At 44.6% G+C, this 71827-nt stretch overlaps 2 protein-coding genes across 5 annotated transcripts in view; one reads left to right on the top strand and one right to left on the bottom strand.

Moving 5' to 3' along the window:
- Positions 1-3560: 3560 nt before the first annotated feature.
- TRA2B (transformer 2 beta homolog) lies at positions 3561-22407 on the bottom strand. 4 transcript variants are annotated; one of them, XM_062211013.1, is made up of 10 exons: positions 22211-22407; positions 11451-11584; positions 10286-10448; positions 9960-10121; positions 8875-9063; positions 6661-6776; positions 5915-5998; positions 4941-5000; positions 4413-4486; positions 3561-3964 (listed from the first exon to the last, which is right to left on the bottom strand). In XM_062211013.1, the coding sequence occupies exons 1-10, from the start codon at positions 22244-22246 to the stop codon at positions 3954-3956; spliced, it is 1029 nt and encodes a 342-aa protein (XP_062066997.1). In that variant the 5' UTR covers positions 22247-22407; the 3' UTR covers positions 3561-3953. The 4 variants fall into 4 exon arrangements, with proteins under 4 accessions (XP_062066997.1, XP_062067007.1, XP_062067025.1 ...); XM_062211023.1 differs by having other exon boundaries at positions 9960-10115; positions 22211-22406; XM_062211041.1 differs by lacking the exon at positions 11451-11584.
- Positions 22408-69594: 47187 nt separating this feature from the next.
- Positions 69595-71827, top strand: part of LOC133751381 (nmrA-like family domain-containing protein 1) — an 18459-nt gene continuing 16226 nt past the window's right edge. Inside the window, 1 exon segment of the mRNA XM_062181415.1 lies at positions 69595-69634. Within this exon segment, the coding sequence (XP_062037399.1) occupies positions 69595-69634 (40 nt within the window).

Here is a 71827-nt window from a genome sequence, read left to right on the forward strand (position 1 = left end):
GAACGAGTTACTGCTCCCTTTACAATGGAAACAATATACCAGCTACCTACTACATGGTTATTCTCAAAGTATATTTCACTTGGGGTTGGTCATTATCACTGCAAGCCAGGCTCCAGGATGCTCCAGTAATATTTAGGCTAGGAGCCAGGAATGCACCCAGTTCTGCCACATGGTTGGCAGGATCCGGACCACTTAAGCCATTACCTCCTGCCTCCCAGGGTGTGCATAAGCAGAAAGCTGGAATTGAGCACAGCCAGATCTTGGACCTGCCCCATAGAAAGGTTATCCTGTGTGGTGCTTCTTTTGGGTTTCTGACCTCTCCTCCAAAGGGTTCACATCAATTCTCTCGTGTCGGGCCTATGTTAATAAGATTCAGAGGTTTTTGGTTATGTAACATATCTGTTGACTTTATTCCTGTAAGCAGTTATCTCATTAACCAGTTTGAATTTCTGTCTCAGACCATCTCACTAACACACCCACTCTACTTCTTCTAATTATAATCGTGCCTACTTCCACCTTTTTTTAAAAATTAGGCAATTTGACAATGAGACAAAGGTCTTCCTTCCATTGGCTCACTCCCCAAATGGCTGCTATGGCCGGCACTGCGCCGATCTGAAGCCTGCAGCCAGGTGCCTCCTCCTGGTCTCCCATGCGGCTGCAGGCACCCAAGCACTTGGGCCATCCTGCACTGCCCTCCTGGGCCACAGCAGAGAGCTGGACTGGAAGAGGAGCAGCCAGGATTAGAATCCAGTGCCCATATGGGATGCTGGCGCTGCAGGTGGAGGATTAACCAAGTGAGCCACAGTGCTGGCCCCTACTTCACCTTCTAAGGGCTAACAGTATCTGGTCTGCTAGCCTGGAATCTCACTTCACCTTTCACCAAACCCAGTAAGGCTTTTTGACGTATTCTTGATCTCCATTACTCAAGGGGAAGAGTATTCTGGGTACAGTTAGGAAGTATACTAAGGGCACAGTGAGTAGAAAGAATGTAGTCAGTCCAGCACTACTGCCACCTGAGATTTGAGTCCCTTCCTCTACATTATCCCAAGAACATTCTGGCCTTATTGCATGAGCTAACTTATTAATTTCAGGTTTAAAACAAACAACAAGTAATAAAAAGCTTGTTACAGCAAAGCGAAACTGGTGCTGTACCAACAATAAATCCAGCCTAATCTAACTGCAGAATTCCTGTACAAATTCTGAAACTTTGTTCCAATTTCTGCTCAATTTTTCCTCCTTGGGCCTTGCAGACTCAACATTCTGACTGTTGGGACATGGATGCTGATTTGTTGAGGCATACATTCTTTATGTAAGGCAAACAAAGCATTTCAAAGGGTTTAGAGTTCTCAAGTGTCCCAATCTTTCCATACAGCCTATTTCCACTGTTGGGACAAAACCTGTTTTTTGTTAATATACTTTCTCAAGACTCTGGTATCATCATTTAGTCAGGAATCCTTCAAACCAACTTTGCTTTTGGCTTCAGTAGTCTCAGTCCTCCAACTTCAGGGTTATCATCATCAAAGTCCTGGGTTCTGCTGTCTGTAGATTTTCTTATCCCAGATCATGAAAGCTCTCTCACTACCCCTAAACTTGGAAAACTCACAATTTCCATTACCTATAAGACTCTTGATGGCAATTTAAAAATTAAAGTCAAAACTTTCATGGCCGGCACCGCGGCTCAATAGGCTAATCCTCCGCCTTGTGGCACTGGCACACCGGGTTCTAGTCCCGGTTGCCCCTCTTCCAGGCCAGCTCTCTGCTGTCGCCCGGGAATGCAGTGGAGGATGGCCCAAGTCCTTGGGTCCTGCACCCCATGGGAGACCAGGAGAAGCACCTGGCTCCTGCCATCAGATCAGCGCGGTGCGCTGGCTGTGGTGCCATTGGAAGGTGAACCAATGGCAAAGGAAGACCTTTCTCTCTCTCTGTCCACTCTGCCTGTCAAAAAAATAACAAAAACTCTTTCAGCTTCTGAAGTCTGAAAATTGAACTCAAAATTGGCTTTATTGTCACAGAATGGGTGGCTTACTCAATTCAGAGCTAAAAATCAAGCTCAAGAACAGAAAGGCTCCTCTTTGGGATTATCATTAGCCAGAATTCACTCCATTATTGTTGTTACACCTACTTCAAAACATTTTGTCCTAGTCTTTGACTCAATACAGGTAGTATTCCTGTGACAAAATGATTGGCTTACGTGTAGGAAGGGTGGTCAATAGGTGGGGGGAAGCAGGATGGGAATATTGCCTGGCTGACGTACCTGCTATATTGTTGGGTTCTCAACAGCAGGCATCTGATAAATTCAACTTAATGCAACAAGGAACAGGTATTCTCTTGGGCTGGTTCTGTGCAACCTGTACCTGATGTCAATAATTCCCATGCTGCCCACTGCCTTAGTGCTAATCCAGCCTTTTCGCCTCAATGACAAACAGTACCATACTGCTTTCCATATGTGTATCAGTATAAAATCAGTTCTTTGTGCCTGGGAACACAGTGGGAGATGGCCCAAATGCTTGGGCCCCTGACACTGACCTGAGAGACCAGGAAAGCGTTCTTGGTTCCTGGTTATTGCAAGCATTTGGGGTATGAACCAGTGGCTGAAAGAACTCTTTCTGCCTCTCCCTCCACCACTCTTTCAAATAAAAGATGTTCAGTCCTAGGTAAAGTACTCTACACATCATGGTTGCCAAGGATTAAATGAAGTAGTATGTACAGTGCTTTTTAAAAGTACCTGAGTTTTTGTATGAACAGGTATTTCAGGATATGTGTGAAGGCTGGAGTTTTTTGTAAATGCCATCCTATCCTCAAATGTAGATGTGATCATGCCAGATCTAGCTATCCATTTACGTTTTCCTGGAATATTAACACTTCTCAGCCCAATGGACACACTGTATTACAAACTAAGATTTAGAAGTCTAATTACAAGATTAAAACAACATTTTTTTTTGAACATTGAGTAGCACCAGCAATTTTTCTTTCATTTGCGTTTATTTAAACACAGTTCTCAAAACATTTGAGTGAAATTGGGTCTCCTTTGGTAAGCAAAGGACCTGAAAATAATATTTAAAAAATGAACAGGCAAAGTCTTCAGTTTATCCACAACACAGGTGTAGTGTTCCCTTCTCTTATCCCGTACTTTGAAGCACCCAGTTTTTTCATATGGTCTAAAAGCTAGAACAAGAGTACATTTGTGGTGGAATGTATTGTTACTTGCTGATAACTAGTTGAAATACCATTATCCCCTTGTAACAGCTTTAAGAAAAAGCCTTTTAAAGGCATACATTGTGTAACTCTTTTCTTATTCCCTGCTATATATAATACAGGTTACATAAAGGCTGACAGATCCACATTTATATAAGCATCAAGCGTTTGCTGTATTGCGAGTTTTAGTTCTAATACTAGCAGTACAGAGTTACAGAGCGTAATTTTTAACACTTAACTTGCAAGTATAATAAGTATGGTATGTTTCATGGACTGGAGAAATAACGGGCATTTTTGTCTTTAAATTCACTACTGACAACTTAATCTGAACTTTCTGCTAAGCATTGATATGTTAGAAAGAAAAGTAAAAACCAAACTGTTTATTGTTGCTTTTTGCCATTTGGTAACATTTTACACACAGGCTTCGATCTTCAGAATACCCTGGATTCAGTAGAAAAACCTTTTAAATGAAGTTTTGTACAATAGAAACTTCTCAGCAGTCAAAATTTAGACTGTAAAAAAATACATGCAAAACATACTTCTCTGAAAACACTTAACTTTGAACAAAGCACCAAACTACACAAATGCAGAATGAAAACAGCATTTCAACTCCACCAAAAGTAGTCATCATAAAAGGTGTAAAAGTCACCTAACTTCACTAGGCACTGTTCACTTTTTAAACAGGAGACAATAAAAAATATTGTCCACAAACAACATCCCAGCTCTAGGGCAGGTTTCAGAGTGTTCGACTTCATGCTTCAATAGCGACCTGGGAAGAAAATAAACAAACATGCTTCAATGCCAAGGAATCTGAATATCAAATGTACTTTAATGCTGACAACTGAGACTACTTCACTATTAGCAGGTTCCTATGTACCAGCATAGCCCCTCTCTTTGACAATGAAGATTCTCAGAAAGGTGTTATCAACAGAAATTAAACACTCAGTGTTAAACAGAAATGGCTGGGTTAAGTAGATCATAACCTGAGAACTACAGTTTTAAATCACTCAAATATCCCAAAGTTGTCCAAAATTTCCAAGGAAAGCTACTGACAATGAGAAAAAAAACAGTAAGTCTTAAGGGTTGTTTTTATAAACTTTCTTAAATCCTAGCAGCATTTAGGATGTGTGGTCATAACATAAATGACCCAAATCAACCCATTATCTGCATAAGGAAGTAGCTTGGCTGTATAAAGAAATCCTAAGATAAATACTTACGAGGTGAGTAAGATCGTGATCTGGAACGTGATCTGTATCCTCCACGACTATAGTAAGGAGAAGGTGACCGCCTTCTGTAAACAAATGTCAAGACTGTCTAAGTCTCCATAGATCACACTGACAAGTGACAATGATAACACCCTACCAAAACGAGGAGGTCCTCATGAACTTTCAAATATTTCTCATTAGATTTCAAGGTCCTTTTAAGTTGAGAATAAAGCACATTATCATAATAATGCATTCACTTCACTATTAGAGATCCAATACTCCATTCTTTACTTGACCAATTAATAATATGCTTTCCTTTTAAATTCTGTGAAATATACTGATACCACTGAGTAATTCTCTTTATAAACCATATTATTTCTGCAGACCCACAAAATCCATTATATTGTCATCTGGCTTTACATCCAAGCAACCCAAATTTGTGTGAGGCCACTTATGCCTTAACTACAAAACCATTACCAAGCGTACATCTTTATTCAAAGTTTCTACTGTTGACCAATTATAAATCCTTTCCTGGCATACCTATAAATTTGATCTCTATCTTGAGCAGCTCTCCATCCGCCTCCTCCTCCACCACCACCTCTGGAAGACAGAAAAGAAACACACATTTAGTTTACTAACTTTTAGGAAGAATATACAAGTCCTGCTTTAAAATAAAAATATCCACAAAACAAATATAACTTTAAAAAAATGTTTTATTTATTTGAAAAAGAGAGGGAAGATAGAGCTCTTCCATCTGCTAGTTCATGCAATGGCCAGAGCTGGGTTGATCTGAAGCCAAGAGCCAGGAACTTCTTGTAGGTCTCCCATTTTGGTGCAGGGGCCAAGGACTTGGGCCATCTTCCACTGCTTTCCCAGGCAAATTAGCAGGGAGCTGGATTGGAAGTGGAAAAGTTGGATGCCTGTGCTAAAGGTGGCGGTCCCAAACTTAACTTTCTTATAAGTAAAATGATATTAACAAATTCCCATCATTGCAAGTTAACACCTTGAATCCTCTCAAGCTATTTTGCCTGTCTTCCAGTGCATGACACATATTTTTAAGTAAAGTCTTCATAGGGGCCAGTGCTATGGGGTAAAGTCACTGCCTGATGTGCCAGCATCCCATATGGGCAGGGTTTGAGACCTGGCTGCTCCACTTCTGATCCAGCTCTCTGCTATGGCCTGAGAAAGCAGTGGAAGATGCTCTAAGTACTTGATCCTCTGTCACTCATGCAGGAGACCTAGATAATGTTCCTGGCTCCTTGCTTCAGCCTGGCCCAGCTCAGGACATTGTAGCTTTATGAGTGAACCAGTGAACAGAAGATCTCTTACTTTCTTTGCCCTTCAAATAAAAGAATGACTTAACAGAAAATCTCATTTAAAGTCCAGCTTGTATTTGTTGGTGTAAAATGGAAGTGCTGAATAAAGTTTTTATTAAAGGTTAAAACTTAGGCAAATATATTGCTTTAAATTTTGCTCAGATTCAGAAAAGCTGATCACTCTGCATTATAACTTACCTATATGACCTGCTATAGTAGTCTCGATCATCATAGCCTCGATCATACCCTCTGTCGTAGTAATCCCGACGTCTCGAACTGCCACTAGGAATAATAAAATGACTTTTTAAAAAAGTTACGTGATCTTGCCTGTATTTATGGACATAACTTTTGCCATTAAAAACCTGTTCAGCAGCAGCACACCACCACAAACAGCTTGGGTCACTATGGTTTTAGGGATTTAACATAATACTCCTATGTAATGGGCAACTGTTTCAATTAAAGTTTCTTTATTCTCTTCTGGAGAAAAATGGAGATACCAACTAGCTAGACTTTTTGGATTATGTTGACTATTTCTGAACAGTACTGGAAAATACTGCCTTTTCCTCATTACAGCATATTTCTAAAAACCTTTTGGTTAAGGAGACACAGATCTACTGACTTCCTCTCTTACTAATCTAATGTAGCAAAACCACATGTTTCCAAGAGGAAGAGAACAGTCACATACAGAAAACAGTTTTGGGAGTGGGAAGATATTCCAGTATTAATTAATTTTCTGGCAGCAATATACACACTTGGTGAGAGCTGTGGCAGTATTCTTAATAGGCCAATAGTATTAACTAGTAACTAAAGTCCATATTTTTTACTTTAATGATTAACCAACAGGATTAGATGAAATGTCAGACTTCACTGGCACACAAGTGTGTCTGGAGAGGAACTGAACGAATCAAACTGCTAGGACATTTTTATCTTGCAAATAAACTTACTATGTAGGTCTCCCCATGTAAATTCCTGGTGTTGGAGTATGTGGTCTTTTTGTTATAGAAAAATCAACTCTGATTCTACGCCCATCAAGCTCCATTCCATTGGCACGTTCTTTAGCCTTCAAAAGATAAGACAAATAATTGTTAGACTTCCTGAACAAAGCCACTAATTAACCTATAGTTCTAAGGTTCAATTAGACTTTTCACTTAAGTGCAGTTATTTTAATAATGGCCAGAATATAAGTTCTACAATTTATATAGTAAGATCTCCTCCATTAAATACTCATTTGAAAAAGCTGGTTAGAAACAGTTGAAAATTTATTGAAATGCTGAAAATGCCAATTTAACCCATGAAGTACAACAGTACTTTAAGTTTATTAAAAAAAAAAAAGTTTTTGCACAATGCAGTTTGATAACAAATTTTCCATGAATTTTTTTGAAGACTCCTCACATGCAGAGATTACAAAAAGTCTTACACCCAAATAATTTCACTCTTCTGTGCTTTATGAAGTATCTCTTGTATTTAAAGTAATTGTTGTACCTAAAAATCTGATAGTGTGTCCAGTTCTAAAGCAGTACATAGCTGGCAAATTATATAGCCCATGGACCAAAGCTGGCCAGCAGTCTCTTACTTTATGACTCATAAGCTAAGAAATTTAAATGGCTAGGGGCAGGCTGCTGTGGCACAAGATTCTGCTTGGGACACTCAATGTCCTTATCAATCAGCCCTGATACAACTTCCTACTAGTAATGTTGAGAGGCAGCAGATAGTCCACATACTTGGGTTCCCGCTACCCATGTGAAATGTGGATGGAGTTCCTGGATCCTGGTTTCAGGCTGCCTAGCTAGCCCTTAAGAGTGAACCAGTAGATAAAAGCTTTGTCACTCTGAAAACAGATGTTTGTGTTTACATCTGTTTCTGGCACTAGTCAGATAAAAAACGTTCTATTTTAAAGGGAATGATCTGTTTTCCTGCACAAAAATCAAACCCAACAATCTGACAACCTCTACTGTCACCAACATTGAACAAATCAAATCATACATTTGTTACCATAGTATTTCCTAAAATGAAGTTGAGTGACACCTTAACAAGACCCCTTCAAAATCTATTTAATCTAGCTTATATTCCTGCATTTAGTAAACCAAGTTACCCCCTTTAAAACTTAGCTTATAACTTTTAAACAACCACTCTATCTAGAGCTCAATTCTTAATCTCATCATTGACCAGTAGGCTAATCCTTAAGTGTTTCTTAGAGCTTTTTCTCTTCCTTACCACTTCCATTAGATATGACTTCAGCCACCATCATTCTGTACCTAGTCTGTTTTTTAAAGTTTACATACAACTGCTACTGTGTTCTGAGGTCAGCATTTGTAGCATAGTAGCTACGTCACTGCCTGCAGTGCAGGCTTCCAATATGGGCACCTATGAGTCCTGGCTGTTCCACTTCTGATCTAACTTCCTTGCTAATGTGCCTGGGAAAGCAGCAGAGGGCTGCCCAAGTGCTTAGGGCCCTCCACCCATGTGGGAGACTCAGAAGCAGCTCCTGCCTTAGGCCTGGTTCAGCCCTGGCCATTGCAGCCATTTGGGGAATGAACCAGCAGATGGAAGACCCCTTCCTCCCTCCCTCCCACTCTATCTTTCAAATTAAAAAGTTACTGTGTATTCTGCCTCAAGACAAATTAAAATTCAATCATTATCATTTATCTGCAATATACTGAAAACCAGTTCCATTTTCATATAATTCTATCACTTTTGTTTATCTCATTAGAAAAAATAGTTCAATGTAAATACTGATTGGGCATTCTAACTAGAAAATCACTAATATTCTTATATATTCATATATATAAATTATATATTCATATATATGAAAGGGGTTAACTATACACATACACAGAAACAGCAAGTGACATACAGGGTTTACTTAAATAATGCGGTGAAGACTGGAATGTAAAGGGTGATAGAACCGACTGCTCTAGGTCACTTTCCTGTCACTCTGTATGGATTCAAAATTTTCCACAATAAAGGTTTAAATAATCTCAAAGTATAATTGACTCTATCCCCAGAAGAGTGTACTTCCTTTAACCCAAACTGTAACTGTCTATCATATTTTATATTAAAAAAGCAAACACTATCCTTACTCAAACACTTGGTCATCATAAGTTGGAGTTAACAAAAGGACCGCTGTTTTACAGAGGTACATGTAAACTTTTACTTACTTCCTTAGCATCATCTACATTTTCAAAATAAACAAAGGCAAATCCTCTTGAACGCCTAGACTGCTGGTCATATACAATAGACACATCAGCAATGGGACCATACTTAGAGAAAACTTCTCTTAGATCTCTTTCTGTGGTATACAAGCTCAAACCAAATACTCCAAGACAACAGTTGGGGTCAGGATTTGCCTGGAAATAGAAAAATCAATCTTAAATTCTGAAAGCTTATCATAAATCAAAGTTCAGCCTCCCCCACCCCCACCCCAAAGGAACCATAAGCTAGCTAAAAATTTCACGCACAATTAAAGTACTTAACAATTAGACCAAATACCATTTAGAAATTTACAAAACATTACAGCAAGCACTGCAAGCATTTTTGAGAATGGGCAGAAAAAGACTACAAAATAATTTCAATCTTAAAATTAACTGGGAAAATGGGGACTCATACTGGTAAAAAGCCAACTTGGCATCTTTTTTTGAGACTGGAGGGCAGTCTGGTTGAGGGATTTACCTAACAATTTTTTCCTAAGAATTATTCAGATATTCACAAAGGGCTTACATATGGCTTATCAGATTAGCATTCTTTGTGAGAATACAATTTTTGGAGTGTTAAAATTAAGGTAGATCATCCATACAATGGAATGCTCAGAACTGCCAAAAATATTTAGAACAGCACATACAGTTTGACTGTATTTTCACAGGAACATAATACAGGAGTCTGATCTCATCCCTGGGGGATGTGTTTTAAAGACCCCTAGCAGATGCCTGAAACCAGATATAGTTCCAAACTCTGTATAGTCCCTGGGTATCTGTGGGAGATTGGTTCCAGGACACCCCAAGGAATACCAAAATTGTGCAGATGCTCAAGTCCTTTACACAAAGTGGTAGAGTATTTGCACAAAACCTCCACACATTCTCTGTATACAATAAATTACTAAATTACTTATAATGCCCAACACATTTTAAATGCTATGTCAGTAGTTGTTATGATGAAAAAGATGGCATTTGAAATACATCTTGGGGCCGGGCACTTGGCCTAGCAGTTAAGACACCGGTTAAGACGCCCGCGTCCCATGTCGGAGTACCTGGGTTCGATACCCAGCTCCAGCTCCTGACTCCAGCAACTGGGTTCCTACCACCCACGTGGGAGACCTGGAATGCGTTCCCGGCTTCGGCCCTGGCCCAGCCCTGGCCGTTGCAGGACTTTGGGGAGTGTACCAGCGGATGGAGGCTCTGTCTGCCTGTCTCTCAAATAAATAAAATAAATTAAAAAAAAAAGAGACATCTCAAAACACTAAGCCTCAAGATTTCACTCATGCAATCACTGCTATAGCTCCATTATCCAATAAAAATCAGTTCAAGAAAAAAAAAAAAGTAAACTCAAGCAGTCAAAAAATGCTTCCCATCTTACCCGATTCCCAACATGACGCCTGCGAGTAGACATGGGAGAATGACTGTGGCTATGCCGTCTGCGATAATCTCGACTGTAAGACCTGCTGCGGGATCGTCTATGAGAACGGGACCGAGACCGTGACCTCGTATAATGCCTTCGAGAGCTTCTTCTGGATCTAGACCTGCAAGACAAAGGCTATGACTAAGCAAATGACAAAAAAAAGTCTTCAATTCATTACTCTGGAGTAAAATTCCAAAAGAACACAATCCACGCACATACTAATATGGTTATAGATTCAGTGGGATAAGCTGCTGCTTCTCTTCTTACAAGATAATTTCCTCTCTCTAGTCACTTCCAACTTCACTAGGAGACATTTCAAAACTATACTCTCCAAGCATTTCTAAAAGGGAGATTAAAATGAACACATTTTTTGAAAAATTATAAAGCATACAGCATTTTACTACCTTGATTTCTGCCCATCTTTACCCCTTAGAATACCACGCTGTTTTTCTACCATCCCTTATGCCCACCATTCATTTAACATACTGACAAAGTCACCAGGTAGTTTTCACTAGCAATTAAAACAAAAACAACGAGTGGCTTTTAACTAGAGAAATCATATAAAGTTGTCATCCAAACCAGGACATGTTTGAGAAATGGGGTATCATTAATTATGCTTTTGACAACAGGCATAAACTAAGGCTCTCAGGCAAACCAGGATGTATAGCCTTCTCTTAATGAACATTAAAAAAAAATGCACTGTGGTAAGGCATTGTTTTATACACACATGTACAGAATACATTGGACTACACCTGTTTATGAAGAATTGCAGTTACTGAAAACTAATGTTCTAGAGTTTATTTGCCATACTAAAAAAGTTTTACAATCATGAACCCTCACAACTTTGAAGAACTGGCACTAACTAAAAAGAAGCTAAAGTAGAAAAGTTTTTAAGTGATCTGCCCAAGCAAGCAAAAACACACCTAAGATTTGAACACTGACTCCAAAAGCCCAAGCTCTTAACCACTTAGACTTCCTCCTGTCTCTTACAACTTAGGTTCATATCTAGTACCAATATTAAACAGGCCAACAAATAATCTACCCTATCTTCCTGGTTTACAAAGCACACACCAATTTCAGATCTAAGAGTAACAGAAGAAAATCTCAAGACAGTCTTTCTTACCTAGATTCAGATCTGGACCTGGACTTTGATCTGGAACGCCTGGAATCTTCCTTGGAGCGAGACCTTGCAGGGGTATGCCTTGCAGATTTCCCCGATCCGTGAGCACTTCCACTTCTGGAAGCAGAACGGGATTCCTACACGTAGATGTCAAAAGTTTAATTTGTGTACTTTCTGGGCAACTTTAAAAACAAATAAGCTGCTGTGAGATAAATGGTGAGGGAGAGCAATACCCTTCCAAGATAAGAAAACATAGGTAAGGGCAGGAACTGAGTATACCTGGTATAATAGTTTCACTGCTCCATCTGACAAATCAATTAACTTGACCTTTCTTCCACCTTATGGGAGCAGGGATTAAGAGTTATGTGACCCTACTCCCTTCAGAAAGGGGTGCCAAAGTCAAGCATTAAGGTAACTGTCCAAAGATTGTTTGGGAAAGTTATTCCATAAAGAGTAGGTTGAGAAAGAATCTCAGTAACTATGACACCTATGCTTTTAAAAACTATTTCAATGTGGTTGCAATGAATAAAACAAAACCCTGCACATTTAATAAAACTTGCTTTAAAATGTTTCATTTTTTTAAAGTTAATGCTTCCAAGTTCTATTTACTTTTCAATGAAAAGAGAGACAAAGACAACTTCATTAATCCTAAAGATAGAAACCTAATGGAGAGGACCAAAGACCCTATTTTATCTAATAATGGTGGGAGGCTGCTCAAACTCAAAACCACCAGATGAAGCTACAGAAAAAGGCAGTGAAATGCAGAGTTAAGAGAGAGGATATCATGAGATTTGCTTTCTCAGCTAAACAGGGATGATCAAGGGTAAACTTAACTGGAGATAAGTAAACTTAAGAATGTTATGTAAGGGATACATTAAAACCAGGACAGATTAAATTAAGAACTCCTCACCCAAGGCCCGGAAGAGAAACAGCTCAGAACTGTGAGCAAAAACCAAAGTCTAAGTATCATTTACTCGCAACTTTACCAATCAAAAAAATAAAATTAAATTAAAAAAATAAATAAATAAAAGACTGGCCGGCAGCTAAGTAGCACAAAAAAAAAAAAAAAAAAAAAAAAAAAAAAAAAAAAAAAGGAAAGGCCAAAACGGAGCAACTAGTCTATCAATGAACCCAGATCATTTGGTCAGTTAATCAACAGGAAAGTTTTATGTAAGCAGAATCAGAGAAAAGCTCTGGTGGTGTAAGCAACACAAACAAAAGTGGATGCTTGAAGAGAGGGGGACAGAACATACTCAGAAATCAAGTGGGATAGTCTTTTATGGAACTCAGGCAAAATTAATCACAGTCTAGTAAGTCTTTCTACTAAGGACAGCATACTCAAAAGCAAGCAGTATTGTAGAAGTCACTATAGTGTTAAGAATATCAAATAGAAACCTCCAGACAAAAAGTTACTTTGTCTGGTAGGTCTTTAGAATGGTATGGCCACTTTTAAAAGGATGGATTATTTCTGAGTTACAGTCCTGAACATTTAAGAATACAGACCCATGGTTAACAGCATAATGGAAAAAATTTCACAAAATTCTTACGATGTGCAGAGGAAAAACTTAAACACGAGACTAATTCAGTCAGTTGAATTCAGGTGTCCAGGCCTCTACTCTAGACATAGTCAATCAAATAGACTTAAAAAAAGTCACTATAAAACATGGTATAAAGTTTTCCCTCAAACCCCCACACCTCAAGTAACTATAAAGACATTGAAAGAAATAGATGATATTCTTTATTAGTGAGAACAGCTGCCTTATGCACCAAGAAATGGCTACAAGATATAGTGCTGCTCAGAGAATCCAATTACTAATCCCTTTAATTTCTCCATCTAATGTTCTGAACACCAAGACATCCAGAAACAATTCATTTCCCTTCTCTCTCCTTGAACTAAGGAGGTAGTCTCAAAAATAGGGGTTTCTACCATGGTCACCACAGGCAAAAGGCAATCTGACAGAAATAGGGAATCCAAAAGTTATCAAGTAACTATGCCAATGCTAGGAAGGTTTCTTCAGGAATGTTTTTAACCTTTAATGGAAACCGAAACAAATAATCTGCCCAAGAAGAGAGATCAGTACCTCAACAGTTCAAAAGAAAAGGTAAATTGTAGCTAACAGAAATTAAGTCAAGCAATCTATATCAAGAAAGATTCTTTGCTTCACAGAAAAGCCTTATTTAGATGCTTTACCAGTCTGTCCACAAACAGTAAAGAAAATATTTCTAGCCTACATATAGCTGTAATGAGGTTTCCTTATGAAGTCTTAGCAGATCAGGGGTCAAAGATATGATGTTTATGAAATTACAAGCATTTTCTTTCGCTGTCTCAAAAACTGAGACGCTATGCAGACACACGTAAATCATTTCTCAGACCAGAAATAAAAGAAACGCAAGAATGCAAAAACTTCTCCTTTCTACACTGACAGCTAGGCTAACACCTAACCACGGTCTTAAAACCCTCTTTCTTGTCGGGGTAGTTTCTTAAAGTTAATGCCATCTACAGCTATGCTGGTCATTACAGTTCATTGGGATAACACATGCAAAGGAATTTAGGTCTAGAAGAAATGATATCTAAAATTACCAGCCAAATCTAAAGTGTAATGCTAAACTTTAACACAGGCAAATCTATAAAATCAGTTGGGAAAGTCCCTATCCAAGTAGGTACCAAAAAGGTACTTCAAATTCCACATTCAGGGCTGACAAAATTATAGCTGTTAACACATTAAAACCCTGTCAAAACTAAAACCCAATCTGATTCTGGATATCAGTTAAGGCCATCTTTAAAACCAGTTTCTAAAATAATGTCCAGTGAATCAAGCTATCAACTGATCTCACTCATATGCTCACACACAACCTACAAAGGCAAAAATACCCAACAGTCTTCCAACAAAACCTCAATCTACACCTCTCTATTCTTGGAGGCTATTTAAGAAAAACTTATTTGAAAGAGATGACTGAAGCTGTAATACACCACTCAATTCATATTCAACGGGAACTCAAGAATTTCATCAAAAACATGTATTAAGAAAAAATTCTGCAGACTTCAAAATTGTGCACCAAAATATACTTTCCTCAACAAACTTTTTAAACTACTTGTATATTAAACACTGGATGCAGCACATCGATTTAGAACACTGGCTCATAAGTTTATAGCATTTGAAAATTTAGAGCCCAAACCACAGAGTATTATAGTAGGTAGGTCTGGTCTGCAGTTAGGCATCTAAATTTCTTAAGAACAAAGTACTATGCTAATTAAGTCAAAATTTAGAGGTTGTGTTTTCTGCCTATCTGAAATTTTTCCCCTTGACAAACACATCTTCCTGCAACCTTGCTTCTATCATCTTTCCGTCCCCCCACCCCCCAGCATTAATGCAGTCTTCCCTTCACTGCCTGTCCCTATCTTCCCTTAACCTCCCCAACAGCTTGAGGATGACACCTCCTAAGACCCAAAGATGCTTTGGCCAAGGGGAAAAACAAAAATAAATTGTTGACATGTCTACTAGTATCAATGTGTTTTCACTTTAAATGTATCCAAACCGAACCACAATCTGATCCCAAAATACTTTATTTCTTGACCCTTTTTTCTTCTTGTGGACTCCCAAGAACTTTTTTTAACTCTCAATATCCACTTCACATCACTTTTATCCGAGGTATCTGTTTTAATTAACTTCTGAATGCAAATTAATCACAAAGATTTACTGGTTATCAATAGCAAGATATTTTACAACCCAACAACTAGACAAAGCAAATAAGAAAACTTGTTTCCTATAAATGGATTTTTCTTCTGCTTTCAAGACACAGAAATACAAAAAGCGAAGTTCTGACAGGCCCTAAAGCACCAGAAAATGAATTCATAATAGATGTCACTTAAAATAATTTCTCCAATAACTTTAAGATTCCCAGCACATCGTAAGACTCTTTAAAGTTATCTTCATTTTAGAAGTAGTACTCTTAGAATTCTCAACTAGGTAGAAAACAACTGTTACTACTGGGTGTTATTTTGATATATGTACTTATCCCATCTAACATTACAACAGCTGATTCTTCTTTCAACTAAAACAAAAGAAAAACAAATATGAGCTGACTTATACAGTAAACAGTAGAGGGTGGGGGAACAACAGAAAAGGTACTTTATAATTTGTACCGCTAACGTTTTTCTAACAGCTGAACTGTTGAAAGCAAAAAAGGGAATAAAGCACTATTATATACCCTGAACTAGCTATCTTGTTAAGTGTATGACACCCCTCTAAGAAAAGCTATTGTACTCAAGCAATAACCCTTGTCAAAATGTTTAAACTGAAACAATGTTAAGACTCATCCTTGTGTATTTGGTACATATGTATAGTAATATTAAAGCTTAAATGGTCATAGTTTCCCCCTAATGCCACATGGAAAAAAACTGCAGTCACACCAAAAGGACTACTACCTTGTCAGTGCTCTGCTTGGATTTTGGACCAATTACCATCCTGGTGACACTGCTGAAAGGCTTAACAGAAAACATTCTATACACTGTTCAGCACTCAAGAAGGGTCAGAGCACTTTAAGAGTCTGGGACAGGGACAGGTGGCACAGATCACTCCAACTCTATGCACTCATTCCCCAGGACCAACAAAGCTAAAGAGGGACAACATGAAGCCAAATTGTTACCCATGCTAGAGAGCTCACTGCTGCCTGCCATTGAACTACAAAGCGTTATTTTAAAATTGCATTTCAATCATTTGACTAAGCAGTTAAAATTAGAATTACCTAATTTAAACGTTTCCCTTGGAAGGCACTTCTTTACCCTGTATATATTTTCTTCTATTAAACAAATAATGCATGCATGTTTAGCAAAATATACAGGGACACATAAACAGACTAGTAATTACTTAGCGTAGTGCTTTCTGATTCCAGATTACTTCTTATCTTAACTTCATTTTTATTTCTTTTCTTCATTCTTCCGTTTCAAATTCTGACTTCTTTCATCTTCCCCACTTCACACAAATTGCTCAATATTCTACAAGTGGGACTTCTGGTCTGATAATTAGCATGCATTCTTTCTTTTATTTTTTCAAATTTCAGCTTCACTTATTCCTGAGCTTCAAATACTCATTTATAAAACTTGTCAAATGACGACTTCCGCATTTTCCTTCTTCAACATTAACCTTAATAGAAAAAGAACAGGATGAAGAATATTTTAAAACTCCAGGATAAAATCCAGTGCCAAAACTGAAACTAGAAAAAAAAAATCTTTTTTTTTTTTGGATTAAAAAAAAAAAAAACTAGAATATGCAGCTCAAAAAACTGAAACTACCGTTTTTCTTTGGTTCTAGAATATATATGGTAATCTCATTTGTCTACTCCAAATAGATTTACCATGCTTAAACTGAACGTGAAGTGCGCCACTGAACATTTACTGTTCATTTAACATTTTAAGAACTAGAATTACATTTCACACTTCTTAACTTATTGTATTCAATACAAAATGTTAAGTGTCAAAAGCACATCTCTAGTAAAAAAAAGTGACACATCAATACAAAAGTGCAAGAAAGGAAAGCACGGACAATTCATTTGCACAATGACAAAGGCTCAGGGTTAAAGAGGCTTACAATATTGTGACTTGTCTAGATAGGATAAAGAAAACATTTATTGTCACACATTTTTGCACTGCATATTTAGAAGAGTTCTGTAAAAGACAAGGTCGGGGAACCTGACAATTTGGAATTGTTGCGTTCAACCCACCCCTGGGAAAGGTGCTGAAGTGAGATTAGTATGCCTGGTCCAGTTACTAACCTTAGAATTAATATAAAAAAACAATCAGGTCAACCAGCTACTATATGCCAGAAGCTACAAAGGAAATCAAAACAAGCTTGAATCCAACAGTGATATGTTCAAGAATTTTGTTGTAAAATTTTTCCCTCAATGAACAAAATATTAGAGTCTTCTGGATATCTGAAAGAAAATTCTATTTAAAAGGTGGCAATATTAGGAGAAAATTACGGCTCACCTCCTCAAATAATTAATTTAAGCCTTAATTTCATAAATCAGTAAAGTATAACAGAGTCTTGTGCAATCTAAGCAAATACTGCCTTAAAAGCATCTAGTTTTCCTATCATTTCCTAGTTTTATTTTCCTTCTGAAAAACAAAGCTTTCTTAAAAGACAACTATAGCTGTTGTAGGTATTGTTAAAAGCCTAATTTCCAGGTTAGTTTAAAAAAAAAAATACTGTTTATTTACTCTGGAAAATAGTTTAAACAGCTTTTTATTTAGGGGAGTCCTAGCAATTGGCTTTTAATATCCATCACTAAAATGTAATGGGAAACGTTTTCTGGCAACACAAATGTAATCGTGGAATCAGAATGCCCAAGCAGGTTTCCTTAGGGCTTCCTAATGGCAAAGATAATAGGGCTTAGATGCAGAAGATACTGGAAAATAAAGACCAAAGCCCTAGTTGTCACAACTGCTTTCAAAACTGACGCCTTCCTGCGGTTATTTTATTACCCATTCTGTAATCATCTTCTTATTTTCTAAGAACAAACCCACTACTAGATAACATAAATATTAGGCTTTATTTCAACTCAGCTGCTAAATTCAAGTGGCCACTTCATAAAACCAGAAGACCAACTAGTGGGCTAAGGTCATACATATTGTTAAGAGATCCTACTTATGAGATAAACAACTTGTCCCATCAATACAGATTTTGTTAAAAAATGTTTCTAGGGGCTACAACTGAAATCAGCTTAAAACATTAAACACCCAAAAACTCATGAGGTTGATTAACAAGGTAATTTTTTGGGGGGTGAGGGCCACAAGGCCAAAGAAAAACACATCTTGCCATGGAATGTTCAAAGCTGATTATCAGTAAATTATGTATTTTTTCTGCAACCAGTCTACCAGAAGGTTGGAAAGACAGAAAAATTCTCAGACTGACAAGTCTCTGGAGAGAAACAAAACTGCCTGTATCAGCTTAAGTCTCCAATTCTCTCAGTACTCTCCAGTAAAAACAAGTATGCTTTCTCTTTCTCAGATTACCTTTTAATCTGAGATTTAAGCACAAAAATTAATGCAAAAAAGAGGGCCTTATCCAAACTGCCATGTGACAATCTATGACAAAACCAACATCTGAAAATAACATCTATAACCCAATTCAAAGCAAAGATCTTTGGAATCTGAAGACTGTAATCTGCTATAGTAACTTTTTGACTTGTGACTTTACAACACCAAGACAATACCTAATTCCATGTGACTCACACTTCAAAATACTAATCTGGGTAAAAAAAACACTTAAAATTCCTAAACAATCATAATAACTTGCAAGAAAATCATACAATTATGTATAAATACAAAACCATGCTGAAGCTCATATACAAAATTGTAGTGGTCCCTGCCTTGGGCACAGTGTGAACTATGGAAGCATTGTTTGATGTGTTATTGGAATTGGGGGGAAAGGCTATAAAAGGTGAATTCCATCAACACTTCATCTGAATTCCTCTTCAATCTTTCAATACAATTGGTAGTACTTACCTTGTAAAATCACTTGCAATTTCAGCTGGAAAATGTCACCTTTTAGTTCCAGATAATATCCACATATTAAAGCATTATTTAAAAACCAAGGGAAAAAATATTTCAATCTGGCTTCAAGAGACTCATTCCTAACTAGACTCCTGGTGAAAAACAATGCAAAAACTATAAACTATTTACTCCTCCCTCCCTCCCCTTGTTGACATGAATTCATCCTTTGTTAAGGAATTTGGTGCGATGCCTACAATTCTTCAGAAAGAAACAGATTCAGAGAGGTTTCAGTTTCGAAAATTAGAATTTATAAAGTTAGAGCTAAAAATAAGACTACAAAAAGACATCCCAAGATTAAGCAGAAGAAGAAGAAAAAACTGCAGAATCTGAAAGGCAGTTTGATGGGATGGTATATCCAGACACTGTTCATTTCTGTGAAGAGTAAGAATAAAGATAATGTACCTATGTTGCAAAACAGCCAATATTCTATCAGACTATTTGCTGGGTCAAAACATACTTGCTTAAAACAACTATCGTAATTCTTGATAGCTTGACAAATTTAAAACGTCTGTTCCAGAGTTTCTGAATTCTTTATGTAAACACCCATTTGCAGAAACCAATTACAATCACAAGGGGGGGGGGGCGGGGCGGGGAGAACATTGAGTGCAACACCAGATAACAAAAACTTCACAGGCTCTATACATTGTGTCCACCAAGGTTACCCCCAAACTCACTACCAGCTCATGTTCTTACACTCCCGACTGTGATGTGATGTAATTACTTAGTGCCCTCCCCTCCACACTCCCCCGGAGAAAAGGTGCTAGTCAATGCCTGTACAAAATGCAAGTAGTTTTGGGAAGCACTCGAAGAGATTTTAAGCCTGGAGATAAGATTTCACCTTTGCCTATGGTTTGGTCAGTCACGAAGTCAACTTTGAGATGAGGGGAGTAACACTACACAAATGGAGAATGAGGGGTACACTGAACCACAGTTGTCACTGTATTCATTCAATATACTTCTGCATTAGGTGACCAAACAGAGGATAATTTATTCCACAAGCTGATTCTGTTCAGGAAAGTTAACAACTTAGTCTGAAGGTGGGCGGGGACTGGAGATGGTGTGGGAGTGTCTGAATCACAAGACAGGTAAGAGGGCGAGATTTCCAGAGCTTGAGGATTTGTACTAGTTACTCAAATTAACTGCAACAGTCCAGAATGTTTGAGTCTAGAGATCTTAGAAAACCTATTTATACCAGGCATGTCCAAGATTATTACTTTGAACATGTTTTTTCACTACTTTCATGCCCATCATACTTAACTGTTTCACCTTGCAATACTTTGTTTCCTTGAGCTTTATGGTTTTGCCAAACATTCTTTGGAAGTCCAGACACATGTTTTAGGTGTATTCCAACCACTTAAAGGTTCCAACTGGCCAGCCAACACACCAACACCCAACTAAACAATGGGGAAGTATTCTACAACTTTAAAAATTTCTTAAAAAGTCTGACAAGGTAAGAAATTATTTTTGACACCCAACTTTTACTTTCCTTCCCCGATTTAGAGGACACTTTATTCAGGTATGCGACTAACACTGGAATCTTATCTTTTACTAGTAGGAAATTATGTAGGACCAATTTAAAAATTTCAGACCAGTGACTTTTCTTTTTCAGGTGTTATCTCCAACTTGAAGTATTTCCCCATCCGAATGTAAAATATCCCATTCTTTGGGCAAACTTCCAGCTATGTAACCTCTCACTGTTTTCAACAGAGAGCTACTCAAAAACCACTTTGTATTTCATGAGCAGTTATAAAGGTACCCAGTAACTGTTGTCTAATAACGAAGACTTTAGAATCACTTGCCTTCCAACCCAAACATCAATGACTAGCATTAACAGTCTAACTTATTGGCAGCCACCAGAACTTACAACTTTTAACAACTCCTAAATACATCCCACGCTTTCTTACCCTAGGAAACCAAGAGCCGAAGAAAATCCCACACCTCCTGATGCCACCGAAGTCAATCTCTTAAGGAAAAAACAAAATCTAAACTCCCAATAACCATCTGAGCACGTTCAAGACCACTTTGGTTGCCAAGAGCTAACAAAATGCTACTTCTTTCGAAAACAGCCTTCTGAGGAACCACCTACATCGTTTGCGAAGACCGAGAATCTGACAAATTTTCCATCTTAAGGTGCCTCTACAAGGGGGGAAGCTAAACAGGCAACAAATTGTCGCGCGTACACGCAACCACTGAGTCCTGTAACAGCCTCAAAAATCCTTTTCTGGCGTAGCCCTTTAACCAATCCTCCCTCTCCTCCAGGCTCACACACGGAGGCCCCTCCGCCCCGCCGTTACCCCTCGCCATCTCACCAACTCCCAGCTAGCTGCGGAAACAACCCCCGGGACAGAACTGGGCCCGACGCGCACGCCGCGCCTCGGCCTCAAAACAAAGGAAATGACGGCGCCATAGCTCGTTGCCCGCCAATTTCCCCTTCACCATCCCGTGGAAAACTCCGCTCCAGAAATACGCCCTAGCGACCTTGGGATCTACTCTAACGGGGCACTGGTTATGCGTTTTACCTTAAAAAAAAAAAAAAAAAAAAAACCCTTTTGTATCCGAAAAAAGCACTCCGATTAAGCCAGAAACAAAGCCCGCGCGCAGTCCCCTCCAGCTAACCGGCTCAGAACCAAGGCCTAGCTCAGGCCAGTCCCCATCTTTCAGGAGGCCCCAAAACCGCCCCCGGCACGTACCGACGCCGAGCCCACCTCCCCTTCTGAACACCCGGCGAGGGCCCCCCCTCCCCGACCCCCAGAGCGCCGTCCTCCCAGCACCGCACCACGCGGCTCCGAGGCGCGGCCCCGTGCGCGTGGACGCGCGGCCGCTCCGCCATTTTGTGCCGCTGGCAGCGCGCCCGGCCCGCCAGCCCAAGATGGCTGCGGCGAGGCTTCGCAGGCGAGCAACGGCGACATCCGAGGCCGCTCCCCTCCCCCAACACCGCGGGGACGCAGCGGCCATTTTTAATTACCCCCTCCCCATAACGGAAAAAACGGCTGTCTCGGGGGCGAAGACGCGCAGCCCCGCCGCGGGCCTGCCTCACGCCTCACGCCGCCATCCACCAGCGCTCTGAACAACCCCGTCTCCTTTCCCTCCCGGCTTCAGACTTCGGAGCCTCCAACGCCCCCGCCTCCCGGCCTGAGGCCGATGGGCCTAGAAAAAGACTCAAAAAAGAGGCTGGGACCACACGGCCACCCCCTACACCACCTCAACATACCCGCTCGCCGTAGTTCTGCTCGCCGCTGTCGCTCATGACTCCTGGCTGCTGTCGCCGCTCGCTGTGCTTCAACCGAAGCTGTCAACCTCTTGCGCCTTCTTTAAAGAGGTTCCGCCGCAGCCTCGCACGACGCTGGTGTCCGAGCCGCCCAGAGCCGAAGCGCTCCGCACCGCCTCCGCACGGGCTCTAACTCTACCGGACGTGACGCGGCCCTCCTTAGCTCGGCTCCGCCCCCTCCCAGAACGCGCGCTTTCTTGGCCCCGCCCCCCTCTGCCTTCTGTGTCTTCTCTGTCCCGCGGCGGCGCGGCCCGAACCGGATCTGACGTCAGCCTCGTCTCAGCCCTCCCCCCACACACACCCTGCGCGGCCCCACCCCCATCTGCAGGCCCCTAGCAAGGCGGGAAAGCGAGCGTGTAGGATGACTTCCGCGGTGGGCGCCATGGGCCGCAGTGATGTCAACTGCTACGCCTAATCCCTTCTGGAACTTTCCAGGGAAACTGTGGGCGGGGGGGTGGGATGCAGCGAGGAAGGAAACACCCCACCTCCCCGTTTCTCCTATCCTTTAATCCTTTCTTCTGCCTTGTGACTAGTTTTGTGCCTTAACCTTGGCTGAAGGGGGTGGATAGCCATACACTTGGTTCTAGTTTAGATTCTGTTTATTTAGACGTAGTTGTAGATCTTTTCTGCCTGAAGAAGCCATCTTTATAAAAAAGCCAAATCCTGAGAGACAGGAGTCAGACACAATCTGTGTTCCGAAAAAAGTCAGATGTCTGAAACAAAGGAGAACCTTTAAGCACATTTACACACTCTAAGTGCTAGAGGCGCATACAATAGTGGTGTCTCAAGGAGGGAAGATTAAGTCTGGCATTATCCAAGAGCTTTTAGTTGGACATGGTGAGAAGAGTTCACACGTGGAAGTTGATTGCGGGATCCCTCAGTACATCAGTATCCCTAACCATAAAAAAGAGTTGTGGGCAGGTGTTTATTCTCATAGAATGCCTGCCTCCAACTGCTGATTGTGCCTTCTTGCTAATGCAGACTCTGGGATGTTAATGCAGTGGTGATGGCTCAAACTGCTGTGTCCCTGCAAGAAACTGGAGCTCTGTATTGAGGTCCTGGCTTCAGACTTCAGCCTGGCCCAGCCCCAGTCATGGCTGGCATTGGGGAAGTGAACCAGCAAGTGGACACCCCTCCTTCCATCTTCTTTCCCCACCCCCCGGGGAAAAAAAGTAACTTTGAGCCCTGTATAGGATGATTTTAGGTACAACTCATGAGCTGGCATTATGGCATATTGGGTTTAGCTGCTACCTGTGATGGTGGTATCCCATGTGGGCTCCAGTTTCAGTGTTGGTTTCTCTACTTTCAATCCAGCTCCCTGCTAATGGCCTGGGAAAAGCACTGGAAGCTGTCCCAAGTGTTTGGGCCACTGCCACCCACATGGGAAGCCCACATGAGGCTCCTGGCTTCAGCCTGGCCCAGCCCTGGCCTTTGCAGGCATCTGAGAAGTGTGCCAGCAGATCAAAGATCTCTGTCTCTCCCACTCTCTCTGTAACTGACTTTCAAACAAACAAATCTTTAAAAAGATATAACTCATGTACCATGTGGTTTTCCCATTTAAAGTGCACAATTAAAATGGTTTTGTATATTCACAGAATTGTGTGACCATCACAATTTCAGTCTCATCACATCCAAAGAAACCTTTACTCTTTGTTTTCTCTTTCTCCCTCCCTCTCTAAAATTCTCCCAGTCTTAGGCAATCAAAAGCCTATTTTTCTGCACTAGATTTGCCTGTTCTGGATATTTTGTATGAATGGAATCATGTAGTATGGAGTCCATTGTAACTGGCTTTTTAGCATAATATTTTCAATATTCATCCATGTTGTAAATATACTGGTATCTCACTCCTTTTTTATTGTTATTTTACATTCCATTGTATGGATGTATCATTTTTTCCCATTTGATACACTTTTGGGGCTGTGAACATTGATGTACAAAATTTTTGTATGAGTATGTTTTTTTAAAAAAGATTTATTTATTTATTTGAAAGTCAGAGTTACACACAGAGAGAAGGAGAGGCAGAGAGAGAGAGAGGTCTTCCATCCACTGGTTCACTTCCCAATTGGCCGCAACAGCTGGAGCTGCACTGATCCAAAGCCAAGAGCCAGGAGCTTCCTCCCGGTCTCCCACACGGGTGCAGGGGCCCAAGGGCTTGGGACATCTTGTACTGCTTTCCCAGGCTATAGCTGAGAGCTGGATCGGAAGTGGAGCAGCCTGGTCTCAAACCAGCGCCCATATGGGATGCCGGCCCTTCAGGCCAGGGCGTTAACCCGCTGCGCCACAGTGCCGGCCCCCATGAGTATCTGTTTTCATTTTTCTGGGGGACATGCTTCAAAGTGGAGTTGCTAGATCCTTCAGTATCTATATGATTAACTTTCTGAGGAGCCACCAAACTATTTCCACATCACCCGAGTTTCTTTTACATTTTCCATCACCACCAGCATGGTGTGAAGCTTTCACTTTCTCTATAACCTCATCGATACTTGTTAGTCTGCCTTAAAGAAAATGTATTGCCATCTTAGTGGTTATCAAATGGTATCTGGTGGTTTTGGTTCACATTTCTCTCACAATAATAATGCTAATATTTTCATATGTTTACTGGCTGTTTGTAGCTCTTTTTAGAGAAATGTCTGTTCTGATACTTTGCCCACTTTCAATGTTATTAATCTTTTTATTACTGAGTGTAAGTTGGCAGTTTGATCCTTGCTTGGTGTAAAATGGAACATTGTCAGTATTTACGGTACCGGAGACTGAGAGGTTTGGGGGACTTAACGATGACAATTCTCTCTTCCACAGTGTTCTGTGGAGCAGACCTTACCCACTCTCATGGTTTCCATCAGGGTCCTGTATACTTACGGCTTGTATTTATATTTATGTCTGTATTTACAGTTTTGAAACTCCTCCTCAGATCCATGTTTAAATTTCAATTGCCTGCTGGAATATTTACCTGGGTATTTCAGAGGCTTGTAAAAATTAACATGTCCAAAATTAAAACCACTTTAAATCTTCCCCTCTTGTGTCTTCCAAGCCTCTCTGCTGGAAATATCTTCTGTGTCCCTCTCCTTATCTAATTAGCTACACATATCCATTTTATTTCCTGTAGTTTTTAAATTTTCAAATATCATTATTGAGGCCGGCACTGTGGCATAGTGGGTAGAGCCGCTGCCTGAGGGCTAGCATCTCATGGGGGCACGGATTTAAGACCCAGCTGCTTCACTGCTGATCCAGCTCTCTGCTGTGTAGAAAATGGCCCAAGTCCTTGGGCCCTTGCACCCATGTAAGAGACCCGGAAAAAGCTCCAGGCCATTGCAGCCATTTGGGGAGTAAACCAACGGATGGAAGTCTCTCTCTCTCTCTCTCTCTCTCTCTCTCTGTCTCTGTCTCTCTCTCCTCCTCTGCCTCTCTGTAGCTCTGCCTTCCAAATAAATAAATAAATCTTTCAAAAATTATTATTTTGGGGCAGGCATTGTGGCACAGCGGGTTAACGCCCTGGCCTGAGGCACCAGCATCCCATGTGGGCACCAGTTCTGGTCCCCGCTGCTCCTCCTCCAATCCAGCTCTCTGCTGTGGCCTGGGAAAGCAGTACAAGATGGCCCAAGTCCTTGGGCCCCTGTACCCGCATGGGAGACCTGGAGGGAGCTGCTGGCTCCTGGCTTCAGGTTGGCACAGCTCGGGCCGTTGCGGCCATCTTGGGAATGAACCAGCTGATGGAAGACACCTCTCTCTGTCTCTACTTCTCTCTGTAACTGTCTTTTAAATAAATAAATCTTTTAAAAATATTATTTTTGAAATTTTTATTCATTTCATTTATTTGAAATGCAGAGAGACGGAAAGAAAACCAGAAGGAGACCAATGGAGATCTCTCATATGCTGGTTCATTCCCCAAGTGCCTGCAACAGCAAGGGCTGAACCAGGTGGAAGCCAGGAGTCAAGAACTCAATCTGAATAAAAAATTAATAAAATTAAATAAAGAAATACAAAAATAAAGTGGGAAAAAAATGAACTCAATCTGAATCACCCACAATGGTGGTCAGGAACTACTTGAGCCATAACCTGCTGCCCCCATGATGTACATCAACAGGAGCTAAAACCTGAAACCAGGTTCTCCAACAAAGGATGTAGGTATCTTAAGCTGTGGCTCAACTGTTGCACCGAATGCCACTCCCATCCCCATCATATGTGTGTGTGTGTGTGTATATATATAATATATATGGAAACATATAATATATAATATATATATTTGAAAGAGCAGAGGGGAGAGGGGGAAGGGAGAGGTCTGCCATCCACTGGTTCACTCCTGGCTGAAGGCAGGAGCCAGGAACTCCATCCTGTTCTCCTACATGGGTGGCCCAAGTACCTAGGCCATCTGGCAATGCAAGCAGTGGCTTAACCGGCTGCACCACAACACTTCCACCCTTCTTCCCCCAGGGTGTATTTATTTATTTATTTATTTATCATTTCTTCTCCATCCCCACTGCCACCATTTATCTGAGCCTGTTTAGTTCATTTATCTGAAGAGTTGCAAAGTAACTTAGAAACTAAATTAGCATTTGTGGAATCTTTACAACTCTTAATTACTTTGTTTCAAGTTCAAGTAAAAGGAAATAGTGTTATGAAAAGATTAAAATGGTTACCTTGGTGTCCTAGTTCTTTCTTTCTTTCTTTCTTTTTTTTTTTTTACAAATTGAGGAACAATAGTTTTAATTAAAGGTAAGTTTTAGAAAAACATTAATTATGCAGTACTACCATATACAAATGGATTTTCTACAAGTAGCTCAAGCATCCAGTAAAATAGTAAGAGGTGAATTGTAATTTTTTTTCAGTCATACTGAGAAAACCTAATGTGCTGACTTGCTTGTTGAGTCTTTTCCAGTCTAATCTTTTCAGCTTTGGTGATTAACTTCTCAGTGCCTCTCTTCTTTTCTTGGCCTGTCTACCAAAATCTTCTGCCAGTATCTCTGTTTGTGATCACCAGAAAGGACCTCTAGTTTCCAGCAGTGTTTCTTCTTGATTTCTGTGTGTGCATTCATTACTGCTTGAGCATCCTCAGGAGTTTTAAATCTAGCATGGCAGTCTGTGTCTCCTTCTAGCAAACCAACATAAACAACTTCCGAGACTGCAGCCAAAGTATCCTGGACTTGTTTCCTGCAAGGTAGGGGCTCTGTGCTAAGTGATTGTGAAGATCCTAGTTCTTAAAAGCGAAATGGGATATAGGGTGTTTCTGGGAAAACTACTCTAGTACTAGTAACTGTGTCTGGAATTTTGCAACGATCCCTTGTGCCTCTAGTTATTCATTTCTGATCATTGCATTGACTAGGCTGTATCATTTATTAATTTTTTCTTTTTAAGATTTATTTGAAAGTCACAGAGAGAGGAGGAGGAGGGGAGAGAGAGAGAGAGAGAGAGAGGGAGAGAGGGAGAGAGAGAGAGAGAAATCTTCCATCTGCACAATGTCAGCCCCTTTTAAAATTTTTTAAAAATATTTATTTATTTATTTACTTGAAAGAGTTACACAGAGAGAGAAGGAGAAGCAGAGAGAGAGAGGGAAATAGAGAGGTCTTCCATCTGCTGATTCACTCCCCAATTGGTCACAATGGCCAGAGCTGCGCCGATCCGAAGCCAGGAGCCAGGAGCTTCCTCCGGGTCTCCCACATGGGTGCAGGGGCTCAAGGACTTGGGCTGTCCTCTACTGCTTTCCCAGGCCATAGCAGAGCACTAGATATAAAGTGAAGCAGCTGGGACTCGAACAGGCTCCCATATAGGATGCCGGCACTGCAGGCTGTGGCTTTACCAGCTACACCACAGTGCCGGCCCCTTAAAATTATTTTTAAAGATTTGTTTATTTATTTGAAAGGCAGAGTTACAGAGAAAGAGAGATCCTCCAACCTCTGCTCACTCCCCAAATGGCCACAATAGTCAGGGCTGGGCCAGGCCAAAGAAAGGAGCTTGGAACTCTGTCCAGGTCTTCCATGAGAATAGCATTCTCTGCTGCCTTCCCGGGTGTGTTAGCAGGGAGCTGGACTAGGAGCACAGGCTGCCGGGACTGAAACTGGCACTCCAACATGGATGCTGGCATTGGTATTGCAGGTGGCAGCTCAACCCACTGCACCACAACACTGCCCCCTAGGTGGTACCACTTCTAATCTTTCTTATATTCTCCCTAGGAAAAAGAGATTAAGCTTATTTTTCCCCTTTAGTACCTAGACAATATTCAGTGTAATCTAATAATTAAGCAGGAGTGAAATATTAACTGTAGAATCTAAGTGATTCTACAATATAAATGCTCATTGTATGATGCTTTTCACTAGGCTTGCAAGTTTTCATAATAAAATACAGGGAGTGAATTGAGTGAAAATGTCCCCCAGGGTTCATGTGTGCAAGCCTCATCCCAGTGTGGCAGTATGGAGAGGTGGTAAACCTTTAAGTCATGGGGCCTAGTAGTAGGTAATGAGGTCTTTGAGGGGTGTCACCTGTGGAAGAGTCTGGAGAGGGAACGAGTGGATGGAAGTTCTCTTTCTCTGTATCTCTCTCCCTCTCTGCAACCCTGACTTTCAAATAAATAAACAAATCTCTAAAACAAAAACTACTTGTCTGGAGGAGTTAGTCCTTGAGAAAGTGAGTTGCTACAAAGTGAGGCCATCACACGGCCTCTTTAGCACAGTACTGTTCCTTTCTCTGCATCTCTGCCATGTAATACAGCCAAGAGGAGCTCACCAGAGGCCAAAAAGATGGGGCCACCATTCTAGGACTTACGGCCTCTAAAACACGGGCCAAATAAACTTCTTTTTCTTTTGTATAAAGTACCCAGCTTCCCATATTTTGTTATAGTAACAGAAAGCAATCTAACACAGTCAGATCATGGTACCATGTGCTCTGAAATCATTGATGGCTTCCCATAACTTTTAGCTTTAAATCTAAAATCCTTAATACAACCTGGAGTTCTCTGCATAATCTCTTCCCTAACGACCATTCTCATCCTTGTTCACTATGCTATAGACACACAGTTTCTCACACTTCCTGGGTCTTCCACTCTGTGCCTCTGCATGAATTGTTCCCTCTTCTCAGAAATACCCTTCCTTCTAACATCTGGTGCCAGAATTGAGGTACAGTGGATTAAGCCACTGCCTGTGACATGGGCAACTGACATCTAAGTGCCAGTTTGAGTCCTGGCTGCTCCATTACCAATCCAGATCCCTGCTAATGCACCTGGGAAGGCAGTGGAAAATGGCCCAAGTACTTGGATTCCTGCCACATATGTGAGAGACCGAGATGGAGTTCCTGGCTCCTGAGTTTGGCCTGGCCCAGACCTGGCTGTTGCGACCATTTGGGAAGTGAGCCAATGAATGAACAATCTTTTTATCTATCTCTCCCACTCTCTCTGTTGCTCTTATTTCAAATAAAATACATCTTTAAAAAAACACAAAAACAAATGTGGACTCCTATTCATTTTATGCCTTGCTTTGCTTCTTAGTTTAGTTTCGATTACATTAGATCTCTTATTTACACACTTTTTTAGAGAAAGATTTATTTTATTTATTTGAAAGGCAGAGTTACAGAGAGGGAGGGAGACAGAGAAAGAGAGAGGGAGATCTTCTGTCTGCTGGTTCACTCCCCAAATGGTGGCAGTGGTCAGGGCTAGGCCAGGCTGAAGCCGGGAGCCAGGCATTTAATCTGGTTCTTCCATGTGGGTGCAGGGGCCAATCATTGTCTGTGTTGCAGGTGGTGGCTTAACCTGCTACATCACAATGGTGGCCCCATTTGTACATGTACATCACTCATTACCACTCATTGTTGTTATATAATAATTACAATTAAACAATAGGAATATATACATTATTTTATTTTTTATTCTTTCTATGATTATGACTTTTTTTTTTCTGCGACGGGGACGGGCACACGTTGGCGGGGTATGATTATGACTTTTATATCCATCTTTCCCTCTAGACTGTGAATTTCTTAAAGATAGTGCCCATGCTGTTTTGTATGCCACTTTATACCTAGTACCAGAGCCTGGCACATAACAAGCCTTCAATTGCACAGGCTTTTTTTTTTTTTTTTTTTGACAGGCAGAGTGGACAGTGAGAGAGAGAGAGGGAGAAAGGTCTTCCTTTTCCATTGGTTCACCCCCCAACGGCCATGGTGGCTGGTGCGCTGTGGCTGGTGCACCGCGCTGATCCGAAGCCAGGAGCCAGGTGCTTCCTCCTGCTCTCCCATGCGGGTGCAGGGCCCAAGCACTTGGGCCATCCTCCACTGCACTCCTGGGCCATAGCAGAGAGCTGGACTGGAAGAGAAGCAATCGGGACAGAATCTGGCACCCCGACCGACTAGAACCTGGGGTGCCGGCGCCGCAGGTGGAGAATTAGCCTATTGAGCCACGGCGCCAGCCAGGTTTTTTTTTTTTTTTTTTTAGATTTATCTATTTGTTTGAAAGAGAGAGAGAGAGAGAGAGGGAGGGAAAGGAAGGGAAAGAGAGAGAGGTCCTTCATCCTCTGGTTCACTCCCCAAATGGCTGCAATGACCAGGGCTGGGCTGGGACGAAGCCAGGAGCCAGTATCTTCATCTGGGTCTCCCACCTGAGTGCAGGGGTCCAAGTATTTGAGCCATCTTCTGGTGCTTTTCCCGGCACATTAGCAGGGAGCTGGATGAGAAGCACAGCAGTGAGGACTTGAACTGGTGCCCATATGGATGCAGGTATTGTAGGTGGCTGGTTAACCTGCTGCACCACAACACCTGCCCCTCAATCATACTTTCTGAGTAAATGAAAGAAAGCAAAGTATGAATTTCAAATTGATTGGGCTGGGAGCAGGGTGCCTTTATAGGTCCCTGAGCAGGAGACTGACCTGCTGATATAGGGCAGGTTGTCCTGGCAGTCATGGAGGGCAGACAATCATGTCACGTATGCCTATCTCCAGCACCTATCACAGGGCCAGGCTGCTGAATGAGTGGTCATGTTGGATGTGGCTCCAGTACGGTAAACATGAGATGATGAGGACTCGGCCCTCACAACAGCAAGAATGGGGATTAAACAGGGCTGGCGCTGTGGCACAGTGGGTAAAGCCGCCGCCTGTAGTGCTGGCACCCGATGTGGATGCTGGTTTGAGACCTGGCTGCTCCACTTCCAATCTAGCTCTCTGCTATGACGCGGGAAAGTGGTAAAAGATGGCCCAACTGCTTGGGCCCCTGCACCTGCATGGGAGACCCACATGAAGCTCCTGGCTCCTGGCTCCAGATTGGTGCAGCTCTGGCTGGGGAGTGAACCAGTGAATGGAAGACCTCTCTCTCTCTCTCTCTGCAACTCTGCCTTTCAAATAAATAAAATTCAAATTTTTTTTTAAAAAAGAACGGGGAGTAAACAGTGAGTGGGGAGACTCAGAGGGTGGGCCTGAGTGGCCATGGTGCTGGGACTGGGCATCAGAGGACAAGGGGTAGTCAGAAATGACCATCTAAACTTTGAGGGGAAATAGCATGAGAGGGAAGAACATGCCCACTTGGAGGTGTCCTCCAACAGGCTTCTCACAAAGCTTGGTGCACAGCCAGAGGCTGCCCCCAGATTTAATGGCTACCCCTCCCTAACAGAATAAAAACCTGCTCTCTCAACATCTCTGAATTTCAACTTCCATTCTAGAGTTGTTCATTAGTTCATTCCTTAGTGGTGTTTTGTTTTGTTTTGTTTTGTAATCCTTTACTCATCTCACTTCCTGGAGGAACATGCAAAAGATAGATCAGAGGACTATTTTATTTAGTAGGCAATAGGGACGTACTGAAGTGTGTTAAAAGAAGTGGATTATATTTTCAGTGTTAGATTTTAGAAGAGTGGCAGCAATGCGGAGAGTGGGTTTGGGGACTGATGAGCATAGGGAAGACAGAAGACTGGGGACAGGTGAGGAATAGGCCTTTGGCTTGGGCTGTGCAGCGTATTCCTAGCAAGGGTTGGTGGGAGCTGAGAGCCAGCGATGTGCTTGGTGAACTCAGAGGAAGAACCTCCTTTTTCAGATTCACACAGTGTCATCATTCAGGTGGATGGCAGCCACATCAGGAGACAGTGCCAGGAACTGTCAATGGTCTAGGTAGGAATATAAAGAGGACCAGCAAGTGAGTGAACCTGAACTATAGCCGTGGCAATGGGCTTAGAAAAAATAGAACACCTACAACGTGCTGTGAACTGCTGCACATTCATACTTTTTACCTGCTCTGTAAATACATATCTGGGCCCTTTAAATAGTTTCCTTTGCCAAATGGAACTTTGCCAATACAGGGCACTGGATGGGCACTGTGGGCGGAAAGAGTTTTGCTTCCTAGTTCCAGCGTGGCTTTTTCCTTCCGTGCTGCAGCACACGAGGCGCCCATGGTCCCCAGCTCCTGCAGGGTTGCAGCTCCCTCTGGCACGGAGCTGCTGTGTGCTGACAGCCTCTCTGGGTTCTGGCTCCTGCAGTGCCTGGCAGCCAGTGGCTCCTGGCAGCTAGCAACTTCCTCCAGAACACCCATCCCCAACCCCAGCCAGGTTTTGGAGAAGAGGCCCCTGGCTCCTGCAGCGTTTGCAGCTTCTCCAGTGTCCAGCTCCAGTATCTCGAAGCACCCGGCAATTCTCAGCAGCGGTTTTCAGAAGCACTCCACAGTGCCCAGCAGCATCCAGTATTGGACAGAAGTACCCAGCGACACCCAGCAGGGGCACCAATGGGTGGCTTCTCCTGGAGCAACATCCGATGGTTTTGTAGGTGAGCTACTGCCCCGTGAACAGCTTTCCCTAGCCTCCTAGAGGGAAGATCTCTGGGAAATTCCAGGGGGCTGATTCCTGCCAAGTTCTGCTCGTGTGGCACTGCAGCAACTTTGCTGTGTGTTCGCTGTGCTCCCTGGGTCTCTGTTCTTGAGAGGAAAGGAGGTCTTTCTCGAGGGCTCTGCCTCAGACCCAGCTATGGGGCTCCTCGCATCTGCTCTCCTCCTATCCTTTGTTCTCTATTTCTCACTACTTGATTCTTCATCTCTCATATCCCCAGTTATAGTTAGTAATTATTTCTATTATAGTTTTTCTGTTTTACTGTGTTGTTGTTGATCTCTCCTTATGGGACTATACCTAATTCAGAATTGATTACAGTTAGGAGTATTCCCCATAAGATACCACTGCAATGTGGACGTGAAGGAGAGAGAGAGAGAAGCTAAAGCAACTTCCAGATTCTGACTTGAAGAGGCAACGGTGCCATAAACTAGGAAGGAGAATAAGGGCAGGAGGCACATAGAATTTGAAGTGTCAAGGCTGGCGTTGTGGCATAGCTGGTAAAGTCACCGCCTGTGACACCAGCATGCCCTGTGGGCAGTGGTTCAAGTCTCAGCTGCTTCACTTCTGATCCAGCTCCTTGATAGTGCACCTGGGCAAGCAGTGGAAGATGGGCCAAGTGTTTGGGCCCCTGACACTCACGTGGGAGACCTCGGCACAGCTCCTGGCTCCTGGCTTCTGCCAGATGGAAGTGAATGGAAGAGCTCACTCTGACTCTCCCTCTCTCTCTTTCTGTAACTTTCAAATACATACATACATCTTTTAAAAAATTTTTCAAAGAATTTGAGGTTTTGTTGGAGGTGTCTAGAGTACTGGCAGTATTGCAATCTGGGGCTCAATGGAATATACAGATCTGGAATTACCCATACAGCAGTGATCAAGGAAAGCTTATTTTTTTTTAATTTTTTTAATTTTTTTATTTATTATTTTTGACAGGCAGAGTGGACAGTGAGAGAGAGAGAGACAGAGAGAAAGGTCTTCCTTTTGCCGTTGGTTCACCCTCCAATGGCCGCCGCGGTAGCGCGCTGCGGCCGGCGCACCGCGCTTTTCCGATGGCAGGAGCCAGGTGCTTCTCCTGGTCTCCCATGGGGTGCAGGGCCCAAGCACTTGGGCCATCCTCCACTGCACTCCCTGGCCACAGCAGAGAGCTGGCCTGGAAGAGGGGCAACCGGGACAGGATCGGTGCCCCGACCGGGACTAGAACCCGGTGTGCCGGCGCCGCAAGGCAGAGGATTAGCCTGTTGAGCCACGGCGCCGGCCGAAAGCTTATTTTTAATAAGTGGGCTCTTGAAGGAAGAGACAGTAGTAGGTATGTTAGTCTGTTTTTTTTACTAGAACAAAAATGCCTAAGTCAGGCTAACTTTATGTAGAAAATAGGTTTGGAAGCTCAAGTCCACAAACAGCATGATATAAGCTCTAGTATGTCCCTGTGCCCCTTGGCTGTATTACTTCAGGGGAGATGGCAATGGTGGGAGTGCATGTGTGCAAAAGTGATCACATTGTGAACAGGAAGCCAGAGAGCAACTTGTGGAATAGGCTTTTACTTCAACTCCCAGAGCTTACTCTAGGAGGCCAGCATGTCCCAGCACCTCCAATGACCCAAGCACCGCCCACTGGCAGTGACCCCAGCGTTTTGGCTCTCTTACAAATAGAAACTGACGAGGCCAAACTGCAGCCCACACAAGGCTTGTTGGGGGCTTATGCTTGAGCATGGGAGAGACAGCAGGGCAGGAAGAGGTTTGCTAACTGGCTCCTCTAGGGGAGCTGGCACGGGTTTTTATCAGGTGGGGAGGTGTGGTGATTCCTTCCTTGCCAGGACGCTCGGGTTTGCACTGGGTGTTCTGCACAGGCACAGTTCCCTTTTTTGTTGTTGTGGCTACAAAAGGCTCAAAATGGAGGTGGTAAGTAGCACCACCACCCCAGGAGGTCACATATCCGCTACACTGGGTTATTTTGAGCACACGTGCAGGTCAGGGGAGTCCTGACTAGGGACGCAGGGTGTCTTGTGGTTAGGGGCTGGACGTTCCTTGTGCCTGATTATCTTGGAGCTGGAGATGGACACCTAACCAGTCTGGAGGTAGATACAGTCAGGCACTTCCGGCAGGAAGCAGGGGCGGATGATGCCTTGAAATCTGTGAGTGACGTGTCTATGGTGTCTCACCACGAGGCCCCGCCTCTTAAAGGTTCCACAGCGTTTTCCACTGCTTCTCTGGGGACCAGGCTTCCCACATGAGACTATGGAAGACAAATCATAGTAGCAGGGGGTCTCAGAGAACACTGGCCATCTGTACATAAAGTGACTGAACACCCACTCACTGCTTGAATTTGAATGTGGAAGTCAAAACCCTGAGACTTACTTAAGGCACATTTTCATGAACCAGCCCAGGGCAGAGAGGAAATTAAGAAAACATTTAGTTAGTGTGCTGAGTATGGCTGTGTAACGTACGTTATCATATCATGTAATGTACAATCAATCACTTTGGAATGTCCTAAGCAGTAGAAAAATAAAGCCCTTCTCCAGAAACCTAGAGAAATCTGTGAAAGAGAAGAAAAAATAGAAGGGGCCGACGCCGTGGTGCACTAGGCTAATCCTCCACCTGCGGCGCCGGCATCCCACATGGGCACCGGTTCTGGTCCCGGCTGCTCCTCTTCCAATCCAGCTCTCTGCTGTGACCTGGGAAAGCAGTAGAAGATGGCCCAAGTGCTTGGGCCTGCAGCCGCGTGGGAGACCAGGAAGAGGCTCCTGGCTCTTGGCTTCGGATCAGCGCAGCTCCGGCTGTTGCCACCATTTGGGGAGTGAACCAACGGAAGGAAGACCTTTTTCTCTGTCTCTCTCTCACTGTCTGTAATTCTACCTGTCAAATAAATATGTACAATCTTAAAAAAAAATAGAAAACAGAAATAACACAATTTAGTAATGTGGTAAATGAGTAATTTTTTTATAATACATATTTTCATGAACTTTTTGAAGATCCCTTGGTCTTCATAATTTTTGCACCAAATAAACTTCCATTGTTTGAACATGATTTGACTACCCAAATCATGAAGATTTTTAAACCCCCAATATTTTGTTAATGGTACTAAAAGGGTGGAGACTTGATCCAATCAAGGTGCCTGAAGGTGAGGCCTTTGGGAAGTGATTGGATTGGATTAGAAGGTAGGGTGCTCCACAGCTTTCTCTACCAGGAGAGACCGCATGCGTGAGTCAGCGCCTGTCTCTGCTTCCTCACATGTTCTACCATCCACCACTCTCATCAGACCCCAGAGTAATGGCCCTGCCTGAACTTGGGCCATGAGCCTCCAACGCTGTGAACTGAAATAAACTCCTCCTTCTAAGCTAGCTTTTTCCAGGTATTGAAGTTACAATGACAAAAAATTGACTAATACAAAACTTATCTTTAAATTCCATTTTTTATGGACCCCTGCAGCTGTGTGAGAGACCAGGAAGAGGCACCTGGCTCCTGGCTTCATATAGCTCAGCTCCGGCCATTTCAGCCATTTAGGGAGTAAATCAGCAGATGGAAGACCTTTCTCTCTGTCTCTCCCTCTCTCTGTCTATAACTCTACCTCTCAAATAAATAAAAACATGTTTAAAAAAATTAAAAATTGACATTTTATTCTGCAACTTGCTTTTTTCACTTCGTAATCTAAAGTAGGCTAAATAGCTTTCCATAACATATGAGATTTTTCTCTTGTGTTGAGACACTTGTGTGGTATTGCAAAATAAATATGTGCCATGACCTATTTTGCTGTCCTCTATTGATGAATACCTGGAGGGTAGGGAGAAGCCAGCCATTTAAAGAGCAGGGAGGGGCCGGCACTGTGGCGCAGAAGGTTAATCCTCTGCCTGCGGCGCCACCATCCCATATGGGTGGTAGTTCTAGTCCTAGCTGCTCCTCTTCTGATCCAGCTCTCTGCTATGGCCTGGGAAAGCAGCAGACGATGACCCAACTGCTTGGGCCCCTGCACCCTCATGGGAGTCCCAGAAAAAGCTCCTGGTTCCTGGCTTTGGATGGGCCCATCTCTGGCTATTGCGGCCAATTAGGGGAGTGAACCAGCGCATGGAAGACTTTTCTCCATTTCTCTCTCTCACTGTCTCTAACTCTATGAGAGAGATAAAGAGCAGGGGAACAAGTGTTTCTGGGAGGGGATCAGTGAGGTCACAAAGGCCCTGAAGTGAGACTGTTGGCTCCAGAAAGAGCGAGCAGACCGTTGGCATCCGATGAGGCCCAGCTGAGAGCTGGAGGGAACTGTGCTGCAGAAAGTAGGTTTGGGTTGCCCGAGGTAGAACCTTGCCTCCCCAGATGCTAACAGAGACACCCTAGGACAGTTTAACCTCCATGATTCTGTTGCCCCCATGGTAAAATAACAATGAGAATAACATCTACTTCCTGGGCTGCTTGTCAGGAGTCAGTCAATACAAAGCACTGAAAGCAATCAGGCCATGAGTTAACAATTACTATGGGGGCCGGCGCTGTGGCGTAGCGGGTAAAGCTGCTGCCTGCAGTGCCGGTATCCCAGATGGGCACCGCTTCAAGTCCTGGCTGTTCCACTTCTGATTCAGCTCTCTGCTGTAGCTTGGGAAAGCAGTAGAAGACTTGGGCCCCCAGCACCCACATGGGAGACCTGGAGGAAGCTCCTGGCTTCGGATCGGCACAACTCTGGCTGTTGCAGCCAATTGGGGAGTGAACCAGCAGATGGAAGACTCTCTCTCTCTCTCTCTCTCTGTCTCTCTGCCTCTCCTCTCTCTGTGTAACTCTGACTTTCAAATAAATAAATAAATCTTAAAAAAAAAAAACACCACAATTATTATGTAGATCCTAGAAAGGACACTGGAGGTTATTTAAATTCAGTGGGAAATTTTGAACTGTTCTAATCAGGGAAATGACTTGATCAAGTTTTATTTATTTTTTTTTAAAGATTTATTTATTTGTTTGAAAGCAGAGTTACAGAGAGGCAGGCGCAGAGGCAGGGGCAGAAGCAGAGACAGAGAGAGAGAGAGATCTTCCATTCACTGGTTCATTCCCCAGATGGCCGCTACAGCCGGAGAAAAGCTGATCTGAAGCCAGGAGCTTCTTCTGGGTCACCCACATGGGATGCTGGTGCCAAGGCAGTGGCTTTACCTGTAATGCCACACCACCAGTCCCAGTCAAGATTATACTTCCCATTGAATGGAGAGTAGGCTGCAAGGAGGTAACAGCTAGGAGGAAGCCAGGGGAGAAGCCACTGGAACATGGCAATGGCAAAGGAGACAGAGATAAATGGGTACATGTTCAACCTATTTTAGGGACTGAATTGAGTGGATTTGTAGAAGAGTAAGAGGACAGAAATGGCAAGGACTCAAGAAGAGCTGTGGTTACTGGGACTGTGATGGGAAAGCTCAAGAGAGGAGTTTGGGCAGGGAGGAAATAGATGAGAGTTTGATTTTAAATTGAGTTTGAGAGGCTTTGAAACATCAAAGTGGAAGCTATCAAATAGACAGGTAGATAAACAGGGAGTCTTCAAAAGTTTCTTGGAAAACGCATATTTTCAAAACTATGCATGGGCCGGCACTGTGGTGTAGGTGAGGCCTCCGCCTGTGGTGTTGGCATCCCCTATGGGCGCTGGTTTGAGTCCCGGCTGCTCCTCTTTGGGTTCAGCTCCCTGTTAATGTGCCTGGGAAAGCAGCAGAAGATGGCCCAAGTACTTGAGCCACTATACCTAAGTGGAAGACCCAGAAAAAGTTCTTGGCTCCTGGCTTTGGATAGGCCCAGCTCTGGCCATTGCGGCCATCTGGGGAGTGAACCAGCAGATGGAAGACCTTTCTGTCTCTCCCTCTCTCTGTAACTCTGCCTTTCCAATAAATTAATTAATTAAAAAAAAATCTATGCGGGGCCTGTTTTGTGGCGCAGCGGGTTAAAGCCCTGGCATGAAGTGCCGGCATCCCATATGGGCGCTGGTTCTAGTCCCGGCTGCTTCTCTTCTGATCCTGCTCTCTGCTATGGCCTGGGAAAGCAGTAGAAGACGGCCCAAGTCCTTGGACCCCTGCACCTGTGTGGGAGACCCAGAAGAGGCTCCTGGCTCCTAGCTCCTGACTCCTGGCTTTGGATCGATGCAGCTCCAGCTGTTGTGACCGTCTTGGGAGTGAACCAGCGGATGGAAGACCTCTCTCTCTGTCTCTACCTCTCTCTAACCCTGTCTTTCAAATAAATAAAAAATAAATCTTTAAAAAAAACACAATGTGTGGCTTTCAAAAAATGTTTTGCACCAGAATAAATATCTTTTGAGTTGAGTTTTCTGCAACTTTTAAAAGTGCCCTAATACAAATACAAAATTGGATATTCATTAAAATCTTATCATCTGGAAGTTATAAATTCTGTTTGCTTTTATCCCTAGGTTTCTATTCAACAAATGGTATTTAAGCAACAAATTATGAACTGAGCACTGAAAATTTTTTGTTGGTGATTCAAAGTTGTATTTGGCTTTTTTTACCCTGATTATGACAGTGGTGTTGCATCTTACATGTATAATATTGGGTGTATAAGCTTCTACCATATTTACATATTTAATGATCTCTTACTTAATGATCTTTTTTCCTCATTTTTACACATTTCAAATAATGAAATTCAATGAATATTTTTGTACTCAAATCTATACATGAGGTTTTACTTTTTTGTTTGTTTAGGATAGATTTCTAGAATGGGAAATACTTTGTCAATACTTTTTTCAAAATTTTAAAAAAGATTCATTTATTTAAAAGTCAGAGTTACACAGAGAGAGGAGAGACAGAGAGGTCTTCCATCCTCTGGTTCACTCACCAGTTGTCTGTGACAGCCAGAGCCAATCTGAAGCGAGGAGCCAGAAGCTTCTTCTGGGTCTTCCCATGCGGTGCAGGGGCCCAAGGACTTGGGCCATCTTCTACTGCTTTCCCAGGCCATAGCAGAGAGCTGGATTGGAAGTGGAGTGGCCAGGACTCAAACCGGCGTCCATACGGGATGCTGGCACTTCAGGCTGGAACTTTACCCACTATGTCACAGTGCCAGACCCCTGTCAAAACTTTTATAAAGAATTTTTAGAAACATGATGTCAATTTTTCATAAAAGCTGTATTAAATTACACTCCTAGTAGCAATCACCACACTATTGCCATGGAAACTAAAAACTGTTGATGGACGAAACATGACATCTTAGTTTTAATTTACATCCATTTACAACCAGTGACATGGTTTATTTCTGCTAATCTCTCATGGCTGTTACTACTGACTGATGGCTGTGGTGTTCTCTGCCTGCAATGTTCTCTACTCCGCCATTTTCCCCTTTGCCTGATTAATTCCTACTAATTGTTTGTCTTTATTTATTTATTTATTTTTTGACAGGCAGAGTGGACAGTGAGAGAGAGAGACAGAGAGAAAGGTCTTCCTTTTTCCGTTGGTTCACCCCACAATGGCCGCTCCGATGGTGCGCTGCAGCCGGCGCACCACGCTGATCCAGAACCAGGAGCCAGGTGCTTCTTCCTGGTCTCCCATGTGGGTGCAGGGCCCAAGCACTTGGGCCATCCTCCACTGCCCTCCCGGGCCACAGCAGAGAGCTAGACTGGAAGAGGAGCAACTGGGACAGAATCCGGCGCCCCAACTGGGACTAGCACCCGGGGTGCCGGTGCCGCAGGCGGAGGATTAGCCTAGTGAGCCGCGGCGTCGGCCAATTTTTTGTCTTTAATTTCCAGTGACATCCCTCAGTATTGACTACCATCCCTCAGCCTCCAATACGCATATATATCTGGGTTTTGTTGCCCTTTTTTTGGATATTTGCATAGATCCATACTCCTCTCCTTTAGAGTACTTATTTCTACTTGTAACAATATTTTTTGTTTTTTATTTTAATTTTTTGACAGGCAGAGTTAGACACTGAGAGAGAGAGAGGCAGAGAGAAAGGTCTTCCTTTTCCATTGGTTCACCCCCCAAATGGCTGCTACGGCTGGCCAGCTGTGGCTGGCTCGCTGTGCCGATCCAAAGCCAGGAGCCAGGTGCTTCCTCTTGGTCTCCCATGCAGGGGAAGGGCCCAAGCACTTGGACCATCCTCCACTGCCCTCCCGGGCCACAGCAGATAACTGGACTGGAAGAGGAGCAACAGGGACAGAATCTGATGCCCCAACTGGGACTAGAACTTGGGGTGCCGGCGCCGCAGGTAGAGGATTAGCCTAGTGAGCCGCGGCGCCAGCCAGTTGTAACTAATTTTTAACAGGTTCAATGTAATTTGTAGATACAAGTGTGGGAACATAATGATATTCCCTTCTTCTCTCCCACCCTCCCAACCAACGATCTATTTTTGATGTGATCAATTGATTGATGCTTATTTCCACCAAAACTCTAAACTTTAGGAGAGCAGGAGTCCTTTGATCATTAATGAGCCCCCATCCAACAACTGTTGGGAATGCATGGATGAAAAAAATGAAAAGGAAGTAGGAGTGGAGAGGGACCATGATTGGCCAGCAAGGGTCATGTGCCCACCCCATGAGAGGTAGGCCTATTACTGCAAAGAGCTAATGCCATAAATACAGCCAGGGGAAATCACTGGAAGCTGGGCAGCTAGCCCAATCTGTGTCAGCCACAAGAAATTAAAAAATTTTTTTGTACTGAGAGCTACAGATTTTCTTTACCAGGCATTTCTTTATTACATTTAGGCTTAGAAAGTAATTTCTCATCCTGAGGTGAGATAAATGTACCCTTACATTTTCCTCTAGGTTTGAATACAATGGTTTTCTTTCAACATTGAATATAAGTTGGGTAGTTTTCATTACAAAAACATAGGAAAAAGCACAGCGAAAAGGACTCAAGGCAAGAACAGATTTTCTGAACTGGACAGAAGACAGAGAGTGAAACATTCAAGAGATTTTCTTTTTCTGATTTGCTATGGGCACAGGGAATGTCTTAATGTTAACATTGTTCTCAGAAGCATATTTATGGGGCCAATATCATTTAAAGAAGACTCAAAGAGTGGACTGGATTTCTAAAATACATTATATAAAAAATCTCAGGCCACACCAGCATGACCAGGTGAGAGGGTCACATAACCAATTACAAATAGGATTTTGGGCTCAACCAGTAAAACTTTCCCTCCCATCCGCAGTCAGCGCCAATCCCTGATAATTGGTCCAGAAAGTTCTTGGAGCAACGTTGCTCCCTTGTTTCATCCTCATGGCTTTTCTGTACCACTTCAAGCAAGGACCACAGGGAGGGAGGGAGGGGCCCTCTGTTTCACGTGCATCGTTTGCCTCTCAGTGTCTAATGGAGCTGCTGCTGGTGTAGTTCTTTTAGTTGGGATCATTCTTTTAGGGCCTTAAGCTGGCTACCCACGTGCCGCGAGATGGTGTATATGAGGTCTGTCCTTGTCCACAAGGTACAAAGATATTCTATACTTTATTTTATTTACTCTTTTCACCTATGACATTTAGGTTAAATTCCATCTGGAGTCTACTGTTTTTGTAGATTATTTGAGAGGCAGAGTGACAGAGAGAGAGAGGGAGAGAGCAAGAGAGAGAGAGAGAGAGACAGACAGACAGATCTTCCGCTCACTGGTTCACCCCAAAATGGCCACAACAGCCAGGTCTGGGCTATGCTGAAGCCAGGAGCCAAGAGCTCCATTTGGGTCTGCCACATGAGTGACAGGGACCCAAGCATTGGGAGCCATCTTCTACTGGCTTCCTAGGCACATGAACAGGACGCTGGGTTGGAAGCATAGAAGCTGGGACTTGAACCGGCGCTCAGATGTGGGATGCTGGTGGTGCAAGCAGCAGCTCAACATGCTGTTCCCAAAGCAAACCCCAGGATCCACTTTTATGTGTGGTGCTGAGTAGATGCAGTGCTGAGTAGATCATTTTATATTTCTCAATACAGATATCATCAGTTTTCTCAACTTTGAGTATTAAGTAACTTGTCTTTAGCCTTGGGTGTTGCTTTTACTGTCTATTAAACTTATACTCAGCTGTTTTGCTCGTTGAGCTTTCTGATTTGCTTGCAGTCCTATTACTTTTTAAAAAAATATTTATTTATCTGAGAGAGAAAGTTACAGAGAGAGAGAGAGAGAGAGAGAGAGAGAGAGAGGTCTTCCATCCGCTGGTTCACTTCCCAAATAGCCACAACGGCCAGAGCTGAGCCAATCTAAAGCCAGGAGTCAGGAGTTTCTTTTGGGTCTCCCACGTGGGTACAGGGGCTCAAGTGCTCGGGCTGTCTTCTGCTTTCCCAGGCCATAGCAGAGAGCTGAATCAGAAGAGAAGCAGCTGAGACTAGAACCGGCACGCATATGGGATGCTGGCATTGCAGGCTGCGGCTTTAACTGCCATGCCACAGTGCTGGCCCCCGTATTACTTTTTAAGAAAACTTTTGGGGCCGGCGCCGCAGCTCACTAGGGTAATCCTCTGCCTTGCGGCGCCGGCACACCGGGTTCTAGTCCCGGTCGGGGCACCGATCCTGTCCCGGTTGCCCCTCTTCCAGGCCAGCTCTCTGCTGTGGCCAGGGAGTGCAGTGGAGGATGGCCCAAGTGCTTGGGCCCTGCACCCCATGGGAGACCAGGAGAAGCACCTGGCTCCTGGCTTCAGATCAGCGCGGTGCGCCGGCCGTAGCACGCTGGCCGCGGCGGCCATTGGAGGGTGAACCAACGGCAAAAGGAAGACCTTTCTCTCTGTCTCTCTCTCTCTCACTGTCCACTCTGCCTGTCAAAAAAAAAAAAAAAAGAAAAGAAAACTTTTGGGCAGGCTTTATGGCACAGTAGGCTAAGCCTGTGCTTAGGATGCCTGCATTGCATATTGGTGTGCCAGGTATCGAGTCCCACCCCACTTCCAGGTCCCTGCTAATGCGCACCTGGGGAGGCAGCAGGTGATGGCTCAAGTACCCAGGAGGGGAACCCGAATGGAGTTCCTGGCTGCTGGCTTCAGCCTGGCTCAACTTCCGCTGTTGGGGCCATATGGGAAGGGAACCAGTGAATGGAAAATCTCTCTATGTCTTTCCTCTCTTTCTGTTTCTGTTGTTATGCCTTTCAAGTATTGAAGGGCAGTTACAGAGAGAGAGAGGTAGAGACAGAGAGAGATCTTCCATCCACTGGTTTACTCCCCAGATGGCTGTAGCAGCCAGAGTTAGGCCAAGCTGAAGTCAGGAGTCGAAAGTGTCTTCTAGGAATCCCACGTGGGTGGCAGGGGCCCAAGAACTTGTGCCATCTTCAGCTGCTTTCCTAGACACATTAGCAGGGAGCTGGATCAGAAGTGAAGCAGCCATGACCCAAACTGGTACCTATATAGGATGCTGGTTGCAAGTAGTGGTTTAACCTGTTACACCAAAATCCTGGCCCCATAAATCTCTTTTGAAAAGATTTATTTACTTATTTGAAAGGCAGAATTACAGAGAAGGAGGGGGAGACACACACATAACATATATAGGAGAGAGAGAGAGAGAGGAACTGGATTGGAAGTGGAACAGCTGGGACCCAAACTGGCACCCATATGGGATGCCAGTGTCACAGGCAGCAGCTCAGCCTGCTGCTCCACAACACTTGTTCCCAGTAAAGAAATCTTCAAAAAAGTAGTTTATTAATCTATCGACTTTAAGTAGGGGAAGCCATGCTAGGCAAACCGGTTGAACCTGATTCAGGCCCTTTAAAGGCACTGGGAGCAAAGCTGGGGCTTTCCTAAGGAAATTAGTCCGATGGATGGAGGCGTCAGCCTGACCCTCAGAGCTCTGTCCTGCCCTTTTTGATAGCCCACATGGTGGATTTCAGACTTTGAGGCAACCCTCACAGTTGTGTGAGCCACTTTCCTGGAACAAAACTCAGTATGCATTTCCTACTAGTTCTGTTTCTCTGGTTTAACCCTGACTGATATACTCTATTTATGTTTTTTTTAAATATTGACTTATTTATGAAACTCCATTCTTCAAAGTAAATTATAGCGATGCATCTAGGGTTCTTCAGTAATGCCCATGTGAAATTTTGATTTTGTGATTGCATCTAATTTATTGGTCAACTCGGTAGAGAATTGACATATTTATGATATTAAGTCATGGCTGTATCTGCATTTATTAAGATCAACTTCTGTGTTTTTTATAAAAGTTTGAAAGTTGTTTTAAAAAACTTTTTTAATTTTTAAAAATTTATTTTAAAAGTTTTAATATAAGACATCTTATGTAGTCTTCACTAATTTATGTTTTAAAACATTATTTGAGAGACAGAGAGACAGAAACAAACAGTACTCCCATCTACTGGTTGGTAGAGTAGCTGAAGCTGGGAGGAGGGAATTCAATCCAGGTCTCCTACATAGGTGGCAGGAACCCAATAACTTAAGCCATCATTGCTGTCTCCCGGGGTCTGTGTTTAGCAGGAAGCTGGAGTCAGAAGCTGTAGCCGGGAACTGAACCTAGATACTCCAGTGTGGGATGTGGGCATCCTAACCAGCCTCTTAACCACTAGGCTAAATGCCTACTCCTTCATTAACTTCTGAATATGTTCTTTATTGTTTCCTGAGTAACGTTTTATTTAAAGTTACACTTTCTGGTTATTGACGGCATAAGACATTTGTTTATAGACTGATTTTGTTTGCAACAAATGCTGAATTTTCTTATTAGTTCTAATAGGTTATTTCTAGACTTTTTCTACATAGGTAAGAATTTCATTTGCAAATAATGAATTGTTATTTCTTCCTTTCCAATTTCTATACCTCTTGTCATTACTTGATATAAAGTGAAAGGAGGAATGTAAAGATTTAAAGGAATGGGAATGTTGTAGTAGGTTTTTCTGTGGCAACTGATCTATCCTCTAGCTGTGGCCTGAAAGACCGTGGAGGTTAAACTTCTCACTAAAGCACTGAGGGAACACTTTCATGAAATGCACATCAGTTTGAAAAACAGAGCTACAGTGACTACTCTTGGTCAGTAAAAAGCTTCTGTGGGAACTCGGAGGTGGAGGATGATCCAGTCCTCCAGGAGTCCCAGTTTAAGCCAATAAAACAAACTCCAACTACTCAAGCTATTCCCGGTATTACTGAAGCTATTCTGGCCGTCGGGCCTTCTATAGGACTCCTAGCCACGTCTGTACCAAAGTAGCTCATCTCCAGCAGGTGGTGCCAAAGCTCGCGAAGAACAGAGGAAAAGCGCTGGCTCTGGAGCTTTGGCAGGACACCTGCTTAGCTCATGCCAGTTGTTTAGCATGCTCTTACGTCTTTGGCAATTGATATTTTACACTCCACTTATTGCTGGGGCTTTACTATCAGAAGTTTACTACGTTTATCAGATGACGTAATCCCTGAATTGGCTTCTGGGCCTGTAGAGTGAGGGTTACCGTGATAGGAATAGCCAAATGGAAGCGCTTGAAACTCTCCTTTCATGTTAAAAGAGCAAAATTCTGGAGAATCACAAATCTTAATGCTAATATCTAAGTTTTTTGAGAAACAAAGATGGTGATTCCTATATTAGACACATGTAACTCATCAGTTTGATGGTGCAAAAGCCAGGTGATTTTTTAAAAATTTTATTTATTTATTTTTATTTTTTGACAGGCAGAGTGGACAGTGAGAGAGAGACAGAGAGAAAGGTCTTCCTTTTGCCGTTGGTTCACCCTCCACTGGCTGCCACAGTAGGCGCGCTGCGGCCGGCGCACCGCGCTGATCCGATGGCAGGAGCCAGGTGCTTCTCCTGGTCTCCCATGGGGTGCAGGGCCCAAGCACTTGGGCCATCCTCCACTGCACTCCCTGGCCACAGCAGAGAGCTGGTCTGGAAGAGGGGCAACCAGGACAGGATCGGTGCCCCGACTGGGACTAGAACCCGGTGTGCAGGCACCGCAAGGTGGAGGATTAGCCTATTGAGCCACAGCGCCGGCTAAAGCCAGGTGATTTTAAAAAAGATTTATTTATGAGAGAGAGATAGATAGAGAGAATGAGAATATAATCTTCCATCCTCTGGTTAATTCCCCACATGGCCACATCTGCCTGGGCTGGCCAGGCTGAAGCCAGGAGCCTGGAACTCCATCTGGGTCTCCCATGTGGGTGGTAGGGGCACAAACAATGGTGCCACCATCTGCTCCCTTCCCAGACTTACTAGCAGGGAGCCAGATTAGGCACAAACTCTGTGACAGTGTTGAATAAGGAATAGGAAATTAGAATAATTCCCAGTGTCAGCTGAGTGGGTCAAAGCTGGTTATTTTCCCCAAGTTAGGCCAACTTCTTTCCTCTCTCTCTCTCTCTCTCTCTGTGTGTGTATAAGTGTGTGTTTGCGTGCACAAACACCCTCTTGTTCCCCTCTCCTTGGCCCCTATCTGCTTTGGGAAATGCAGGTACACGACAATCCAGTTTGTTCCAAAGGGAACAAGCAGAATGAAAGACTTCTGGGCCAAGTCCTGCAGAAAGTGTGTTACCTGGGGCTGAGGTTGTGGTGCAGCGTGTTAAGCCATGGCTTGCAATGTTGGTATCCCACACTGAAGCTCCAGTTTGAGTTCCAGCTGCTCTGCTTCTGTTCTAGCTGCCTGCTAACGCTCCGCTGTCACCCAACTGGCCCAGATCTGCCTGTTGCAGCCACCTGGGAAGGGAACCAACAGATGGAAGTTCTCTCTGTCACTCTGCCCTTCAAATAAATGTGAACTTGGTAAAATCCAAGAATTTAAGACTCTCAGGAGTCCTGCTCTTGCAGGCCTCAGCTTGCTTCAACTCACACTAATGCTGGCTCTCCCGGATCCTGTCTTTCTGTAGAATTGTGACATGTTTTTTTTTTTTTTTTTTAATCATGGATATTTGGCCTCAAATTTGATTTTAAAAATATGCCCTTAAATATTTATCTCAATTACTAAGTTTTCGGCAATCCCCGACACTTTGAATGGCGGTGAGCGCCTCATGTGCCTTGGCTAGTGTTGAGCCTCAGAACAGCTTCTCCAGATCCTGGAGTCTCTGCCTCCTTGGATGCTGTCACTGAGACAAGAGGAAAGGGGCGGAGTCAAAGCCCCATTCATCCCGCAGGGGTTACTGAGTGCTTGAGCTCTTCAACTGGCTGAGCACAAAATCCTCTCCAGGACCACTGGGATGGGCTTTCTGCCTCCTTCCCACCCTCAGGCACATTGCTTTCCACATTTCTTTTCTGATGAGCTCCTCGATCTCTGAGTTCCTATCTGTTTAGTGTGGTGGGAGAAGATGGAGGCTGAGAAGCTGGTTGGAGGTGGAAAATGAGCTGATAGTGAAAAATGTCCTGAGACATGGCAACAGTTAAGTTTTTTGAATGTGCCACAGAGTCAGAAGAAGCCACAGATTAAGAGGTGTAATTTCAGGGCCAGTGCTGTGGCACAGCGGGTTAAAGCCCTGGCCTGAAGCACCGGCATCCCATATGGGCGCCGGTTCTAGTCCCGGCTGCTCCTCTTCTGATCCAGCTCTCTGCTATGGCCTGGGAAAGCAGTAGAAGATGGCCCAAGTCCTTGGGCCCTGCACCCACATGGGAGGCCCAGAAGAAGCTCCTGGCTCCTGGCTTTGGATCAGTCCTGCTCCAGCTGTTGTGACCACCTGGGGAGTGAACCAGCAACTGGAAAACTTTCTCTCTCTCTCTCTTCTCTCTCTGTCTCTCTCCCTCTGCCTCTCTAACTCTGCTTTTTTTTTTTTTTAAACAGGCAGATTTAGACAGTGAGAGAGAGAGAGAGAGAGAGAGAGACAGAAAGAAAGATCTTCCTTCCATTGGTTCACCCCCCAAATGGCCGCTACTGCCGGCGTGCTGCGCCAATCCAAACCCAGGAGCCAGGTGCTTCCTTCTGGTCTCCCATGGGGTGCAGGGCCCAAGCACTTGGGCCATCCTCCACTGCCTTCCTGGGCCACAGCAGAGAGCTGGACTGGAAGAGGAGCAACCAGAACAGAATCCGGTGCCCCAACCGGGACTAGAATCCGCAGTGCCGGCGCCGCAGCCGGAAGATTAGTCTAGTGAGCCGCGACGCCGGCCTGTAACTCTGCTTTCAAATAAATAAACCTTAAAAAAAAAAAAAAAGCCATTGCTTTTTACTCCAGCCAGTGTACATTTTGCAGGCTTGTACCTGAACATTTTAGCTTTTTAAATTCCGTTTTACTTATACTTATTTTTCCTTAAATATTGTATTTTTTATTTTTTAAGAATTTATTTATTTGAAAGGCAGAGCAACACACACACAGAGAGAGAGAGAGAGAGAGAGAGAGAGAGAGACCATCTATTCACTGGTTCATTCTCCAAACGACCACAACAGCTAGAAGGCAGGAGCCAGGAACTCCATTGGGATCTCCCACATGGGAGTCAGGGCCCCAAGCATTTGGGCCATCATTTAATCTGAAGCAGAGCAGGCAGGACTCAAACCAGCACTCTTATATGGGATACCAGCATTGCAAGTAGCAGCTTATCCCTTCATGTCACAATGCTGGACCACTTAAAGATTGTCTTTAAACTTTTTATTAGTGTTTAAGATTCATATAGAAATTGGCACACATCTTAGCTGTGTAGTTTGTTAAACTTCCGCAAAATGAACTCATGCATGCAGTCAACACTCCGATGACGAAGCAGAACATCAGCCCCTCAGAAGCTCCCCTGAAGCTTCTCTGATCACTGTCCACCAGAGCAACCACTGTTCTGACATCTAGCCCCATGGATTAGCTCTCCTTGCTTTTGAATTTTATATAAACTGAATGGTATACTGCATATTCCTTCAGTCTTTTGCTAAGCATTATATTTGTGAGATTCTTCCAGGTTGTTGCATGTTGCAAAGTTCGTTTATTCTTGTTGTCTTATGGTAAGCCATTGTATGAATCTAGGGCATTTTGTCTGTCAGTGGACGTTTGAGTTATTTTCAACTTTTGGTCATCTTATTAGTCCAAAAAAGATCTGAGGCTGGGTAACCTTGTAAAGAAGAGAGGTTTAGTTAGCTCACAGTTCTGGATGTTTAGGGACCTGCATTTGGTGATGGCTTCCTGCTGGCTGAGTAGCCCAAGGTGGTGCAGGGCATCACACGACAACAGACAGGGAGCATGCGTGTGTCTCCTCTGGTCTCTCTCAACCTCACAGAGCCACAGTGATTCCATCAGTGGGCTCCACCATTATGGCCTTCCCAAATCCCACTCACTTCCAAAGGCCCCACCACTAAACACCAAAGTTAGATTAAGTTTCCACCCTTGTAATACCTCTTAATGGGGTTAAATTCAGCAGACGAGCCGGAGGAGGCACTCAAACCAATAGCAGCTGCAACATACAATGTTGCTGTGTCCTCCCAGGCTGTAGGTTTTTTCAATCAAGTCTTAGAATGTGCAAATCACAGTCTTGTGCTGGATCCAAGTGTGACAGCAACAACATCACACCCAGTGCTCTGGCTCTACTTCCACTGTATTGCATAAAATCATTGACTCACTCCTAGGCGTTGTGCTCATGCGCAAGTATACACCTTTCCCTCACAGCCTGGGAAAAATGATGCACTTCTCTATTCCACTGATTTCATGTAGGCATTATTCTTTTTTTTTTTTTTTTTTTTTTTGGACAGGCAGAGTGGACAGTGAGAGAGAGACAGAGAGAAAGGTCTTCCTTTTGCCGTTGGTTCACCCTCCAATGGCCGCCGCGGTAGCGCGCTGCGGCCAGCGCACCGCGCTGATCCGATGGCAGGAGCCAGGTGCTTCTCCTGGTCTCCCATGGGGTGCAGGGCCCAAGCACTTGGGCCATCCTCCACTGTACTCCCTGGCCACAGCAGAGAGCTGGCCTGGAAGAGGGGCAACCGGGACAGGATCGGTGCCCCGACCGGGACTAGAACCTGGTGTGCCGGCGCCGCAAGGCGGAGGATTAGCCTAGTGAGCCGCGGCGCCGGCCTAGGCATTATTCTATATTATATGTGCATTTTCTCAGATTATGAAAATTCTTGGACAATGTAATTTTTTATGGACACAATTCTGTTCCATGGCTATGCCATAGTTTATTTAACTAGTCTGCCAGTGTTGGAGGACATTTATATCATCTCCACTTCTTCTATTCATTTTCCTTCCCTCCCTTCTTCTCCATGCTCCTTATACCTGCCTTGTACTCAGCTGCCCTGCGTTTCTTTTCTGCACAAACAGCATAAACGACATCCTATAAGGGTATAGGATAAAGGATAGGCTGTCTGGAGTATAAACCTTTGTCTCTCTTGCCCCTTGCTTGGATGGTACTGAGAATTCTCAGCATGGTTAGTGTAGGGTTGTGTGTAGATTAGGGTAGCAGAGGTACTGTATCTCTTTCTTGTGATGTATCTGGCTTTATTCCATTAGTATCTTTGTCTTAGAAATGATAGCATATGGGAGCATTGTGGCATAGGGGATTAAGCTGCTACATGGGATGCCTGAATTCCATATTGGAGTGCCTGGGATCAAGCCCCATCTTCACTTCTGATCCAGCTTCCTGCTAATGCACACCTTAGGAGGCAACAGATGATTAAAGTATTTGGGTCCCACCCACGTGAAAGGCCCGGGTGGAGTTCCTGGCTCCTGGCTTAAGCTTGACCCAACCCCCCTTGTTGTTATGTATATTTAGGGAGTGAACCAGTAGATAGAGGATCTTCCTCTCTCTCTCTCTCTCTCTCTCTCTCTCTCCTTTCAAATAAATAAAAATAAAAAAAAAATCGACAACAACAACAAAAATAAACAGGAGCATACAATTTCCTACCATGTTAGTCCATTCTCTGTTGCTTTAACTGAGTACCTGATACCAGGTCACTTTTTTTTTTTTTCCCCAGAACGTTCTGGAAGCTGGGAGGTCCAAGAGCCCAGCTCCAGCACCAGCTCAGCATCTGGTGACCGTCATTACATCATAGTATGGTGGAGGGCATCGTGTAGTAGGATGGAGCAGTGTGCTAGCTCAGGTCTTTTCCTTCACTTCTCGTAAAGCCACTAATGCACTGCTGGGAGGCAGTCAAGAACTCAGCTAATCCTAATCCCATCCCAAGGGCCCCACCTCCAAATACCAACAACATGAATATGGGGATTATATTTCCAACACATGAACTTCGGACACATTCAAACCATAGCACCCACTTACCTGGGCCCTCTGGATGCAGCATCTTTTGAAAAAGATTTATTTATTTGAAAGTCAGAGTTACAAAGAGAGAGAGGGGGAGGGAGAGATAGAGAGAGTGTGTGTGGTCTTCCATCTGCTAGTGTATTCCCCAGATGGCTACAATGGCTGGGACTGGGACAGATTGAAGCCAGGAGCCAGGAGCTTCATCTGGTGGCTTCCACATGGGTGGAAGGGGACCAAGTACTTGGGCCACCTTTGGCTGCTTTTTCTAGGTCATTATCAGGGAGCTGGATCAGAAGTGGAGCAGCTGGGATATGAACCAGCACCCATATGGGATGCTGGCATTGGAAGTGGCAGCTTTACCCGCTACCCTACAATGCCACTCCCCCGGAAGTAACAAAAAGCTGACTAATACAACCTACAAACAAATTCAAGTCTTTCCTATTAAAATAAGATTCCATTTCATCTCTCTTTTTAAAAAAGATTTTATTTATTTATTTGAGAGGCAGAGTTACAGACAGAAAGATCTTCCATTCATTGGTTCACTCCCCAGATGGCTGCAATGGCCAGAGCTGGGCTGATCCAAAGCCAGGAGCTTCTACTGGGTTCCTCACACAGATGCAGGGGCCCAAGCACTTGAGCCATCTTCTACTGCTTTCCTATGCCATAGCAGATGGCCATATGCGATGCCAATGCCACAGGCAGAGGCTTAATCCACTATGCCATAGGGCCGGCCCCTCCATTTCATCTTGTGACCATAGTTCACTTCCTTCACAAAAGACTATTTTAAAAAATATTTATTTATGTATTTATTTGAAAGGGAGAGAGAGAGAGAGAGAGAGAGAGATCATCCATCTGCTAATTCACTCCCCCAAATGGCTGCAACAGTTGGTGCTGGCCCAGGCTGAAGCCAGGAGCTAGGAACTCCATCCTGGTCTCCCTCATGGGTGGCAGGGGCCCAAGTAGTTGGGCTATCTTCTGCTGCTTTCCCAGGCACATTGGCAGGAAGCTGGATTAGAAGCAGAGCATCTAGGACTGGAGCCGGCATTCTGAAATGGGATGCTGGCATCACAAGTGGCGGCTTCACCCACCACACTGCCATGCCTGCTTTGGCTAGGCTCGTGAAAGGGATGCTTGTATTTGCTTTCTTTATCCTCACTGCCCCCCCCCCCCGCCCCCGCCCCCGTATCCCAATAAGCTGCGGCCTTAAACCCAGCAGGTCCAACATTGAACTCATTTTCCCTTGAGCCCTTCTGCTCCAGCCTCCCCATCTCAATGGGCAGAGTCTTGTTTGTAGTCCTTTCTCCTCCCCACTTTGTTTTTCCCACATCCCATCGATCACAAAGACCTTCTCAGTTTGCCTCCTCAATATCTTCCCCATGCCTTTGTCACTCCTAAGGCTGCTAGAGTATCACAGAGCAGATTAAACCATGGATTCACTGCCTCGAGGTATCTTCTGAGGCTGTGAGGGAGGGATCAGACCAGACCTCTCCTTGGCTTGCGGATGGCTGTCTTCATGGTCACTCGGTGTCTTCCCTGCACTTTTTTTGCTATGTACGCATCTGTGTCCTTGTTCCCCCTTTTAATAAGGAAAACACTCATACTGGGTTGACACCTACCCTAATGACTTCCCCTTAACCTGAGTACCTCTGTAAGGATCCCATCTCCCAGTGAGGTCCCGTTCTGGGGTACCAGGGATTATCATTAGGTAGGAAGGGAGACAGTAGCCTATGCGTATGAGAAGCCTAAGGGAAAGTAGCCCAGGAAGTTCTCGTGGTTAAATCAGGGCAGGAACCCAGAAGCTTGAGAAGCATGCTTTGAAAACAGCCCAGAATTTATGTATCAGAAGTCCCGCTGGTGTTTGATGACCTTGTGGGTGGGTGGGGTCCCAGGCCCCTTACTCCAGCCCCCTGACATTCTGGGGCCTTGGGTATTGTTTGGTTTGCTAACTTTGCTCTGATGAAGGCCCGGAAAGGCCTCCACACAGCACTATCCCAGTAGAGGGAAGGAGGAGGGTATGTGTCCCATGCCCGTAAGAACCCCAGTCTGATTGCAGACTGGACTCTCAGTTCTTTAAGTGGCCCGTCTGCCCTGCCAGGTGTGGTCTCTTCGTTAAACACAGCTAGCTTGCTTATTGCCACTTTCGGTCTCACTCCTGAAATTCATTTCTTATGGGGAGACAAGAATCTGTTTCAGCTGCCTCCCATACCCTCTCTTTGGGAGAGCCAGCCAGGAGCCATTGAGAGTGGTGGGTTAGTCTGAGGAGCCCCACCTGCAGGTTTGAGGCACGCCCCACGTCTAGCCCACTTACCTCCTTTCTCCTGCCTTGTCTGTCTTGCCAAACAGCAGCGACCCTCTCTTTTTTTGCCACACACCCTGCGTGGTGCTCCCTGTGAGAAGATTCCTGTGGTAGAATGGGTAAGATTGCATTGGGCACCCAGCCAGCCGGAAGGAAACACCCACACAGCACAGAGACACTGTAAAAGCACACACCCATCCACTGCCTGCAGCCAGCTCCATCAGGAATATCTTAAGGGTATCAAGGTAAGGAAATTTTGAATATGAAATTCAGGGATAGGCCGGCGCCGTGGCTTAACAGGCTGATCCTCCGCCTTGCGGCGCCGGCACACCGGGTTCTAGTCCTGGTTGGGGCGCCGGCTTCTGTCCCGGTTGCCCCTCTTCCAGGCCAGCTCTCTGCTATGGCCCGGGAAGGCAGTGGAGGATGGCCCAAGTCCTTGGGCCCTGCACCCGCGTGGGAGACCAGGAGAAGCACCTGGCTCCTGGCTTCAGATCAGCGAGATGCGCTGGCCGCAGCGGCCATTGGAGGGTGAACCAACGGCAAAAAGGAAGACCTTTCTCTCTGTCTCTCTCTCTCACTATCACTATCCACTCTGCCTGTCAAAAAAAAAAAAAAAAATGAAATTCAGGGATAAATCACTACCCATAGACTGTGTTTTCAATATTGTAAGCAGCAGACATTAATGTAATTTCAGATTAACACCATTTTGTTCTTTGGTTAACGGAGCTTAAACAGTGTATGCTGCTTTTACTTATTTATTTATTTATTTGAAAGTCACAGTTACACAGAGAGAGGAGAGGCAGAGAGAGAGAGACAGAGAGAGAGAGACAGAGAGAGACAGAGAGAGAGAGAGGTCTTCCATCTGATGGTTTATTCCCCAATTGGCTGCAACGGACAGAGCTGCACCGATCAAAGCCAGGAGCCAGGAGCTTCTTCTGGGTCTCCCATGAGGGTACAGGGGCCCAAGGACTTGGGCCATCTTCTACTGCTTTCCCAGGCCATAGCAGAGAGCTGGATTGGAAGTGGAGCAGCCGAGTCTCGAACCTGCGTCCATATGAGATGCCAGCACTGCAGGCGGCAGCTTTGCCTATTACGCCACAGCGCCAGCCCCTTATTATTATTTTTAAATGTTCATTATTCCTTTTCCAGTAGCTTGCAAATTAGAGATGACCAATGTTTTAACTTTTTCTTGGCAAAAAGGAATAACTCTTGGTGAATATTTTCACAATTATTGTGACTACTTAAGGACCTCTGTGGCAATTTGGATTAGATGGGCTTAATAATGTGCTTGGAACATAAATGCCATGGTTTAATAGAAACACTTACTTGTAAATGTTTAGAGTTTTGTTATCATTTAGGATAGGGAGTGACTATTGGAGGTGCTGTCTTCCTAGGGGGTGGGGACCTGAGTCTGTGTACAGTGGGGGAGGTTTTGTGATCTTCATGCCCACCATGCACAACAGGGTTCCATGGAGGACTTTTGACTTGTCAGATAAGGGAAGGCTATTACCTACATTTAAAAAAAAACTGTTCCTCATTTATGTTCCCTCAGTAGGTGGCAGATGTCTGTTTGGTGTGAATTCTCATTACCGTATAAATGAACTTGAAATTAAGGGAAACATTTTTTTTCCCCTTAAATCTTAAAAGGAACAAAGTTTTGAAAAACACCCATTGAATGAAAAAAGGAGTGCATGCTGTTTTTTTGGTTTTTGGGTTTTTTTGGCAGGCAGAGTTAGAGAGAGAGACAGAAAGGTCTTCCTTCCGTTGGTTCATCCCCTAAATGGCCGCTACAGCCGGTGCTGCACCAGTCCAAAGCCAGGAGCCAGGTGCCTCCTCCTGGTCTCCCATGCAAGTACAGGGCACAAGGACTTGGGCCATCCTTCACTGCCCTTCTGGGCCACAACAGAGAGCTGGACAGGAAGAGGAGCAACCGGGACAGAACCGGCACCTCAACCGGGACTAGAACCCGGGGTGCTGGCACCACAGGTGGAGGATTAGCCTAGTGAGCCGAGGCGCCGGCCTGCATGCTGTTTTTGAGTAATTTAGAAATGCTTTTTATTCATCAGCTAGTATTTCTGTTTTACAACTTGTATCAAAATGGAAGATCTTTATTCTTCTTACACAGGAAAAACAGGTTGACCCTGGTGGGTTGGTTTTATTAATTAAAACTGTTTTGCTATCAGGTGATATATATATATATATTTTTTTTTTGACAGGCAGAGTGGATAGTGAGAGAGAGAGAGAGACAGAGAGAAAGGTCTTCCTTTTTGCAGTTGGTTCACCCTCCAATGGCCGCTGCGGCCAGCGCATCTTGCTGATCCGAAGCCAGGAGCCAGGTACTTCTGGTCTCCCATGCGGGTGCAGGGCCCAAGCACTTGGGCCATCCTCCACTGCCTTCCCGGGCCATAGCAGAGAGCTGGCCTGGAAGAGGGGCTACCGGGATAGAATCTGGCGCCCCAACCGGGACTAGAACCCGGTGTGCTGGCGCCACAAGGTGGAGGATTAGCCTGTTAAGCCACGGCGCCGGCTCAGGTGTTTTTTTTTAACAATGTTACTTACATTTCTAAATTATATCATATTTATTTCTGAAATCATTGATTTGCTTTTAATTTCTCACATCATGAATAGTTTTAAAATATTCTACATAAATTTGTGTCTTTTTTAAAGATTTATTTATTTATTTGAAAGTCAGAGTTAAACAGAGAGAGGAGAGGCAGAGAGAGGTCCTCCATCTAATGGTTCACTCCCCAGTTGGCCGCAATGGCTAGTGCTGTGCTGATCTGAAGCCAGGAGCTGGGTCTCCCACATGGGTGCAGGGGCCCAAGGACTTGGGCCATCGTCTACTGCTTTCCCAGACCATAGTAGAGAGCTGGTTCGGAAGTGGAGCAGCCAGGTCTCGAACCGGCATACATAGGGGATGCCGGCATGGCAGGCGGCAGCTTTACCCACTATGCCACAACGCCGGCCCCCTCTTTCTTTCTTTCTTTCTTTTTTTTTTTTTTACAGCTTTTTCAGTTTATATATTCTAAACTTGAAAAGGTAGAATCAGTCAATATTAGAAGTGTCACTGGAGGGTTTATTTAACTTTTCATTTCTTATGTTTAATCCTAGTTACTAAAGTGTGTGAGCCTTAAAGTTTTTTTTTTTTCTCTTAAATTTACCTTATACACAAAGGTTTCAATTTTCATAAAGTGGGAGTAGATAGGTTATTGTGCTTGCCTTTTTTAAAAACATTTTCTTTATTCTGAAGTGGTACACATTTAGATATGTTAATCAAGTGAACAAAATGGTATATATATGTGTGTACATCTTGTGTATATATATATATACACACACACATACAACCTAAAGAGAAGCTCTACAAATCACAGTATAAATATTAGGAAGCTTGGGAACTGTAAAGCATACTGTATTTATATGTAACTCTGATTCAAAAAGTTGTCACAAAGGCTAAATTGGATGCTTTGTGTCTGCACTAAGTTTCTTGTATTTTTAATGTGCACGATGGACTTAATTCTTTTTGAGTATTAAAGTCTGCCAATTGCTATCAAAAAAATAATTTGTTCCAAGTAATGGGATAATGTCGCATGCCAATCCTTTTATTCAAGGTGTTTTGTTTTGTTTTTGCTTTTGTAATTGACCTAGGAAACAAAGATTTTGTGCGTCGTGGGGAAGATTTCTTGTGTTCACTGATGTTGAGTTTTGACTACTTGGAGATCTGAGTCTTAAAGGAATTCAGATTACCTACTTTTTTTTTTTTAAACTAAGGGGCTATGTTATGGTGAAGCAGGTTAAGCTACTGCTTACAGTGCAGGCATCCTATATCAAAGTGCCTGTTCAGGTCCCTACTCCCTACAAATGCACCTGAGAAAGTAATGGATGATGGCCTAAGTTCTTGGTCCCTGCCACCCATGTGGGAGATCCAAATGGAGTTCCAGGCTCCTGGCTTCTACCTGGCCCTGTCTTGGCTATTGTGGCCATTTGGGGAGTGAACCAGCAGTTGGAAGACCTCCAACTCTGTCATTCTGCATTTTAAATAAATAAATTTTATAAAATACTTGAATAATCACCTTATAACTAATTAAATCTGGCCCATAGCTCTGGTTCAAATTCCCTGATTAAATGGTTTATCTTTTATAATGATCTGAGATCTCATTTTGACCAAATGTTCTAAGCCTTTGACATTTTTTTACATTTAAAGTTCTAAATTGGGTCATTTGACATTGAGATTTCCAGCCTGATCTCTGGAAATCTTAAAAGCTGTGATTCTCATCCTGACAAGACAATAGCTAATTGAGATCATTTGAATTATATAAAGTGCATTGTCAGGCTGGTGCTGCGGCTCACTAGGCTAATCCTCCGCCTTGTGGCGCCGGCACACTGGGTTCTTGTCCCGGTCAGGGCGCCGGATTCTGTCCCGGTTGTCCCTCTTCCAGGCCAGCTCTCTGCTGTGGCCAGGGAGTGCAGTGGAGGATGGCCCAAGTGCTTGGGCCCTGCACCCCATGGGAGACCAGGAGAAGCACCTGGCTCCTGCCATTGGATCAGCGCGGTGCGCTGGTCGCAGTGTGCCAGCCGCGGCGGCCATTGGAGGGTGAACCAACAGTAAAGGAAGACCTTTCTCTCTGTCTCTCTCTCACTGTCCACTCTGCCTGTCAAAAAATAAATAAATAAATAAATAAAATAAAAAAATAAAGTGCATTGTCAGGCTATGAAATTATGGTAAACTTATGTTGTGTCTACATAGATATGCTTTTAAAAATTATTTTATTTATTTGAAAGTTACAGAGAGAGGTAGATTGAGAGAGAGGGAAGTCTTCCATTCCACTGGTTTACTCAATGACCGCAACAGCCAGCGCTGCGGCAATCTGAAGCCAGGAACCAGGAGCTTCCTCCAGGCCTCCCATGGGGGAGAAGGGGCTTTCCCAGGCCATAGCAGAGAACTGGATCGGAAGTGGAGCAGCCGGGACTTGAACTGGCGCCCACATGGGATGCTGGCACTGTAGGCTGGGGCTTTAACCTGCTGCGCCCCAGCACCGGCCCCAATATATGGATATATTGTTGATGTGATAAAAATACTCTAGAGATTGTATAACATATATAGAGATCTGATGTTTCTGGTGAGATGTTATCCAGCATCATTATAATGTTTTTTCTTTTAACATTTATTTTACTTATTTGAAAGAGTTACAGAGAGAGGTAGAGACAGAGAGTGAGAGAGAGAGAAAGAGAGAGATTTTTCCATGTGCTGGTTCACTCCCCAAATGGCCCCAATGGTAGGAGCTGCGCCAGTCTGAAGCCAGGAGCCAGGAGCCAAGAGCTTCTTCCAGGTTTCCCACGTGGGTACAGGGGCCCAAGCACTTGGGCCGTCTTTAACTGTTTTCCCAGACCATTAACAGAGAGCGGGACTGGAAGTGAAGCAGCTGGGACTCAAACTGGTGCCCATATGGGATGCTGGCGCCTCAGGTAGAAGCTTAACCTACTACACCACAATTGCAATCTTAATGAAGGGAAAAAGAGTGATGGGGGGGCTTTCAAAATCTTCAAGATTGCAGGTACCAATAATATTGCCTGTGCCCCTGGGCCATCACTGCTCTTGGGACTGGTTCCAGAACACACCCCTCCCCCATGGCTTTATCTTGGACAAGGATTGTCCTGCCTCCTTTAACATTTTCATTGCAAGGTCAGGAGGAAGAAAGAAGTGTGATTGAGTTGTGTTTGTTGTGTGTGCCTGTGTGTGTGTGTGTTTATGAGGGTGTGGCAGGGGTGGGTGCTCTTTCCCTCATCTCTGGCACCTGATAGGGCTGGGGTTGGCATTGAGTCAAGGGTCTGGTAACCTCTCCCACAGCAGTTCCACCAGGTACCTAGTGCACCTAGTGTGGACATTTAAAAGCCCCTTGGGGAGGTCACCCATCCACCTAGGGATTGGGGTGAAAGGCCTGGGGAGTCAGGAAAGCCCAGCCTGACACCACCAAACTCCTAGACCCTGCCCCTGGGCACAGAACCTGTGTCAGGAAAGCGATTACCTGGCTGCCATGTATGCCACCTGTGCCTTGCAGTACTGCACTCTGGCTTGAAAGATAGAAAAAAAAAAAGAAGAAGAGGGAGTATATATCCTTCGTGCCCGAGCAAACATCACATGGCTCAGGCATTGCCAGGCTGGAGTATGAATGAAAAGCGAGGGTCCAGCTCAGCAGGAGGAAAGAGATCTACAGGCAGCTGAGGTTGAGCTATGTGGTAAGAGCAGTTAAGTCTGAAAGCCCGGAGAACTGCCAGTTCTTCCCGGAGTGCGAGATCAAACAGGGACACCTGTTCTCCCCCTTCTTTCTTGGGAAACAGACAGGGACACCTGGCTCATTGCCCCATTTCTCTTCCATTCTCTGGATGGGGAACTGATGTGCTAGACCACGCAGCTCTCCACTAGGATGTATTCTCAAAATTCTTTGAGAATTTTGACCCTCAAACTTTAAAGAAGAAATGGCTAATCTTTTTCTATCACCGCCAAGCAACAATATAAATGAGAGAACCAGAAAACATGGCCAGAAATTGAGAGCTTGAATCATAATAGCATTTTACAGCCAGAACTCTCCTGCTATGGACATGGTGAATGGAGAGAAGTCCCTTATATACAGGCCTTTATGGCACTAAGAGAAAAATCATGAACCCCGCAACAACTGTAGGCTGGACCTGGCCACGCAGCAACTGAGAGCTCACTGTGAGGCAGAGCCAAACAAAACAAAACAAAAAAATAAAAAACCTGCCTTCACAAAAAATTACCCTGCAAAAACTAGACTCCCCAACACTGAAGGACCCTAAGGGTCTAATAAAGACAAGCCTCCCACCCCACCCCCCAACCTCCCTTTCCTATTATTGCAGGGCCGCCTTCTCCTTAGCTGGGACTTGGCCCACAGTCTTGAGTATAGAAACCACTGGAACTACCCCCTACAAGAGGCAGTGGGATCAAATGATCCCTTCAAAATACAAGTCCCCTTGAACCTGAAAATTTTGAGTAACATAAGGTGACTGCTATGGTTGACCTTAATCTGGAAGGACATAGATCTCCTCATGGGTACCAAATTAGCTCATGGGGGTAGACAAACAGTGTTAGAACATGCCCATGATTAGGGCTGGCGTTGTGGTGTTGTGGGTTAAGCTGTCATCTGCAGTACTGGCACTCCATATGTGCACCGGTTTGAGTCCTGGCTGCTCCACTTCCAAAGCGCTCCTTGCTAATGCTCCTGGGAAAGCAATGGAAGAGGGTCCAAGTCCCTGGGCCTCTGCACCTATGTAGGAGACTGGGAAGAAGCTCCTGGTTCCTGGCTTTGGCCTGACCCAGCCCTGAACATTGTGGCCATTTGGGGAATGAACCAGTAGATGGAAGGATCTCTCTCTCTCTCTCTCTCTCTCTCTCTCTGTAACTCTGCCTTTCAAATAAGTAATAATAATAAAAAAAAGCTAAAAAAAAAAAAAGAGAACATGTCCATGATTATGCAAATACCCTACATATGCATCAGAGCTACCCAATTGAAAATATAGCTCTGCCAAGGGATGAACCCGAGGGGATTATAGTGCCCCTGCCAGGCTAGGTCATAGGACTGTGTGCCAGCAAGATGCTGCCAATAAACTTTAACAAACTAGTAACTATAGAACTGGAATGCAGGGACAACCAACTGCCTTTTTAAAGAGGCTTAAAAAGGGAATTGCAAAACATACTGATGTAGATCTTCCCTCCCCTATGAGGCACATAGTGTTAAAGGATACATTTGTAGCTCAGGCTCTCCCTGATACTAGAAGGAAGCTTCAAAAATTAGGAAAAGGGCTGAACACCACTCCCTCAGCTGACTGACATTCTAAAGGCTTCCTCCATGTCTACTTTAATTGAGACCAAGAGGAAGAAGAAAGGGCTAGGAAGAAGGAGCAAAAGGATAAGTGGCAGGCCCACTAAAAGATACCTTCCTTTAAAAGCTGATCTGCCATCAGAAGAACCCAACAAGGCTGGTCTGCACTTAAACAGTACCTGTTGTTCATGCAGGGCATTGGGTGGGCAGCTGTCCCAACAACAACAACAACAACAACAAAAATTTGGCCTCTGTGGAAGCCTTGCCTACTCTCCTGAAAACCAGGCCACTGGAAATGGAAATGCCCCAGGGGTTGAAGGACTCCCAGGTGGGAACCATAGACCCTGTTGGTCCAAGACGGAGGAAGCACTTCGCTCTGTGTGGCCCCCTAGTCTACCATTACTATTGAGGGGGCAGAGCCTAGAGTCAGTATTGATGTTGCAGATAGGACCATAATTTTTTTTTTATTATATGAGACCCACCTACTCTATTCTATCATTCTATTCAGGCCAGTCCTCTTCTCAGTCCAGCCTGATAATGGAGGTCCATGGTGCCTTCCCTGATGAGATTCATGTCCCCTTATATTGCTTCTGGGGCCAGAACATACTCTCTCACCAGTTCTTAATAATGGATGAATGTCCCATGCCCCTTCTGGGAAGAACATTTAGAGCAAGTTTGGAACCTGGGTAACCTTCATACATGAAGACAGCCAGATTCCTGCCATTGCTATATGTCATCCCAGACATTCCAGTATCCTACATGAAGAGATAGATCTACAAGTCACCCACAGATCTGAACCTTAGACATACATGGCTGGGCCTTAAAATCCTGCCTGATTATTATTAAGCCTAATGGCCTTAATTGTTTCCCAAATCAGATATAGTACCCTTAAGACAGCTGCCAGAGAGGGTCTAGAACCCCTGGTCAACAAATTTCTCCAGCATGCATTGTTAACATCATCAGTTTCTCTTGCAATATGCCCATTTTACCAGTGAAGAAGAAAAATGGAGTACACAGATTAGTTTAAGATTTCCAGATCATCAGTGAGGTGCTAATACCTATTTACCTCATCATACCCAACCGTTATGCCATCTTAGGGGAAATACATTCAAGAACTAAATGATTTTCAGTCTTAGATCTTAAGGGTGCCTTTTTCTGAATACTTAGAGGCTCCTCCCATCAGTTTCTATTTGCCTTTGAATGGGTTAGCAGATAAGACTTAAAGCAACAGCTAATTTGGACAGTGTTGCCACAGGAATTCAGAGACAGCTCCCACCTGTTTGGGCAGGTCATTGTGGAAGTTACACAGGACCTATCTCTTAATGGGGGTGGTAGTGGAAAGATGATCCAATATGTTGATGACTTGCTCATCTTTTCCCTCACCCGAGGCTCCAGTTTTTAACTAGCACCCTTTGAAAGGATGTGGCTATTGGGTGTTCAAGGAGAAAGCACGGCAGGTCTCCCAGGAAGTTAACAATTTGGGGCCATCCTCACCCTCAGGGAATGGAGATTGGCCCTGGAGAGGATATAGGCTGTACAGCAAATTCCTACCCCTACAACCTTAAGACAGCTCTGCGCATTTCTCAGACTAACAGGATATTTCAGATTATGGATCTCTAGGTACAGAGAAATAGGAACGTACCTATATCAGGCCCTCAGAGCGAGGCAGAACAAGGATCCCTCCTTTGGGAAAGGGAAACAAACCCAGTCTTGGCCCAGTTAAAGGCTTCCATGATTAGGGCCCCTGTGCTAGCATTGCTGAACACACATAAATCTTATCAGCTCTATGTCACCAAGAGGCAAGGGTCACGTTGGGAGTATTAACTCAATACACAGAACCTGGTAAGCTGATTGTTGATTACTTTTCCAAAACTTTGGACATAGTTGCATAAGGATGGCCTCACTGCCTAGGGATAGTGGTTGCCACCTTACTGGCAGAGGAGGCCTTCCAAATTACACTAGGACAAGAAATTATTTTTTATACCTCATATCAGATAAGTTCCCAACTAGAACAAAAGGGCTCTCACTGGCTTACAGACTGCAGAAGATCAAAATAATACACTACTGCACCTTTAAGCCAACTACCCTAATGCCCATCCCAGGGGAGAATGGCCCCCCTCATTCTTGTACTGAAGCTATTGATTTGGCCTATGCCAGCAGAAGGGGCCTAAAAGACCAACCCCTGACAATGCAGATGAGGTTTGGTTTGCAGATGGGAGCAGTTTTTATCAGTAATGGGACCTGTTTTCAGGTTATGTAATAGTTACACCACAGCACATTACTGCAGTCTGTGCTGTTCCTCCAGGAACCTCAGCCCAATTGCCAGAATTGATTGCCTTAACCAGGGCACTAGAACGAGGCAAGGACAAAAGGATTAGTAAATATACAGATTCCAAATAAGCCACTTTGGTCTTACAAACCCATAGGGCTGTCTGGAGAGAAAGGAGACACTTGATGGCCAGAGACACTCCTATCAAGCAGGGATTTAACATTCTTTCTTGTTTTTAAGATTTGTTTTTAGGGGCCGGTGCCATGGCATAGCGGGTAAAGCTGCCACCTGCAGTGCTGGCATCCCATATGGGCACCGGTTTAAATCCCAGCTGCTCTACTTCCAATCCAGCTCCCTGTTAATGTACCTGAGAAAGCAGCAGAAGATGACCCAAGTGCGTGGACCCCTGAATCCATGTAGCAGACCAGAAGAAGCTCTTGGCTCCTGGCTTCAGCCTGGCCCAGCCCTGGTCATGTGGCCATTTAGGGAGTGAACTAACCTTTCTCATTCACTGCCTCTACCTCTCTCTGATCCCTGCCTTTCAAATAAATAAATCTTTAAAGAGATAGATCTCCCATATGCCGGCTTATTCCCCAAATGGTCACAGTTGATGGGACTGGGCTAAGCCAAAACCAGGAGCCTGAAACTCCGTCCTGGTCTCCGACATGAGCGGCAGGGGCCGAGGCTCTTGGGCCATCATCCACTGCATTAACAGGCACATTAGCAGGGAACTGGATCAGAAGCATGGCAGCTAGGACTTGAACTGGTGCTCATATGGGATGCCAGCACCGCATGCAGGGGCTGATGGAGCTCAGAAAGTGGCCAACATACTCCTTACATGAAGTTATCCCCCTCTTTGGCTTCCCAAGATCACTACAAAGTGACACCAAGCCCTCTTTCATGTCCCAGATTACACAGGGGATTTCAAGGCCTTAGGGATAACCTGGTATCTTCACTCCACTTGGAGACCTCAGTCTTCTGGTAAAGTAGAAATGGCCAACCAGACCCTAAGGAAAAATACAGGAATGCTTTGCCAAGAGATCAAACGAGTCTGGCTGTTAGTTCTCCCCCTGCCCTGCTCAGATTTAGGACAGGGCCACCTCCTGCTTTGAGGCTCAGATGTCCTGGTAGACGTCTACCAGGACGTATCAATGCAATCAGTATCAATGTACCAGTGGGGTACATGCAAACAAATAATATTGGCAAATACTTTATTCCTTCAGCTCAATTTCAAAAGGAAATTCCAAACATGAGTTTCAAACAGGCCAGGCTACCAGATATAAATCTGGAGAGGCATGGCGGACCTCTGTGAGGGAATGGGTTCAGACAGAGGGGTTCACATATTATTCAACTTCTGGATAGAAGGGTCCATGCATCAGTCAAGAAAGATAGCCTCTCACTTCCTGTTATGAGGCTTGTTTATGCAAAGATCAACCTAAAGACTACAATCCTCCTCTGCCACCTTTTACCTGAGTTTTCCCAGGGATGTCCTGTGGGATCTCTAACCCTTTCTACATCTTTATGGTCACTATACACATCAACGACTAGATGCTCATCTTCAAAGCTCCCTTACTGCTCTCTCACCTCCCATCCCCACTCAACGTGTCCATGCCACATTGTCTTAGTACTACTGGGAGCTTTTGCCACAGACAGCCCCTCTCCAGTGGGTACCTAGCCCTGATGGGCAGAACAGGGATAGATAATTGCTCCCTCATTCAGGAGGATGGCAAAATGCCCTGGATTGCATTGATACTACCCTGTGGGTGATGTTCTGGAAAGATCTGACAAACAATGCCTCCCACAAAAAGACCACAGCATCCTTTGCTGCCATGTCCTTCAAATATACCATTAACCCCAAACTCCAATTTAATGTACGTCACTTGTCAGGACGTCGCCTTCCTACAGAAGAGGTGTACTTTGCGGAACTTCCACCTATCAATGCTTACATACTAACTGGGCAGGGCTCTGCACACTGGCCTATGTCCCATGCGCTATATTGGTGGCCAATGCTTCAGCCCCCATACCAATTCCCTTACATATATGCCACTTCTCAAGTCTCCAAAAGAATTCCCCACCAACGCCCATCCTGGTGGAAGTTAGCACCCTGGCCAGGGTAGCAGGGATCACCACAGGAACAACTCAGGTAGTTTCAGCAACCAAGATCTTTGTTAACCTCTGCACTGATTTAGCTGAATTTACTACCCAGATTGCAGCCTCCTTCCTCACCCTCCAAAACCAGATCAACTCTCTGGCTGTGGTGGTTCTTCAAAACAGACAGGCTTGGGGCTGGCGCTGTGGCATAGCAGGTTAACGCCCTGGCCTGAAGCACCGGCACCCCATATGGGCTGGTTTGAGACCCGGCTGCTCCACTTCCAATCCAGCTCTCTGCTATGGCCTGGGAAAGCAGTGGAAGATGGCTCAAGACCTTGGGCCCCTGAACTCCTGTGGAAAACCTGGAAGAAGCTCCTGGCTCCTGGCTTCGGATCGGCACAGCTCCAGCCATTGCAGCCATCTAGGGAATGAACCATTGGATGGAAGACCTCTCTCTCTATGCCTCTCCTCTCTCTGTGTAACTCTGACTTTCAAATAAATAAATAAATAAATAAATAAATAAATAAATATAAAAAAGAAACAGACAGGCCTTCAGCATGCTAACTGCTGCCTGAGGGGGAGTCTGCACCATATTCCAAGAAGAATGCTATTTTGGAGTAAATCAAGATGACCAGATACAAAACCATATTCAATGTTTCTTGGACAAGGCCTGATATCTCCAGGACCAGGCTGAACAAGGTTGGAATTTTTGGTCATGGAAATCCTGGCTATGGTCCTTCCTTGGCCCTATAACCTCCATGCTCTTACTACTTCTCTTTAGACCACATGTCTTTAATGTCCTTATCCATTTTTGTCTCTAACAGAATACAAGCTGTCCAGCTCCAGGTGGTCATGAGACAGTGCTTCCAGCCCATCCTGTCAGATGAGGGGAATAGCCCTCTGGAACACACAGGACAATCTTTTCCCAGGTCACCCTCAAACCCCACTGGACAGAGAGCAAGAGAAAAATGCCTACAACCAGCTCTACACCCATATGCCAATTCAACAAGACTACAGAAGACAGACATCCACCCATGCTACCCCATAAGATTATGGGATTACTTCTCTTGAGTGGGAATGTTAGGTTGGAAGGTAGACATTAGCATATGTGTGTGAGAGGGGCCAAAGGAAACAAATAGCAAGTTGGGGCACTTAAATGGAGAGAGCAATATAGAAACCTTGGAAGTGTGCCTTGAAAGCAGCCCACTGGGGCTGGAGCTCTGGCGTAGCAAGATGGCCACTGCCTGCAGTGCTGGCATCCCATATAGCACCAGTTTGAGTCCTGGCGGCTCCACTTCCAATCCAGCTCCCTGCTAAAGTGCCCAGGAAAGCAGCAAAGGATTACCCAAGTGCTTGGGCCCCTGAACCCACATGGGAGACTGGAAGAAGCTCCTAGCTCCTGGCTTTGGCCTGGCCAAACCCTGGCTTTTTGGCAATTTGGGAAGTGAAACACGAGAGTAAAATATTTCTCTCTCTGTCTATCCTTCTTTCTCTGTCTCTGCCTTTCAAATAAATAAATGCATTTAAAAAAAGCAGTCCAACATTAATGCATCAAAAATCCTGGCCATGTACACTAACCTTGTAGGGTAGGTCTGAGGGCTCCCCAGACATTTGTGGGACATCTTCCTGACCCAGCAAGAGGGTGGCTATTTGGTCCATTAACATTGTGCTGATAAAGCCTCTGGAGGAATTTCATGCCTAGAAAGCCCTCTGGCCAGCAATATTCCAGAAGAAACAGGTTAGCAGGGGAGAAACAGGGGGACAAGGTGTGCCTCACACCCACAAAAATCCCAGGCTGGAGCCAGTATTGTGGTGCAGTGAGTTAAGCCACTCCTTGAAACAGCCACATCCCATATAGGAGCACAGGTTGCAGTCCTGGCTGCTCTGTTTATGGTCCAATTTCCAGCTAATGCAGCTGGGAAAGCAGATAATGGATAAGTACTTGGGTCCCTGCCACCAATGTGAGAGGCCCAGATGGAGCTACAGGCCGTGGCCTGGACCAGCCCAGCTGCTGCAGCCATCTGTTGAGTGAAACAGTGGATGGAAGATACATGGAAGATATCTCTCTCTCTCTCTCTCTCTCTCTCTCACTTCCACTCCCTTCTTTTTTCCCTCCCTCCCTCTCTATAACTCTGCCTTTGTTAAAAAGCAGGCCAAATGCAGACTGGGCTCTTGTTCTTGGCTGAGTTGCCTACTTGTCCTGCACGTGTATTCTCTTCATTAAACATTGGTAGCTTGCCTACTGCTGGTCTCTGTCTCACATCTGAAATTTTTCTTATGAGGAGACAAGAATCTCTGTTCCAACTGTGTCTGGTCACATCAGGATTTCAACGTGAATTTGGGGTGGGGAGCACAGTTCAACCCAGTCTCCTTAGGTATGTCTCTGCATCTAACATTGTCTTATGTCAACCCAGCCCCCACCCTGAGGCCCTACGGTCACATAGAATCCGCCGTGGCTGTTGGGATATACCTTGCTCCTCACCAGGCACTGTATGCCCTGGCCTCTGCCAACCTCAGCCACTCACACAGCATTGCTGCAGCATTGTGAGCCCTGGGTCATGACCGCTCTGCCTTTGAGCTTGGCTCCGTGGGGTTCTTCCCACCTGCAGTGCTTTCTTTGCCCTGAGTAAGCCGTGGCATCTTCAGGCCAGCCCCAGTATTACTTCCTGTGGCAAGCCTTGCTTTGCAACCCCAGGCTGAATTCTGGGTCTCTCCTCCACGTCCCATGTTCCCTCTGCCGCCATTCTTCTGTGCTGTAGTTTTATTCATTCATGAGTTGAGCTTGCAGACAAGATGCAGATCAAAGAATTTCTAATTCAATGGCGCATATACCGAAGGCACTCAATACACATTTGCCTCATGAATGAGTGAATGAAAGAATGAATTCTCATGAGGAACATTGCAGAGTCACAGTGACTAATCCAGAGGGCAGGTACAAGGCAATCCTTAGGAGGGAGGGACGGTGTAAGGGGTGTGGTGATCAGAAGTGGTTTATAATTCTAGTGCCAGAAGCAAAGCTGCACTTCTGCTGCTGTTGCTGCTTTGAGGAAAGTTCTCCCCCAACTCTCTCTTTGCCTGGGAACATGGCCAACAGGAAAGTGATTGCAGTGTTTGGAGCAACAGGTAAAGTGGGTGCTGACTTCTCGCACTCTCCCATCTTACTGTTTTTAACTTCAGAGTTTGCAAGTGTGGCTTGAACGAAGCCCTTTTGGAGGGGATTAAGAAACATGCTCAGTGCTGGAGTGGCTGACGCCGTGAGGGGCAGGGTGATTTGACTCAGGTTGTCAAAAATTATCTCAGCCAGTCAAGGCCCACATTCTCTTTTTCTCAACTAGGGGCTGACCTGTTGGAGTAAGTTTCATTTCAGCACAGTAAACTTTGGAGTCTTTTCTCTACTCGCTTCCTGGCAGGCAGGAGGAGCCAGGGTGAGAAGTCCCTGGGCTTGCGTGGCATTGCTGGTGCCTGCTCAACACTCCTGTGGTTTGGAAGCATGGCGGGTGTGCTGGGGCCTCTCCATCCATGTGGCTGCCTGGGCCTTCTAACAGGCCTCCCTGGTTCCACTCTCACCACCCTTGCAGCCTGTTCCCCCACAGCCAGAGCCATCTCTGCCATGTGTTAATCCAACCAGGTCATCGTCCTTCCGTCTCTTCTCATGTCAGCCTCCTGAGGACCCACTGGAAACTGTCAGGTCACGCCATGCCTTTGCTCAACACCCCCCGCTCCCCGCCCCAGCACCTCCTCGCCTCGTCTCACTCTGAGGAAACGCATAGATGGCAGGAGTAAGAAGAAAGAGTTGAGAACAGCTTGGAAGTTTTCTGGCTTGAGCTAGGGAAGAATAGAGTTGATCCTCATGGAAGTATGGGAGATAGCAGGAAGGAGCAGGTGAGGAAGGTCAGGTGCTCTGTTTCAGTGCCATTCACCTTGAATTGCTGACCAGGACATCCAGGAGTTGGGGAGGCAAATGGATAAGGCCCTTGGGAGTGGCAACTAAATAAACAGCTGAAACGTTTCAGAGCTGAAGTTTGCTCCCTTGTTGGCTAAGGGGGTGGCTGTTCCTTTATTATTCAGTTCTTGTCCCTAGCCCAGTCATCTTAGAGAAATGGGTATGTATGAGATAAGGCTGCCATATTTAGCAGATAAAAGTATAGGGTGCCAAAGTGTACGTGCAGCACCGGCTCCGGGAGCTGGGGCCCCTGGTGTGGGAGCTGCTGGACCGCCAGGGGGCCTGCTTCTACCTGGCAGGCAATGCCAAGCACCTGCCGACAGAGGTCTCCGAGGCCCTGGCCGCCATCTTCCAGGAGGAGGGCGGGCTCTCAGGCCCAGAGGCCGCCGCCTACCTTGCCAGGCTCCAGGCGACGCTGCGCTTCCAGACTGAGGCCTGGGCCTGACCTGCTGCCCCCACCCCCACCTCCAGAGCCGCTTCCTGGCCCCGTGGGACCCCAGTCCGTGTCACACTGCCGGTGAGGACGGCGGCTCCTCACAGCCACGCCCCTGTTGTCCCTGGCTGCCCCTCCCCCCAGCCACAGCCCTGTCCACGTCCCCTACCCGTCAGGTGGTGCCCTGAGCCACAGCACCCTGCACGGGAACGGCGACCCGGGGGCACCCGATGGCTCGGGCCCAGCAGCCCCACCACCGCCCCTGCCTCCTGCCAGTCCTGTCAGCCTGTAGGGACGGTGCCACCCCAGTCTCCCTGCGACACCACAGGGCTGGGGCTCAGTGCAGACCCCCAGCCTCCTGAGAGACAGCGGGAGGAGGCTGGCCAGCAGCCCCCCCCCCCCCCCCCCCGCGACGGCAGGGCCAGGGCAGTAAACCGCAACCTCTGACCCCTAAAAAAAAAAAAAAAAAAGAAAGTATAGGGTGCCTGGCTAAGTTTGAATGTCAGATAAACAATTTTTTTTGTTTGTTTGTTTTAGTATAAGTATGTCACAAATATTGTATAGGACATACTTACTTACTTACTTATTTATTTATTTTTAAAGCTTTATTTTATCTAATTGAAAGATGGAGTTACAGAGAGAGGTAGAGCCAGAGAGGTCTTCCGTTCTGCTGGTTCACTCCCCAAATGGCCACAATGGCCAGAGCTGAGCTGATCTGAAGCCAGGAGCCAGGAGCTTTTTCTGGGTCTCCCACGTGAGTGCAGGGACCCAAGGAGTTGGGCCATCTTCTGCTTTCCCAGGCCACAGCAGAGAGCTGGATCAGAATGGAGCACCCATTTGTGATGCCGGCGCTGCAGGCTGAGGCTTTAACCTGCTGCGCCACAGCGCCCCCAACAGGACATACTTATACTAACTATTGCTTGTTTATTTGAAATTTAAA

This window comes from Lepus europaeus, chromosome 2 (assembly GCF_033115175.1).
Source record: "Lepus europaeus isolate LE1 chromosome 2, mLepTim1.pri, whole genome shotgun sequence".
Classification (NCBI taxonomy): Eukaryota; Metazoa; Chordata; class Mammalia; order Lagomorpha; family Leporidae; genus Lepus; species Lepus europaeus.

Excerpts from the sequence above, each read along its gene's own strand:
- TRA2B (XM_062211013.1), bottom strand. The coding sequence starts at position 22,246 with ATGAGCGACAGCGGCGAGCAGAACTACGGCGAGCGG. Across the intron at positions 11,585-22,210 it reads AGCAGAACTACGGCGAGCGG|GAATCCCGTTCTGCTTCCAG; the intron begins GTATGTTGAGGT and ends ATCTACGTGTAG. Across the intron at positions 9,064-9,959 it reads GAGCTGGGTATCGAACCCAG|GCAAATCCTGACCCCAACTG; the intron begins GTACTCCGACAT and ends TTCTATTTCCAG.